This window comes from Peromyscus eremicus, chromosome 5, assembly GCF_949786415.1.
Source record: "Peromyscus eremicus chromosome 5, PerEre_H2_v1, whole genome shotgun sequence".
Lineage (NCBI taxonomy): Eukaryota > Metazoa > Chordata > Mammalia > Rodentia > Cricetidae > Peromyscus > Peromyscus eremicus.
In genome coordinates, this window is record NC_081420.1 from 78,172,684 (window position 1) to 78,244,772 (window position 72,089).

The 72,089-nt window shown below is 43.1% G+C and overlaps 1 protein-coding gene and 2 long non-coding RNA genes across 4 annotated transcripts; 2 read left to right on the forward strand and 1 right to left on the reverse strand.

Moving 5' to 3' along the window:
- Window positions 1–11,197: 11,197 nt before the first annotated feature.
- Window positions 11,198–11,557, reverse strand: LOC131911078 (large ribosomal subunit protein eL36-like). Its single transcript, XM_059263040.1, has one exon. It carries the CDS (start codon window positions 11,555–11,557, stop codon window positions 11,198–11,200), a length of 360 nt encoding a protein of 119 aa, XP_059119023.1.
- A 12,680-nt stretch (window positions 11,558–24,237) lies between these two features.
- On the forward strand, window positions 24,238–29,267 carry LOC131910575 (uncharacterized). Of its 2 annotated transcripts, none has more exons than XR_009379166.1 (3): window positions 24,238–24,424; window positions 27,146–27,577; window positions 29,153–29,267. It is a non-coding gene; the product is annotated as an uncharacterized LOC131910575 (long non-coding RNA). The 2 variants fall into 2 exon arrangements; XR_009379165.1 differs by lacking the exon at window positions 24,238–24,424 and adding an exon at window positions 24,890–25,002.
- Window positions 29,268–36,877: 7,610 nt separating this feature from the next.
- Window positions 36,878–43,738, forward strand: LOC131910577 (uncharacterized). The gene is made up of 2 exons (XR_009379167.1): window positions 36,878–36,976; window positions 43,275–43,738. It is a non-coding gene; the product is annotated as an uncharacterized LOC131910577 (long non-coding RNA).
- Window positions 43,739–72,089: the final 28,351 nt, after the last annotated feature.

A 72,089-nucleotide genomic window follows, 5' to 3' on the forward strand; every position in this document is an offset into this window, starting at 1 on the left:
CATCTCCAATATCCTCACCAACACTTTTCATTTCTAATTTTTAAGATAATCGCCATCTTTGTGGATGATAGGTGACACTTCACTGTGTTTTGAGCTGTGTTTCTCTATGACAATTATTTTAACTATTTCTTTATATGTTCAGATTGGATATTTCAAAGTCTTTGTGGAAATATTCATTCAATTCCTTTGTCTGACTTTTAAGTGGGCTCCTTATTTTGTTGTTGAGTCATACAGGTTCTTTATATGGTCTAGATACAAATGGTTTATTGCATTCATAATTTACAAATATTCAATTCTGCCGATTCCCTTCATGTTCTTCATCTTTGCTTTGATGTAAAAAAAACTTAATTTTTATAAAGTCCAGTTTTGTTTCATTTTTCTGATTTTGGTGCTTTTGGTGTCATATTTAAGAAATCATTACCAAGTCCAATGTCAGACTACTTTCTCCTAAATATTTTATAGGCTTTGTAGCTCTGGTCTTTATGTTTGGATGAAAGTTTGATCCATTTTGGATATAGGAGGAAGTGAGAATCCATCTTCTCTGCATGCAGACATCTTGTTTTCACAGTACCATTTGCTGAAGAGACCACACTTTCCTCATTGAAGAATGTGGTACCCTCACCAAAATATTCTTAATAAACTTTATTATAAAAATTCTTGCAAATATATGAAAACATCACATAACAAAATTATTCGACTGTATTCATGGAAGTTTAATTCTTTGCTCCCTGAACTTACTTGAATCTTTTGTTCTCACTACTACTCAGAATCTCCATGTGCTGCTGTTATATACTGTATAAAAGAGAAAACTAAAGAGAGGAATTTAGAATTTAGAACTTTTAAAAGATAAAAATCTGGTTAAAATTGAGAAGAGAATATGATTACTTTTCATTGGCTAGAGAGCCCAGAGCTGGACCAGCTTTACTGTGAGGCCAGAAGCCGCAGAGATTGTGTGGCAGTTTGAATGTAATTGGCCCCAATAAGCTCACGGGGAGTGACACTATTAGGAGATGTGGTTTTGCTGGAATAGGTGTGGTCTTGTTGGAGGAAGTGTGTCACTGTGGGGGAGGGCTTTAATATCTTCTATATGCTCAAAACATGCCCAGTGTCTCAATCCACTTCCTGTTGCCTGTGGACCAAGATGTAGAACTCTCAGCTCCTACTGCAGCACAATGTCTGTCTGCCCACCACTATGCCCCACCATGGTGATAATGGACTAAACCTCTAAAACTGTAAGTCCCTGCCCCAATTAAATGTTTTTCTATATAAGAGTTTCCATGGTTATGGTGTATCTTCACAGCAATAGAAACCCTAACTAAGACAGATTGATTCTCATTGAAAGCAGGAGTCTCTCAGGGTCCACCTGGAACTGCCATGCCCCCAGTGCTTGGAGCTTTAGCATATGGTTCTTGCTGCTAATTTCCCATTTTCTCTCAGAGACAGATATCCATCCACAAATATTTTCTTGTTCATTTCCACCATTAGCTAACTATATTTTTCTGCATCATCACAAGAAATCTTGTGGGACTGTGAATGTAGCTGAGTTGGTAGAGCTTGCCCGGCATGAACAAGGTCATGAGTATGATCCCCAGGAGTCTATGAACCGAGCATTGAGAAGTAGAAGTGGCAGAATGAGAAGTACAAGGTTATCCTTGGCCGTGTAGTAGATTTGTGGCCACCCTTGGTTACATGACAGCCTATCAAAATAAAATTAAATTAAATTGAGAGGCAGAGGGAAAACAGAGAACAAAAGGGGATGGGAGAAAAGGAGAGAGCAATTCAACATCGGTTATTTTTATTTCCAAAGAAATGAGATACGCGTGAATGGGATGACTTTGTTACTCTTACATTGCTCTGATAAAACATCATGACCAAGGCAACCTACAGAAGAAAGTACTTAACTTACCATTTCAAAGGTTTATGGTCCACGGTGGCATAGAGAACAAGGGAGAACTCACATCTCCATTCACAAACCATGAGGCAGAGAGAGAGAGAGAGAGAGAGAGAGAGAGAGAGAGAGAGAGAGAAGGAGTACTAGGGACCACAGGCGTCTGTTGAAACTTCAAAGCCCATCCCTAGTGACAAACCTCCTCCAACAAAGCCAAACCTCCTAATCCTTCCCAAACAGTTCCACCAACTGTGGACCAAGTATTCAAATAGATGAGCTGGAGGGGTGGAGGTAGGATTCTTATCGAAACCACCACATTTTACTCCCTGACCCCAATAAGCCCGTGGCCATATATCATAATGCAAGATGTATTTAGTCCAACTTCAAAAGCCACCATAGTCTTTCACAGTCTCCACATAGTTTAAAAGTGCAAAGTCTCTTCATGACTCAAGGCCATCTCTTAATTGTGACCCCCTGTTACAATCAAAATAAAAAGCAAATTACATACTTCCAACATAGAATCCCACAGAATACACATTACTATTCCAAAAGGGAGAAATCTGATAATAGCAAGGAGATACTAGACCAAAACGCAAAACCCAGTAGAGTAAACTCCAAATCCTGTAGCTGAGATGCTCCTCCAGCATTGCTGAATGCAGCGCATTTCTCTGTCTTAGGCTGTTTCTACTCCTTGTGTTCAGCTCTCCTCGGCAGGTATCCCATGACGCTGGCACCTCTAACATCTTGGGGTCTCCAACATAATCCAGGCTTCCCTTTCACAGTTTCACACAATGACCTCTCTCATACAATGGTCTCCATGTAGGAAGTCCCCTGCCATATGCCTGGCCTCAGCAACTCCCCTTAACTGTGCAGGAAGATTCCACCAACCCCATTCTTATGTACCCTTCATGACCCTAAGGCAGCACCACATGAGTGGCAATACTAAGTTTGACTATCAACTTGGGGTGTACCCTGGCAACCTGGAATCACATTCATGGCAGGCTTGATTTGTTGTTGCTTTTTAGAAGCAGAATATTTCTTAGACCTTTCCTTTTCACAAGTTGGAAGCTGAGCTGGGTGAGGTCTTGCCTTGAGGTCATCCCTCCCTTTATTCCATTTTGCATCAGGCTTTTCTTTTAATCTTCTCAACTCTTTCAGCACAAGGCTTGGCTCCAATGTTAAATTTCTTGGTGCACTTTTTTTTCCACCCTCAAATTATATATTTTGTAATTTTTTGTCCCCATTAGCTCTTTTATTGTAGACCTATATAAGACCGACTAATAGCAACACAAGGAGTCAATGTTAGGCTGCCTTGAAATTTCCTCCACAAAGAATTAGCCCATTACTTTTCAATTTAGCATCAGGAAAAATTTCAGAACAAAGGTAAAAAGCAGCCACTTCTTTGCCCAAACACCATAAGAATTATCTTTAGCCCAGAGGCTGATATTGTTCCCCTCTTAAACATCTTGAGCTGGATCCTCCACAGTCTACATAGCTCTTAGTGCCACTGTTTTCTAAGCTCTAACTAGAATGGCCCATTAAGCTCTGATTACAGCATTCAATCACCTTCCTAGTTCAAAGTCCTGAAGTCTTCCACGTTCCTCCAAAAATCAAAACAAGTTGTAAAAGAAAGGGTTTAATTTGGTTTATAGTTTCAGGGGGTGAGAATCCATGATGGCAGAATAGAGAAACAGCTGAGGCCTCATACCTTACTCAACAACTGTGAGACGGAGGAAAGAGAGAGGAAGAGAGAGTGGTCGGGGGAGAGGGAGATGATAGAGATAGAGATGATAGAGCTAGAGATGCGTAGAGATGATAGAGATAAGAGATGCAGAGAGAGACAGAGACAGAGAGAACATGTACTGGGAATCCCATTAGTTTTCTGAAACCTCAAAATCTGCCCCCAGTGACATATCTCCTTCAACAAGGCCAAACCTCCTAATCTTTCTCAAATAGTTCCACCAACCAGAGACCAAACCTTCTAATATGTGACCTTATGGGGACCATTGTCATTCAAACCATCACAGGGTCCAATAAAGATTAATCTTTCTGTACACACCTTTATTTCCCTCCCCACTCTTGGCATGCCTGGCCATCACATACCTTCATCTATAGCTATGTAGACGAAAGGTCAAGGTTCATTATGATGGCTGTGGCTGTCATTGCCCAGAATCCCAAGTCTCAGACCTGAGAAGAAGGCAGATTCCTTCAGAGTCTTCCATGGGAAACAGCCATTCTTTCCTGTCCCTTGCCTGTATGGGCTCCACCCTGTAGAGCTGTAATCAGTGTCACTCGGGTCCCCTCCTCACAACTCCTCACACCTTCACCTGAAGGTCTTCACTGTTAGGTTCCACTTCTTAAGCAGAGGTGACTTACATGCCAGCTCCCAACATGAACCTGCTTCATGATTCAGCTTCCCATACTCATTAGCCCCCTCAGCTTTTGGGTTTAACAGTTGCTTTCTAATGTTCCCAGAAATTTCTGTCGATACTTTCATGCAAAGCCATTGTCTGAAGCATGTGACTCGGCACTTGCTGTCCAGGGCAACTCTACCCTCCACAGACCTCTTCCTTCCCTTCCCTGCACTCTTGACCCAGACCCGGGCAACAGGCACCTCAAGGTGTTTACTTTGGCACAGTTTCATCCATTGTGCCTGGTCCTCAATATCCTCCTCATATAAATAATCAACCAGTGCTAAGGAAATGGCATCCTTTCCCTGCTTTCACCGTCCTTCCTTGTTGTCTTCACATTTCCACTCAATCCTGAAATTTCAAAAGTAACCAAGAGGCGTAAATCCTCCAATTACATCTTACTCATGGTTTCTGAGCCCTTAGGCACAAAGGAGAGACAAGATTAAAAAGAAACTAACACAGGCTTGCCATGTGGATAGTTTGGCTTACACATCATGCACAAAACCCTGGGTTCAGTCCCCAGCATCACATAAACCAGGTACTTACCTGTAATTCCAGCAGTGGGAGGCAGAGGCAGGAGGAACAGAAGTTGAAGTTCATCCTCCACCACCCCATAGCAAGTTCAAGGCCAGCCTGGGATACATGAAACCCTGTCTGGGGGAAAATATACACATAAAGACTTGACTCTTTTCTAGTAAATTCTGTGAGCCTTCTGTTGGTTCCCACAAGCCTTCCGTGGAAACTGTGGTAAGTGGGGATGCTCAAGGAGGAGAATGTGAGTGTGATGAAATGCCACATCTTCCTGCCTGAGGGAGATTTATTTATTGGAAATTATATTGCAAGAAAAAAAATCTAAATAAATGAAATCTCCAGTCATGATGTCACATGTCCATGCACTGTAGAATAGAGCCACGATTCTGCACTTATGTAAACAAAGCTGTCAAAAGCTTGTTATTCTAAAGCTGGAAGCAGGCAGCTCCCCTGTGGGCCTCGTGGTCCCTGCTCCCAGCCTGATTCATGGCCAGCGCTGAGACACAGGAAGTTCACGTCTGCAGTAATCTAAACACTGTGAAAATGGAGCCGAAGGAGTGCACAGAAAGGTAAAAATGGGCTAAGCCCCATAACCCAGACAAGAGCCACATAGCTCAGCAGGAGGGCGAGCAGGGAAAAATTAAACTCCGGCTCATGGACAATTACCCAGTTTTTGCAAAACGAGAATGGAATTCCCTTGTTCAAAATTCCTTAAGAACTTCAAGACAAGGGAAATAGAGAGCTAAACCAAGTGTGGAGGTCTTTCTAAGTGTGGGGCTGCACATGCCTACCCAGGCTCCACAGTCCAGACACTGGCTCTTCAAAACAACCCAGGGGCTAGCTATGTACTCAGTAGGCAGAGTGCTGGCCTAGCATGATGTGGGAAGTCCTTGGTTGCATCCTCAGCACCATGAAAGCTGGATGTGGTAGTTAAATGTAATCCAGCAATAGGAAGGTGGGGGCAGGAGAATCGGGAGTTCAGGGTCATCCTCAGCTGCATTATTTGAAGTGACCCTATGTATTTGAAACAGGATGAGGAGTTGTGTAGCAGTGAACTTCAGTGACCTCAGCTAGAAACCACTCATTCATCTTGGTTATTTGGGAACAGAATTGCATATTAAATGGTAGTATGTGCAGGCATTTGCTATTTATATCTGAGGTTGTTTGTATGTGGCTGCAGAGCAAGGTTGGGGTCAGGGGAACAACCTTTTAGTCCAGCTTAGGCAGTGTCAGCTGGGTAGCCTTGAACCCTAGGCTCTTTGTACAGCTGAGCATCACCAGTACTCACACCTCCAGGACAGCCACTGAGGAAATGTTTAAAAACACACCACCATAAATCTGTCCTGTTGTTGTGTCTTTCCTTGCCCTAAATAAAGATAAGCAAGAATTTATTTCCCACAGTGTAAATTTATCTGTCCCCCTTTCTCGCTTAAGAGGAGCAACAACAAAAAAGACACAAAAACTGTCTTTATTAAAAAGCAAATTTAGAGTAACGAGCAAGTGACTCCTCAAGACAGTGGACTTGAGTAGTATGGGTAAGAAGTTTTAGGGTCCAGAAGCCTTGGCCACAGGAGCTTCTGTTCAGCTCTTCTTGGAGGGCATCATGACCCTTGAGAATCCTCTAGGAGTCTTCCTGTTTCTGTCCAGTCAGAGACCAGATGAGGAGAGCCATTTGGTTTAAATGGGTAGTAATGAAATCTCGCTGCTCTCATTAAAACAAAATACAATAAAAAATACCACTGCCTGCTGCTGGTAGGTGGAGTTAGAATGAGCAGAGGTAAACTTCAGTTTCAAGGGGCAAGTGTTAAATGATTGCTCTCTAAGCAGGCCGCCAATGCTGCGCGAGACCTCGCTCCATTTTAATAATTCGTCTTTTGTTTGCAGCAGAAACAGAAACGGCGCGTTATGATTTGGAAGGGGGTTTTATGTGCAATTAGAGTGCCAAGAACCACGATGTAACACATTTCAGGTTCCCTAATTGGGCCAAGAGGAAACCATCATTTCTGAAGTGACTTGGGTGCCTTACCCTGGTTCAACTTCTCTGAAATACTTGGAATTATTTTGGTAATGCCTGCTTATTTTCAGCATTTCCATTTAACGTTAAGGCCGTGTGTTTTCTAGCTGTGCGTCTCTCTTATGGGAAACAGTGTTAATGACCAGTTTCTTACATTCTGAACCTGTCAAGAAAATTGTCATTTGTAAATGATTCCATGTGACTTTTTTTTTTTAACCTGAACACAACCCCACTCTCCTCCACCAAGACTCAGAGCCAAATTAACATCAAATAGTGAAATGATTTCTGTCCAGGCTACCAGTAAAATGCTGAGTATTTAGGAAAAATCATCTCTTGAAACAATAATAAAAGTCTCATAGGTTCTTACACACAGCTATCAAATGAGTCTCTGATAATTAGTCTCAAATATTCTCATAATTTTTGCAAAACTCCAACTAGTAAAGTCAAATGTTAAATAAAACAGCTCTAAATGAAGAAAGCAGAGAAAATCGCTTTAGTTTGTTTTAATCAATATTTTATTTCTTGCAAAGCACTATGGCTGCTTCTGGAAATCAATGATGCAGTGCGGCCTTTGTAGTTCAATTGACTTTCTGCTCCAGACCATCCACATGGCTATTAACGCAAAGTGAAATTAAGATGGAGAGCTGCGCAGTCAGACCTGAATAATCCATACGAGTTTACCCCATACCCCAGGGTCTCTGAAAACACTGTGCTGGGTAGGAATGGACCTGACATCCTCCATATGCTATTGACTTGTTGAATCCCAGATTCTTTAATCTGAATAAAAATAGCATTTTTCAATCTGACTGGCATTGGGAAAGGTCCAGCCACAACCAAATCAATAACTCCTTGGAGACAGAAGAGTGCATATTAGCTACACAGAATGACAGTGCACTGGCCGAGCCGAAGGAAGAAAACATCATTTATATAAATTTGTACATTTACACATGGATGTATATTTACCTGTGATAAAAATCCAGATAACTGGGATTAAAATTATGGGAACTCTGCCAGAGAAAGAAGAAAATACAGTAAGACTTGGGAGAGAAGGAAAGGCAAACGCGGAGGTCTGCAGGCTCTAACGTGTGGAAGAGGAGAGTGTGCGGCAGACAGGCATGTGCCCAGCAATGAAATGTTTGTCCGGCTGTGCTTTGAAACTACTAACAAAAACTTCAGTTGCTCACATATATCATTGGAACATTTTGTTGACTAGAAATTTTCCTCTTCAACATTTTTATTATCCTTTTTGTTTGGCTTATCGTGGTATCGTTGGCAAATTAAAAATTTCATGTATTTTTAATTGCGTACAAAGGGGTGCAACATGTGTATGTATGTGGACTCTGTGAATGGGATCCACAATCAAGCTGTCTAACACACCCATATTGTCCTATGGTTAAATTTTTTGCATGCATGCATGAGGACGTATGAGACCCTCTTACCACATTTCAGCTGTGTGAGACAGTCTTTTTAACTCAAGTCACTAACTTGCACACTGAATCTCTAGAACTTGTCCCTTAGATGTGACTTACCCCCTTGGATGATTTGACCGGCAGCTCTCCCCACACCTCAGGTCCTGGTGAATGCTGATTCTAGCTCTGCAGTTAAGACTCTGTTTTAATTAATTTATTTTTTTTAATATTTCACATGTAACTATGTTCATATAGCATTTGTCTTTCTGTGACTGGCTTATTTCACTCAGCCCAGTCATGTTTTTCCAAATAGACAATTTTCTCTCTTTTCAGAGTTGGGCAAAAAAGTCCCATTCTGTCGTGTTTTCTTTTCCTTAAAAGACACATGCATGAGTGTGCATATGTGGGCATGTTCACGTGCACGCAGGTGCGGGTGTAGGTGTTGGTGCATATAGGGGTTAGAACTCAATCTTGGGTGCCATTCCTCAGGAGTCATCGACTTTCTTTTCCTCTTTCGTGTTGATTGCATTTGTTCTTTGACAGTTTCATGCCTGTCTATAGGATATTCTGTTTAATCTCATTCCCCTGCCAACTCTGATCTTCCCCTCACTGCCCCGCCCCCACATTCCTACTGGTCCCTTTCTCACATTCTTGCCTTTTTGTCTTGTTTGTGACCCACTGACTTTAGTCAGGAATATCTGTGTGACCACGGGTTTGGAACTGTCCCCTGGAGCCTGCTCACTGTTGGGTGCACAGCTAAAGGTGATGACTATCCTCCTCCAGAATCCATTAGTGGCTAATAGTTCAGTGGGGAGGAGGAGGGTCTCATGAGTGCCTGTCAGTCCATGATAGCCTATTGACAGGCCCAATCTTGGGCAGGACCATCAGAACAGATCTTACAGCTGCTGTAAGATCATGTTTGCTGTGGCTTTGTGACATTCTGAGTCTAGCATTTTCTCCTTATATTTGGGTTCTTGCATTCTTTTCTCTCTGCTCTCCCCACCTTAGATGGAGTAGTTTAAATATCCCTAAACCTTAACACTATGAGCACCAGACTATCATTTATTCTAAGTACTATGAATAACCTCAAGTCTGCATCCACTGCCTTTCACTGAAGAGAACCTTCTCTAATTAAGAATGAGAGTCACATTTGTCCATAGGCACAAGCATAAATACTGAAATTACAGTGGGTGTCATGTCAGTTTAGATAAATAACAGTAGCCAGTTCCTTCCTGGGGTCTATGACCTCCTCCAGCTGTGACTTTTTGAACAGGTTTACAGTCCCACATCTTGTTTCTTGAAACAGTGATCGTTACTAGCCTAGCACTTGTGAATTAGGCTATTCTGTAAGGCTAGTGAGCCCGGGGGAACCTCTGGCTTCTGCCTTTCCAGTGCTGAGATTAGAAACACATGCCACCATGGTCAGTTTTTCACATGGCTTCTGGGGATGAAACTCGGGTCCTCATATTGTGCAGAAGGCTCTTTCCTGACTGAACCACTTCCCCAGCCCCATGCCATGCTTTCTTGACTCTATCACATTGTTGATGGACATTAAGGTGTTCCCTTGCATTGACTAGTATAAGTAATGCATTAAGGAACTGAACGCGGATGAAAATGTCTCGTCAAGGCTATACAGCTGAGTGAGACTGCAAGTAGTATGGAATGGGAAAAAAATGTTTGTCAACCATATATCAGAAAGGGGTATGTCCTAATTTGGCTCTTTATTGTTGTGATAAAACACTGACCAAACCCGGCTCGGAAGGAAAGGGTCTACTTGGCTTGTAGGTTACATTCCATCATCAAGGAAAGTCAGGGTAGGAACTCAAGGCAGAAACCTGAAGGCAGGAACAGAAGCAAAGACAGTGGAGAAATGTATATAACCCAGGACACACCCATCCTGGCATGGTGCCAGCCACAATGATCTGGGTCTTCCTACATTAATCAGCAGTTAAGAAGATGCCCCACATACATTCCCACAGGCCAGTCCAATGGAGGCAATTCCTCAATTAAGATTCTCTCTTCCAAGACAGTTCAAGTTGACAACTGAAGCCATGAAAGGGGATAATATCTAAAATTCCCAAGAAACGCAAAACCCTAGGAGTCAAAATTTCTTAAATTTTTAAAAAATTTGTTAAGAGGCTGGAGAGATGGTTATGAGGTTTAGAGTACCTGTTGCTCTTCCAGGGGACCCAAGTTGTGTTTCAAGAGCCTTTGTTGGGTGGTTCACAACCACCTGCAACTTCAACTCCAGGGACTCAGACACCTTCTTCTGCCCCCACCCATGCACTGTACTCATATGCACATACCCACAGCACACACAAACACACACACACACACACACACACACACACACAATTAAATGTTTAATTTAATTAAAAATTAAACATTGTAAAAACTATTATGAGGTCTGAAGCAGATATTTCTCAAAAGAAAACCTTCAGAGGGTCCACAGCTATATGAAAGGACACCCAACACCACCACCACATTCACATCAGGGCCCGGGCAGTGGTGGCACACGCCTTTAATCCCAGCACTCAGGAGGCAGAGCCTGTGAGTTCGAGGCCAGCCTGGGCTACAGGGTGAGTTCCAGGACAGGCTCCAAAGCTACACAGAGAAACCCTATCTCGAAAAAAAAAAACAAAAAAAAAAAACAAAAAAAAAAAAAAAAAAAAAGTTCACATCAGAACCACAATGAAATGCCACATATAATCTGATCACACTTGACAACTGATGTCATTGATGTATTTTGCAAATATCACCAATTCCATCTACATAAGATCATTCTCCATTATTGTATGGTATTTATTAGTTCACTTTGAACACCAACATTATTTTAAAAAACTGTATATTACTGTTATTTAACGAAATGTGTATTACTGTTGTGCATTACTAAGGAAAAAAAGCCTGTGAACTAAATATTGAAATGCTTTCCTGTCCTTTTATGCTATTTTTTTCCGCAGTAGCAACATTTATTGGGGGAGGGGCATCCGTCCTTCTTAGCCACCGCCTTCCTCATGGCGGCCAGCACGTTGCTCAGCTCCTCCTGCTTCCTCTTGGCGTGGATGGGCGTGCCCATCCTCTTTTTGATGAACTTGAGCACGGGCTTGTCCTTGGACACCTTCAGCAGCTCCATGGTGCGCAGCTCACGGGGTATGAAACCGCATACTTCCCGGATCATGTCCTGCACGAACTTGGTGTGCTTGGTGAGGCGCCTGTGGCACTGGCTATGTCCCGGCTTGCTGACGTTCTTCGTCACCTTGTGGCCCTTGTTGAGGCCTGCGGCCGTGGGGTAGCGCAGGGCCATGGCTGCTGCTCTCCAATGGCAGCCACAACAGGAAGCTTTGATGCTAATTTTTATCTACTAAAATCCCTTTCAGTGTGAGTTGACATAGTCTTTGAATGCACACATATACGTGAAGACATAAACAGGACTAATTGGTTACAGTAGCTCTACATGGTGTCACCTCCTAATCTGATTAGGAGTTGATGATAGCCAGGGGGTGTGGTGTAGATGGTCCTGACTCCTTGGGAGACTGGCCAGAAGACCGAAGTCAGTCTCAGCAGCATACATAGTGAGATCCCACTTTAAAAAAATTGTCTGTGATTCTACAACCCCTGCCCGTGAAATGCATTTGTGATTTGTGACACAGGCCATTCCCACCATCTACATATTTTCCTTCAACTTGCTGGCATCTGTTTTCCAAGTTGGTATCATGTAATTGTGTGCATTCTGCACGTATAGTATAAGCTTCTTAGTGTTGAAGATTATTGAGTCGGTGGGAAAGGGAAAAGAATTATGAACTGAGTGTCTGTGAGCTCTGGTGGGTTACAGACGCTCTACAGTCGCTTCCCTCTTCTCTTGACATGCCCATTTGAAAAGACATCAGAACCCATCACCCTAAACATTTTAGTGTGTGTTTTATGTGACGAGAACACTACTCAACATAACAAACAACAATATTATTCTAGCCAAAACCACCTATATTAATTGTGTCCTATATTGTGTCTATGCTTAAGATCCTCCAGTTTTCCTCTAAGAGCTTTTGTGCTTTCTATTCCTGTGATCCAAGTCCTAATCAAGCTGCTTATTCTAGCTCTGGCATTGACCTTGCTTGGAAGACCAAGTATGCTTTCTCTCTCTCTCTCTCTCTCTCTCTCTCTCTCTCTCTCTCTCTCTCTCTCTCTCTCCCTCCCTCCCTCCCTCTCTTTTCCTTTTAAATTTTTATCTTAATTTTGCATGTTGCTGTATTTGTATGTGTGTGTGTGTGTGTGTGTGTGTGTGTGTGTGTGTGTGTGTATACTGTGTGTGCCTATTTTGGTGTACATTACAGAAGGGCACATGGAGGACAGAGTGATATTTTCATGTAGTGTCTCAACTTCATCATTTGTTGGAGACAAGGTCTTTCACTGAACCTGAGCTCACCATTTCAGTTATCACAGACGGTCAGACAAACTGAGAGGGTTCTTCTGTTTCCATTTCCCACTACCGGGATTGCAGGTACATGGCACCAGCAAGTCTGGCTTTAAACATATATACAGTGCTGGAGATCTATGTGGAGGTCCTCATGTTTGCACAGCAGGTACTGTACCCACTGAGCCATCTCTCCAGTCCCTCCAGCCCTATTTCTTGTACAATATCCCACGTTACAGATTTTTCTGAAGATTTCCTTGTGATTATATTTAACTTAATTACTTTTAGCAAAACACTGTACAGTTGCTGTTGCATACATCTAATTACATCACACCAGGAGACAAACAGCACTGGTCTCCTCCACAGTGTCCATGCTTAACTGCCTGGCTAATCCGATGCCTACTACATATGACTTATAAAGGTATGTCTACCTTAAAATTAATAAACACCTAATAAGTAACACTTAAGACCTTGCCAGTGTCTTCTTTCCCCAAAACTGCTACTCAATGGTTTCAATTTTCATCTGTGCCCTCTGTTCAAGCACATTGTTAAATTGGAAGTCAGAAATTATTCTTTAATTGTTGATTCTGATGCTTTCCGGGTCTTATTTAAAAATAATCACCAAGATATCTAATGTACAGACAAAGGGGGTGTAGATTCTATGTTGTAAATGATGGGTGTTGGCAGTGAAGTGGTGCCAGCTGTGTGCACTGGAGAGCGCTTTAAAATACACTGCTGTGCGAACTAGACCACACTTGGTGCTCAGTCAGCAGAAGGAGGAGAGCTGCTAACAGGAGGAGTCTAGGTGACTCACAGGCTCCTGAGATGCAAAACCGAACAAATGTGTGAACTCACCTAAGGACACGAATATCAACAGCCTTTGCAAAGAAAGTGAGCCTTTAAAACATAAAATATTATGTACTAACAAGAGCAGATGATTCACACGACGTGAATGGTACTAGGTTCCAAGGTCTTTTGACAGCATTTAAATGTGAGCCAGATTCCTTTTCCATCATTCCATCTTCAGGCACGTTTCAGTATGTCATGGACAGCTTCCTTTCTCTTCAATCTTTCCTCCTTTGTTTGGTATATTTAATCGATTATGGACTATTAGAGTCATAAGTAAGTTTCCTGACCACACTTCATCCCATAGGTATTGTCTACTGAAGTGAAGCACATTATCTTGAGCCTAGAAATTTTATCAGGACAGGTGTGTAGTGTCATACTTGCTTTATGTGAGTCATGAACTTGGAAGCAAGTTGCTAAGTGTCCTGGCTCAGGTTCTCATAAATTGTCATTCCCTGGTGGCCAGGGCTGCTGTTAGCAGAGGGCATAATCAGAACTGGAGTTTGCGTCTCATGTCTTACTCACGTGGATGTTGGCACTAGACCTCTGTTCTCTGCTTCAGGAGCCTTCTCTCCTCCTTCTCCCTGTGTCCTCTCTTACTTTCCTTTCTCCTCCCTCCCTCCCTCTCTCTTCTCCTCATTTTCTCCCTCTTTCTATCTGTGTGAGTTTGTGTATCTATGTATGAGAGGGATGTGTGTGAGTGTGTGTATGTGTGTGCGTGTGTTTATGTGTTCAGATAGGTGTGCATGCATGTGTATGCTGGTGGTTGTGCCTGTGGAGGCCAGAGGTCAATGCTGAGTGTCTTCCTCACTGGCTCTCTACCTTGGTTTTTCAGCCAAGATTTCTCACTGAAGCTCGCTAATTTAACAGGGCTGGTCAGCAAGCCAGGGATTCACCTGTCTGCCCCCCGCCCCCCCAGCACTGGGATGACGATGATGCATCCATCACATGTTTGCTTGCCATTTGGGTTTTTTTTTTGTTTGTTTGTTTGTTTGTTTTGTTGTGGTTGTTTTAATGTGAGTTCTGAGGATACAACTCAGGTCTTTGTGCATGCAAGGTAAGCACTTTATTAACTGAAACATCTCACCAGCCCTGCACAACTTTTTAAAATACCAGCCATCCGTCTTACTTTTCTGGAGAACTGAAAAGAGTCTAATAATTCTGTGCAAACCAAGCTGCCAAAGCAGCGCCAGGATTTCGATGTTACCATTAATAAAAGATGTCTGCCTGCGCGAGGCACGGGTCTGTGATCTCAGGACCCTGACTTCAGGGCTGGGGAAAACCGGCTCACATCTGTCTGCATGGTAATTAGACAAATGTTTCTAGAAAGCGGCCCTGAATATCCACACATCTAACAAGACCTGTTTGGACCTGAGGCTGGCCCCTGCAGGGCAATTCAGACAACTTCATCAGTGTCTGTCACTGGTTCTGTGGGTCCTGGCCCTCCTCACTTGTCAATATGCCATGTAGCTTCAGAACAGAAGAGGAACCAGGCTCTTGGGACCACTCGAGTAAGCCTTTGCTTCCCTAGACCAAAACGCAAAGTCAGAAAAAGAAGTAGCTCTTGACAGCCAAGCATAAATAGAGGAACCGAGACTCTGGGAGCAGGGGAGAATGGAAGATGTCTTAGAGAAGAGCAGTGCAGACACTTAAGAACAAACAATGACCTTCCACCACAGAAGAGGCACCACGAAAACACAGTCCCAAGTACTCACAAAGACCCCGGCCCTTTAGCTGGGAAAGGTCTTCTTTGCCATGACACACAACTCCTCTGTTCATGCAAGTCTGCTGTTTAAATCCACAGTTGTGCTGGCGAGTGGCTCAGCAGTTAAGAGTGTTTGCTCTTGTGACTCCCAGAACCCACAGCAGGCAGCTCGCATTCACTCGTAACTTCAACTCTAAGGGACTACACACCCTCTCCTAGCCTTCAAGGGCACCTGAAAGAAGTGCATATAGCATCTCTGGCCCACAGACACACACTGTTAAAAAATAAGTCTTTAAAATGTATGTTAGTAAATCTCTCTATCAACGTTTTTCTACTGTCTTTTTTTATGTGTGAGGTGCTATGGTAGGTTGTAAAGCAAAGAAATAAGAATCCAATGGATATTGAGTTTGTCTTGAGTTTCTATTGCAGTGAGAAAACATCATGACCAAAAGCAACTTGGGGAGAAAGAGTTGACTTCAGCTTACAACTCTCAAGTCAAATTCCATCACTAGTAGAAGTCAGGCAGGAACCTAGAGACAGGGACTGAGGCAGAAGCCATGGAGGAATGCTGCTTCCAGCTTGCTCTTATAGCTTGCTCACCTTGCTTTCTTATGCAACTCAGGACCAGCTGCCCAAGGATGACACCACTTCTGTGTGCTGGGTCTGCCCACACAAATCATTAATCAAGAAAATGCCCTACAGAGGCATATTCTCACCTGAGGTTCCTCTTCCCAGCAAGTTGACAACAAAACAAAATAAAATCCAAAAGACAATTGACCCCTTGTCAATTTGACACACAAACACATAACCATTAAGCCATAGCCTTTCCCCAAAATGTCATGTTAATATGGATGTGGCATTATAAAACACTCCAATTTTTAAAACTTGCAGCCATTAAAAAATTAAACACTCTTTAAATGTTTGGGCTCTTTAAAACATCAGGTCTTCTTCAAAGTTCAAAGCTTCTCTAAAATACCCAATGTCTCTTAACTATGGGCTTCTGTAAAATAAAAAATAATTAAGTTTTCTTGCTCTAAGAAGGAAGAAACAGGGTCACCTGCAGATGAGTGCAAAACTAAAGTCCCAGTGTCAGACTTCTGCTACTTACCATTTTCAAGGCTCCAGAGGGCTTATCACAGCACACAAAGACTCAGGCAAGCTTCATTCCAAAGCTGCTGCTGTCTGTAGTGGTTGGTCATTCCCCATGGTACTGACATCTCCAAAATGGTCTCCACTGCAACTGGATTGCACCTTCACCAGGAGCCTCTCCTGGGCTCTCTGGATACTCTGTCCCTGCCACATGGCACCAACCTTCAATTCTCTCCAATGACCCCTTCAATCCCAAGGCTTCTACTGGAACTGAGAGTGCACCTTCACTAAAGGCTTCTCCTTGCCTCTCTTTGGGGACAGTCCTGTCACATGGTGCCAAGCCTTACCTACTCCCCATTACCCCTTCATGACTTCAAAGTCAGTACCACTTAGAAGATTCTGTCACATTACCAGGTCAATCTGCCAGTACAACGTACAGCTTTGTCCCCATAGCTTCTGTGGGCTGATCACAAGGAAATATTTCCCATAAGATTTCAACTCAATGATGTTGGTCTCTTCTTGGTCACAGCTGATGTCTCAGCTCCAGTTAACCAGCATCCATTGTCCCAGCAAAGCAAAGGTTTCACTTTAGTATGTAGGATTACTTGTTAATCATAGCTGACAGTTCAGTCTCAATAGACCAAAAGCATAGATTTTTTTTTAATTCAAAATATCCAATGGCCTTGATAGAGTCTTTAAAGGACTCTCAAACTTCTCTCCGAAACTTTGAAGGTCACACCTCTATCATCTGTGCTGCTCTTGGGTTTATTTTCTAAATTTCCACAACAGCTCACTAAGTCCTGAATACTGAATGGCTTTTCCAGCCAAAGTTCCAAAGTTCTTCCATAATCCTCCCTGAAACAACATGGTCATGTATGCCACAGCAATGCTCCATTTTCCTAGCACCAATTTCTGTCTTAGTTAAGGTTTCTAGTGCTATAATAAAACATCATGACTAAAAGTAACAGGAAGGAAAGAGTGTATTTCTGTTTACAACTCCTGGGTCACACTCCATCACTAAGAGTAATAAGGACAGGAACTCAAGGCAGGAACCCGGAGGCAAGAACTGAAACAGAAGCCGTGGAGGAAGGTTACTTACTGCCTTGCTCCTATAACCTGATCAATCTTCTTTTTTACACAACTCAGAACCACACAAGTATTAATATTTATTTTTACAAACATTAAACTCACTATTTTGAAAGAACCACTTGACACTGACTTTAGATTTCAGTCTTAAAATAAAAATGAAACACTGTGTCTATATAGAAACATTGTACATCCACACACACACAAATCATTACACAAAATACATGCATTTACACACATATACTGTGGGGTTGCTAAGGCTGTTGTGACAAAGCACCTCAACCACTTCCTTGTACAATGGAGAATTATTTTAGGACAGTCCTGGAGACTGGAAATCTAGGGTTACTGTGTCTAGATCTTGGTGTCAAGTTTAAGCAGGGTTGGTTCCTTTGGAGCCTTTCTTCTTGGCTGGCAGGTGACTACCTTTGCTGTTTCCTCACACTGTCCTTTCCTAAACTGCAGCCTTTCTGTTGCAGCTTCCTTTTCCAAGAACCTTATTCTGATTAGAGCAAGGCCTACCCTAATGGCCTCATTCAAACTCAGTCATGTCTTGAGCTCTGCTATCAAATACAGTTGCATTATGTGCTACTGAAGTTAGGGTCTCAACATACAAGTGGGGACTTAGTGCCCTCTGTAATGTGTATATAACATTACACAATAGAGTGTTCACAACATGTGTTCATGAGCTATTCCACTTCCATATAAACAGGGATCATGCGGGCACTCTGTTCTGCAGTCTACATGCCACTGTCTGTCCATTGATTGTGGACTTGGTCATGGCATGGACACATTAGATTTCTCACTGTTACTTGCTTTCTGTCTTCATTCCATCCAAACTCTGTTAAAAAGTAGTGAATGCTACAATACATATTTGCACATGTGAGATGATGGGGGATTTTCCAGGGGAGAAGTTCCTGCAGAAGAAATGTCTGGATTAAAGACCTGCCGTGAAACTTCAAGCTACTCTTCACAAAGCTTTAATCAGTTTACAGAGGAAGTATGTCTGTCACCTGATCCTCCTACATCAGGAATATCCATTTTAGCCTTTAACAATGAGATGGAAAAGAAATATTTTACATGGTGGTATTCTACTTTTTCTCAGCTTGAAGAAGACTGTGTCTTGTCTGATTCCCCATCTGTTAATCATGCAAACTGGAACTTGGGTTTCCTGAGTTTGTTCTTAGGTTTCCAAAACTGTTTACATTAGTCATCTCCCATTCTGAAATCCCTGCTTTGTCCTCTTCTCTACTTACTGGAGGCTTTGGGTTGCTGTCAATCTTGACAAATTTCCCCTGTATGAGGTGTGTGAGGTGTGTGTGTGTGTGCATGTGCATGTGTGTGCACACCTATAGAGGCTAGAGATAAACCCTGGGTGGCATTCTCAAGGGCTGTCCACTTTCTTTTTTTGAAACCAGTCTCTTATCGGACTTAAAGCTCTATAGTTGTCTAGGCTGGCTGCCCATCAAGCCTCAAGGGACTGCCTGCCTCACTCAACCCACTGTTGGGACCGGAAGTGTGAACCACCATGCCTGGCTTTTATATGTTGGTTCTAGGAATGGAACTGGTTTAAGATATGCTGTTTAACTGTTGGAGATTCATAACATGCTTCATTTTACTGGCTCTTAGTTCTTTTGCAAATTTTCATAGCTATTCACTCATATTCATTCCTCAAAAAATAAGAATAATTTTATAAAAAATGGAAGTCCCTTAGATTACTAGAGTTGGTTTACACTGATGGGTTAACTTTGACAAACTTATGCTTGTAAGCTCTTTACTTTCATGGCCCAGGAACACAGTCCTGTGCCACTTCTTTATTTGGTTCTTTCCTTTTACTCTTTCTTTTTTCCACTTATGAAAATTTATTCTATGATGTTTTTCTTCTTAAAGGAAAAGAAAATCCCACTGTAGAGAAGGCCCTCCAGCTTTCACCCAGGATGGGGCTGCTGATCTCTCATCCCCTGGTCCCAGGATTCCTTTCTGATTACACACTGTAGATCCACTACCTTTATTAAGTTTATCCCTGAAAACATTCAGATTGCTGTGTAGAAACTGTGGTTGTTTTACACTGTGTTTACCGGCTGGGGTATGAAAGCTCCTAATGTTTGGTATCATCAATGCATAAAGAGTCATCTATTTCTTCTTTCAGTTCAAATGATTTTGTGAATAGGTGTGCTATTATATTGAAAAGGCAATAAAAAATGCCAACTCCACAGCTAAGTGAAGGCTTCTGCTTCCTTTCATTCTTTGTTGTCCTTATGAGAATGTTCAGGCCACTGTTCATCAGCAAAGGTGATCATGGTTCTTTGTTTTGTTCTTATCACTATTATGAAGTCCCTGTAATTGGTATCTCTTTCAGGTTCTGATAAAACATCACACAAGTGTACCTAGTTTACTGTAGACTTTATTTATCTATCTGTCTGTCTGTCTGTCTCTATCTATCTATCCATCCATCCATCCACCCACCCACCCACCCTCCCACCTACCCATCCATCTATCTATCTATCTATCTATCTATCTATCTATCTATCTATCTATCTATCTATCTATCTATCTACCTATTACAAGTTCTTGCTGTTTAATACAGGCTGGCCTTGAACTCCCAATCCTCCTGCTTGCCTCTCACCTACCAAAGATGGAGATTATGAGTGGTGCCAGCATGTGCACTTCTCTTTCCTCCTTTCACAGTTGTAGATGAGGAACTTTCACTCTCACATGTCACTATATCCATGCCCAAACATGGCTTTTCCATCTCACGGACATCAGGCATCCTGTTAGTGTGTTTCCCAGTGTTTATTGAGTCTCACATTCTTAGAAAGGAAACTCTGTGATGTAGACTCTTTCTCCATTTCTGTAGGAACTTCAGTTAAGATAAACTTTGAGGTACACAACAAGTTTCATGTACAAGTTATAAAACACCTTATCAAAAAGAACTCTTGACAGATGTCCCCCAAGGGCTGTAGAGATGGATCAGTGGTTCAGAACAATTTCCTCTCTTGCAGAAGACCAGAGTTGGGTTTCTAGCATCCACTTTCAGGGAATACAATAACTCTAACTCCTGCAAGAACTTGCATTCGGATGCACTCCCCCCCCCCCAACACTCAATTGAAAGTAAATCTTTAAAAGCATATGTTCCCCAGTCTGGAAATAGGAGCAGTGGCGAAATCTTGTCTCCTACTACTGTGGGTCCTGCAGTCAGGCCTCCCACTGATCCTTCCACTCTATTAGTTCTTAAACAAGTTATCTGGTGTGTTCTATAGCCATGTTTCACCTCACTCATATGCAGTGAGAGTGTGTGGTTTGCCTTTCAGTACCATCTTGTGAGGTTCACAAGTGTCAAACCTTTTGAAGCCTTCAAACTTATTATTATTATTCTCTTATTATCATAGGAATTAAATGTTCCTTGGGGCCTGGTAAAACTTGGTTTCTTTAAAATCAAGTATTTAAGGGATTCCTCCCATGCATCTTATGCTGTTCAGACTGTTCTTTTTTGTTTTGCTTTTCCTCATGTGTGTGTGCGTGTGTGTGTGTGTGTGTGTGTGTGTGTACATGCACATGTTTACACGTGTGTGTGCACGTATGTGCTTCCCAGTGTGGAGGTCAGAGGGTAACCTCAGATGTAGCCATCCATTTTGTCTTTTGAGACTAGGTGTCTCAATGGCCTACTACTCTAGGAGTTAGGCTGGCTGACCGGGAACATGAAGGAGATGGATACCTGTCTCCCCCTTCCTTCTTCCTGCAGGACTACTGGGATTGCAGACAGGCACTGCCACATCTGGCCTTACATGGGTCTGGGGATCTGAACTTGTATAGCAAGTGCCTCACCCACTGAAATGTATCCACAGACCCTTTCTTACATCTTTCTACAATCGTTACTTAGGTCATCTGAAGTGTTTAAAAATAACCCATGTGCTCGGTGCCATGTGTCCTACCCAGGTGAGTTGTCCTCTCCCCGTGATTTATATACCGGAGAAGCAGCTAATATGGTTACTTGAGACTTCCTATGGGATAGGTACCAATCAGAGCAGTGCGTGATGGACACATTACAGCTATTAAGTCAAAAGGGAGGAGAAAACTGATTCACAGAAGGCCATCGAATGCAGTCTGTCCAAGGTGAAGTGAGACAGGGTCCTGGGAAGGCTGCTTGCAGAGCCTCTGATGGAGTGTTTCTACTCTCTGGATTCCCACCACTGACTAGCCCATGCTTAAATCTCCCTGAACATATATTTAACAGTGTGACCATGAAAACAAAATCTGTATTCTCCTATTATGATTTAGATCACTATTTTTTCCTCTGAAGGTGAGCTCCCCCTCAAGACTGAGTTCGGTGTCCCATCTCTCAGCCAGACATCTGACACAGGAACTACTTATAATATTGTATGGACACATAGGATTTTACATGCTTTTACACACTTGGTTTCTGAAACACCCACCCTGATCTTGGCAGCCTCTCTCGGGTTGTTCAATCCATGCTTGGTTTTAATGTGCTATTCATCTTTCAAACAATAAGCATGCTATGCTCCATTTTGTTATACTCACAATCGCTACTTGAATCTTAACATTTCTCCAGTACATTGCAGGATAACTATCATTCTGCTTCATTTATAGTGGTCTCATTCTTTAAAATTACAATATAAAACTATAACAGCTAAACCCAAAGACACTCTGCCTTTGCCTACCACCCCTCAAGTCAGCTGTGGCGGGGAAATCAGGCAGACCTACTTTTATCAATGGCACTCAGTAATACTTGAGAATCTGTCTATTAGTCTTCATTAATGCTACTATAGCATAACATTGCATGGTACATACAAGCTTCGAGAAGGAAGTAAAGATTCAAGCCAGTCTTGTGGGAAGTTGAAGATGGCCATACTTTTAGTTTTTCTAAACAAAAACACATTGAGGGGAGAAAAAAAAATGAAGCAGGATCAAAACACTGCCAAAATTCCCTTATCCCTGTTCCCTCCAACAGCTGCAACTGTGGGAGCATAAAACCAGAACCATTTGACAACAGCAGTGAACCAGAGTCAACGTTGAGTTGTCAGCAACCAGTAACACATATCGTAAATTACAATGTGCAACTAAGATGAAAAACATGTGAAGGTGAATTATGTCCATTCTAGAACGACTTCAGGAAAAAGTATTAAAAAAAAAAACAACCTCACAGTTTAGGACATTTGGTTAAAGCCACCCCTCAGCTGTAACATGAAGCCGCAGTAGTGACCTCAGACGTTAGTAACTCAGTGTTGCACAGATCTAGGATGCAATGTCAACTGAGCTGTGCCCTGCAGCTGAGGATGAGCTCAGCTGGCTGGCTGCTCCGTGTGTCCACGCAGTGATGGCTTCTGCCCAGGGCCATGCAATGACTACCTCAGGCTTTAGCATCTGGGAGTCTCTATAGCAACTCTCCTGCCACGGATGCAAGAGAACAGCTGCGGACAACTGGCCGGCAAACAGGAGTGCTGTGTTCAGTAAAACTTTATTTATAAAACTAAGCAGTGGGCCAGATTAGCCAACAAAGCCAGTCCACGATACGCTGGTTCTTCCTGACTGAGGAGGGGTTCTTCTCCCTGTTCTCTACCTCTACAGCTTGGAATATGCAAAATTCAAAGCAGGAAGCAGGGCATCCGATGGCAGTGAGAGGACAATGGTATCAGTTCTGCTTGTATTTAACTTACGGAGACCTTTTCAAGAATGGGAGATCCTGTGATTTCAAACTGGGAGACTGCGATACACGTACTGAGAAAAGAATTAAGACTGGATGATGACATGATGCAGACAAACCTTTTTTAGACTATTCCTGCTCACTAAACTGTCTGTGATTGCACAAAGGCTGCCTTTTGTTTACAAAAACAGTGAACAAGAGCATCAAATAACGACCACTGAAATACAGGCTGCCCTCTGACACGTAGAATAATCCCATGATGCACGGAACAAGAGGGCTGTGCAGATGTCAGGCCATAAAGCACTTGCCACACAGGCAGGGGGACATGACTTGGAGCCCACAGACCACATAAAAAGCCAAGCGTGGCAGTACATAGTTGCATGCTGGACACCTTAACTGTAACTGATTAGAACCTAGCTAAATATGGAGACAGCAGTAAGTCCTCTAATCATCTTTCTTCCCTTGATGGTCATAGTTCTCACTTGTGTCGGCTTGGGACAGGGGCTATCATGTCACACCTTTGAAGTGTAGTTCTAACTGGGCTTTGTTGTTGTTGTATTTTGAGATAGGGTCTCACAAAGTCCAGGCTGTCCTCAAACACAGCTGCAGATGACCTTAAACTTGGGATCCTCCTGCCTCCACCTCCAGAGTGCTGGAATTGTAGGTGAGTAGCATCATACCTGTTTCTGTACATTAGTGAGTCCACGTCACTTGTGCAGGTTTTGACCTTGTGCTATAGGCTGTGTCCAAAGGTGCTGGGTCTGCTATGAGGCAAGACAAAGCCATCCACTCACCAAAGCTGAAATCAAGGATGGCCAGTGACCACCTGTTTGAGCTAGTTAGGACATTTTCTTCAAATCTACTGCAAGGGTATATAATTACAAATTGGTTTAAATGCCCACTGTGAGGAAATAATTCACTTTAGTATAAAAAAGAAAGACAAAGCAACAGGAAGTATGTCTTTAAGAACACTTCAGGAACTGGAGAAATGGCTCAGTGAAATAGAGCACTTGCTGCTCTTGCAGAGGACCTGCGTTCAGTTCCCAGCACTCATGGTGGTTCACAATCATTCAATTATTCTGTGACAAAACCACACCCACTGGAGGCCTGCATCAGAGTGAGTGCTGCTCCACAATCTCACTGTGTACGCATGTCACACTGGCCCCTTTAGCACTTACCTTTCTACACTCACAGTATATAACTATGACATCATACCAGGTGACTAAGACACGCGAAACAAGGCAGAACCAGCCTTGGCTCCCTGTGCATCCATCAGCTGCTTCATGCTCAGCTGGGCTGCGATTCTATCCTCCTCACATTTTCCAAAACCACAGTCAATTGCATTTGCCCGCACGCTTCTGTGGAGACAAACCAGGTAAGAACATGCTTGTCTGCCAGCAGGACTGCTGTTAGGACTTGCTAGGCTTCCCACTGCTGACGGGACACAAAGCTGCTTTGTGGGCTTGAGGAGAAGGTGCCAGGTGCTGCCTCAGCGAAGAAAGGAATTCAAGTATGTGCTCATCCTTTAGGGAGAAAAGGAGAAACGAGGAGAAAGGGGAGGAGGAGAGAATGTGAGAAGAGAGAGGGAGAAAGGGAGACAGTGATTTGATGGAGGAAGATCAGGCAGAGAGGGAGAGAGGGGGAGAAGGAGGAGGAAAGGACATTAGAAAGGGAATCTGTTGTCAGAAAGGGACATGCTTGAGAGTCACTTCTCCAAGAATAATCTGATATTCCTTAGATCCACATAGAAATGCAAATGTTTTCTTAAGAAGGTAATTAGTTTTATTAGTTCACAAGGGCTCTCAGCCACTTCTGACATTCCACCTGGAATATTCTAAAAGGAATCCCTCCATAGGCCTGAGCGCTTTGTGAACAGCCTGGGTTGGAGCCACTAGCCTTCCCTTTAACAGATGAGAAGAGTGAGGCATGAGAGATGAAGCAGCAGCGTATCTGGTACCCAGGTCCACCAGGGGTTGGCTGCAGCTCTGAGAGGAGAGGAGGGCAGAGACCAGAGACGAGAGGCTACATTGGTGGGAAGGCCTGCTCTCTGCACAGGACGCCGAGCTTACATCTGGGGGTGGTAGAGGGATGAGACAGTTTCTCTAACAGCCACCTAGAGATTTGGCTCCCTCGGTAGAGTGCTTGGCAAGCAGGCACAAACCCTGGGTTTGGCCCCAGCAGTGCATAAAGCCTGCATGGTGGCTCACACATGTGATCCCAACACTCAGGAGGTAGAGGCAAGAGCATCGTAAGGTCAACATGAGTCTTGGCTATATAGGAATCTTGACACTAGTCTGGGCTAGAAACTGTGGAGGAGGGGGGAAGTGGGGGCATTCCTGTGCATAGAAGCAATGATGATAGTCCATGCAGCAGACAATCCCTGGGTTAAAAACCACAGTTTTTAGCTCGGTGTGCACTGATCAGCTTGCTCTGGTTCTTAATTTATGCTTCTTTAGAAATCAAATAAGAGTTAGAAAGAGAAATGCTATTGAAGTCGTCTTTGTCGTTTGTGGATTTACCCTGTCAGCAAGATTACCTGCTGTCAAAATAACTGGTTAAGAGAATTTAGAATCTTAGCTTTCACAGAGGGGAGAGAATCCACACAAGACTGCTCACGCTTGCATTTCCTACTTTGAAACACCATAATTCCCATGTCTAATGATGATCTTGAAAAAAAAATAAGTAACATTAAACTTTATACTGAGTTTAATATATTATTGTTTCTTTCTTATTCCTTGTGGTGCCGAGGAATAAGTCTAGGGCCTGGCACATGCTAGGCAAGTACTCTACTGCTGAGCTACCTCACCAGCCACCAGACTTTACATTTTTATGAGAAATAAGCCTAACATAAATCCTTCAAATGACTGCAGAAGCAGGTATTAGCACACACAGCAGACAAAGGGCCAGATGGTAGAGACTTAGGTTGTTGATCACGCAGTCTGCCCCACCACTTGTACTACTGCAGCACAAAGTCTGTCATATGTAATATGTTCATTGCTTTGTCCCAATAAAACTTTATTTGCAAGTGATGGAGTATAATATTATCAGACAGGGAATACTATACAGATCTGGACTCTCACCCCATAAAGTGTGGTGTGATCATATAATTTTGCTCACTTCTCATCCAGGAGAAAAAGAATCTATAAGTGAAACTATTTTTCAGTATCACAGCCTCTCAACAAGACTGTTTATGCTAATTATTCCTGTATTCCACCCAAACAGTGTATGGATTCTTTAATTTCCATGTGCTTTCATTCAGTTCATAAACATCCTGTAAAGACTCATGGGTTTTTGCTGGTCTTGCCCTCAATTGCCCTCAGCTGTGAGCTGATAGGAACTTTTTTTTTTTTTTTTTTTTTTGGTTTTTTGAGACAGGGTTTCTCTGTGTAGCTTTGGAGCCTTTCCTGGATCTCGCTCTGTAGACCAGGCTGGCCTCAAACTCACAGAGATCTGCTTGGTTCTGCCTCCCGAGTGCTGGGATTAAAGGTGTTGCCACCGCCACCCGGCTGATAGGACTTTTGGTGGTGGGGCCTGGTAGAGGGAAGATGGATATAGGGGAGGACCTTTGAAGGGGCTCTTTAGACCTACTTATCTTTTTGCTTCTCAACTGTCATATGGTGATAGTTCCACGCCACCACATGCTCCCCAGCAAGATGAGCTGCCTGGTGGTAGGCCCAAGGTGAGAAAGCCAAAACAACTATGGCTAAACCCAGAGCCAGAATAAACCATGAGATAGCCATGGCTAAACCCACAGCTGGATTAAACCATGAGAAAGCCATGGCTAAACCCACAACCAGAATAAACCATGAGACAGCCATGGCTAAACTCACAACTGGATTAAACTGTGAGAAAGACATGTCTAAACACACAGCTGTAATAAACCATGAGAAAGACATGGCTAAACTCACAGCCGGAGTTAACCATGAGAAAGACATGGCTAAACCCACAGCCAGAATAAACATTTCATCTTTCTGAGTCGAGTACGTCAAATATTTTGTCACAGGAATTGAAAGCCACAATACATCATCTAATTCCATGATAATCATCAGAAATTGTAAAATATCTCTCCTCTCTCTCTCCCCCCTCTCTCTGTCAGCCTAACTTCTAGAAATCTGAAGAATGCTCTGTTGCCGAGCAGTGATATCTGAACCATCTCTGCATGCTACATTTAACTTCTTAAGCTCTCTAAGTGGCTAGTGAACATTAGACATCAAGATCTATTTCGATTTTCCCAACCTATTCCTACAAAAACATGTCCAGTTGTTAAAACCAAAGCCAAGTCCTGTGGCAAATCAAAATAAGTGATATTGAAGTGAATACATCTTATCAAATCGCATCCACAGGAAGAGCAGATGGACTGATCAACTGAATCACCTGTCTCTAATCAGGGCTGATCCATGATGCTGTCCTCCATGGATGTAAAAATTTAATGATCTCTCAATGATAGGTGGACTCAGAGACTGAACAATTTTATCTGTTTTACATCTCAAAAACATCTTTCATGTAGTAAAATTCTTCCAGACAACAGGTACATTTTACTTATGTTTGTTTAAAAAAAACTTATCACAATAAAAATATTTTTAGCCTTATTGACTGGAGAACTTTGGTGATCCAGCTAGGTGTTTCTGAATAGGATTATTATAAATGCATAAATAGACGGTCACTCTCCTGTGGGCAATTCAAAAGTGTTCCTACTTCTTAAACTATATCCCCACATTCTTGGAAGGAAATCAGGGATCTGTTGAAAATCAAAATCTGCTAAATCTCATGATCAGTATTCTTAGAGCATTCAAAATAAACTGTGTGTATTTTTGTGCATGTGTGCATTCATGTGCATGTGAGTGCGTGCGTGCGTGCGTGTGTGTGTGTGTGTGTGTGTGTGTGTGTGTGTGTGCAGCTGCCCATGTGTGCTTGTTTGTGAAAGTCAGGGCAAAGCCCCAGGTGTCATTTCTCAGGGACTAGCCACTTAGTTTTCTGGGATAGGATCTCTTATTGCTTCGGATCCCTTCAAGAAGGCTAACTGGCTGACCAAAGGGCCCTGGTATCTGCTCATCTTCATCTCTCTAGCACTAAGATCATGGACATGCCTCCATGGCAATTCTTACCTCAGTTCTGGAGAGCAAACTCAGATTTTCATGCTTGCAAGGCAAGCATTTTACTCACGGGTACATTTACCACCTCCAAATATTTTAATTAAAAATATTTTTAAATCAACAAAACATAGACAACTCCAAAACGATGGGAGTTAGGCTCACAAAGGGCTCGAATTTAAGATCAATATTTGAACTCACTACCCCACCCCTTGTCTCTCTGTCCATCTTTGTCCAAGTCAGAGAGATCCCAGCAGGTTTGGGAACTTCATATAGAGCCAGGAGCTCCTCAATGTATGATGAGAGGAACAAGTCTACTGGGGGTTGGGAAGTCAGAGGACCCATTAATGAGAGCTCCTCAGAGGGGATGGAGGCATGGAAATCACTCAGAGCAAACATGGTCTGGGCCTGGCTCCATTTCCTGCCTCAGAGCCTGAAAATCCACCTCCCCACCCCTTTTTCTCTTTCATTTGTTTTTATGGGTCTGTGGGCATGTGTGAGTGTTTCACATGCATGGGAAAGACAGAAGAGATCCTTGGATGTGGTTCCTCACCTTGTTTTCTCAGGCAGGATCTCTACCTGGGTTGAAACTCTCCTCGTAGGCTATGCTGGCTGACAAGAGGCAGCCCCTGTCTCCACTCTTCCAGCTCTGGGGTTTCAGATCTGCACACCTGACTTTTTAGGTGGATGCTGTGGATGGAGCACAGTGCTCGCTCAGGCTTGCACAGCATGCACTTTACCATCTGTCCCTTCATTACAGCGCACCCAGCTGTACTGGGTGCCTGCAACTCACTCCCTGCTCTTCGTCCTGTCCTCTTCAGGTCTTTTGCTCTGTTAGCAAATTGCCCTTGGGAGTGCCCTTTCCCAGGGGCTGCTCACCTGGGCTAGCTCAGTACTGTTGACCTTGGGAAGTCTTTTTTGTAGAAGGAATTGGGGCAACAAGCTGTGATCACTCAAAAGCAATATGATATGTCTGCAATAAGGAGCACAATGCCTTCTACTTCTTTCTTCAGCCTTCTTCATTGGACAGAAAGTGATTTCCAGGAAGAGGGCCTTTTATAGGAGTCAACGTCTAGATAATTTATGCATTAGCTACACAGGGGGCTCATGGACAGCACTGTGATGAAATGGTAAGGAGAACATTTAAATGCTATTATTTAGACTTTACAAATGCTATACATGTGTCTTGTTTTAAGCAACTATATCAACTCCCTTGAATATAAATGTAAGTTTGTTTATGGGCATGACTTAGAATTTCCAGAGAGTTCTGTATAAAATAATTAAAATAACAACAAAGCAAAGTATCATGGTAGCTATAGTGAGAAGAAGCTTGTTGACTAGTTTATTTCAAAAATCTATGTCTGGGGCCAAGGAGATAACTAAGTTGGTAAAGTGCTCACCTAACAAGGCCAAGGACATGAGTTCAAACAGCAGAACTCAAGTTCAAAAGCACACTGCCCTGGTAGACACTTGTAACCTCAGCACTAGGGAGACAGAGGCAGACAGAGCCATGGGGCTGACTGGCCAGATAGCCTAGTCTACTTTGTGAGTTCCAGATCAATGAGAGACTATTTCATAAAAACACACGTGAGGAACAACACTTAAAGTTGTCCTCTGACCTCCACCTGTACCCACGTGTGCATACACAAATACGCAAACAAGCATAAGCACATACATATTTCTACAATATGTAATATTTGTTCTTTAGGTGTTCTGCAGAGCACAAGCTTCCAGTCACAGCCTCTCTATGAACTGAGCTATGTTTGTTCAGACAAATGAGCTCAGTTTGGAATCCATGCTGTATTAAATATACTTCCTCTAGTCCCTATCTATGAGCCAATACATACCAGTTACGAATCCAGGATTAGGAAAATTTAGAAAGTGGATCAAGAAATTACTAAAAGTAAGACTGCAAAAACACAGGATGGAAAACAAGAAGGTGCCCTAAGACGCCAAGTGCTGCACACTGTAGAGGAGAACAAGACTGCTGACCTCCCTTTAAAAGTGAGCCCACACAGGTTTAGCGGCACCCTGCACATTGTGAGCTCCCTCTCCAACTTGTGGGAACACCAGGCTGGAGGCTTGCTTCTGTGCTTATGAATTAGACAGCACTAGCAGTGGGGAACGCCTTCCCCAGGTCGGCTATAGGTCACTTCCGTGAGTGAGTTTATTTAGAAAATATTAGCTAGTTGCTGCCACTAACTGAACACAATTTTCTGGAGTGAGTTGACTATTTCCTTGTATATCTTCCTGGATACTTCCTTCTCCTGAGACTCTTTCTGCCTGCTTCAGAATGACCTGGTTGTCCGTAGTTATATGTAAAAATTTCAGGATTTTTGGAAGGGTTAACCTATAAATCATTAAAGACACAGGTAAGACGGGAGAACTTATTATAACTCATTGTCTCTTCTTTCCTTAGAAGAACCTTTTAGAACCATTCTGAAAAGACCAATTAGATAAGACTTTCCATGAAACAGTAGTGAGGAAATATGGGGCCGTCAAAATACCACATGGCTCCATAAAGCCCATGGGCTGAGACTGGAAAGCATTTCAAGCTCTAACAGCAGGAAGTAGGAAGGAAGGAGGAATTCTAGCTAGAATGATCCCAGGTCACTTCCAAAGACTACATGTACTTTAATCTTCAAGTTCAGTGAGAGACCTTGTTTTAAAAAGGTGGAGAAAGCCAGCAAGATGGCTTAGGGTGTCAAGGCTCTGACCACCAAGCCTGACCATATAAGTTTGATCCCCAGGACTCACACAGTAGATTCCTGAAAGCTGTCCTCTGACCTCCACATGTACACCTACATATGCACACACACACATACACACTCACATACAAACACATACTCAGACACACACAGACAATACAAAAATAAATGTTTCTAAATAATAAGATGGAAAGTAATTGAAGATTTCCGATGCTGAGTTCTGGCTATTACATGCATGGGTACCTACTGTGGTGGTTTGATTAGGTACGGTCCCCACAGACTCATGTGTTTGAATGCTTGGCCCATAGGGAGTGGCACAAATGGCTTCTTGGAGCAGCTATGGCTTTGTTAGAAGAAGTGTGTCACTAGAGGCTGGACTTATAGGTCTCTTATGCTCAAGTTACACCCAGTGTGACACACAGTCTTTCCTTCTGCTGCCTGTGGATCAAGATGTAGAACTCTCAGTTCCTTTTCCAGCACCATGTCTACCCGCATGCCACCATGCTTCCTGCCAATGGTGATAATGGACTAAATCTCTGAACTATAAGCCATCCCCAATTAAATATTTTCCTTTATTAGTGTTGCCGTGGTCATGGTGTCTCTTCATAGCAATAGAAGCCCCAACTAAGACACCCACAGATGGTACACATGCACACACTCACTCACATATACAAATATTCATGTGCTCCCCGCACACATCCTTCTGAATTTTCCAAAATTGTGAGATACATGAAGTTAAAAGATGTATCAGAAGTAAAGTTCAGCTATGAAATAATGGGTGATGGCTTTATGAGAAAAGCTTCTCAAAAATAAAAAAATAACTGAAATAAACAAGTGATTAATGTGTGCATGGGGGTGTTTTTCAGAAAAACAAAAGCTCAAACATGTAGTTAAAGTTAGCCTTTTACTTTAAAGAAAACTCTTTCTTTGTGTCAGCAGCCCTGGTGTTGATAAACACTGCTAGTGTGAGAGACTTTCCAGAGTTCAACTACTACAAATTAAATCTCATGATTCTTGATTATTGAGACATTTTGTCATCCTCTCACTCCCAGACCATCACTGCCACCACTGTAGTTAATATTACAGAAATACTGGAGCATATCTGAATATGGGTTTTTATTTTTTAGTCATTTTATAGAAAAGTGGTAATAACAAAATACATCAAATCTTTTATCATTTTCATATATGTGTATTCATATATGTACATATAGGTGATGTATTTGTGTATAAAGGATGGATAAATGATTGACACCTTTCCACAAGAGATGGGTGTCTTTCTATGTTGCCAAGCTAATGCTAAATTTCTGGATTCAAGCCATCTTTTGCCTTGGCTTCTTGGACAAGTGGACTAGGGGGTACATCAGCTCACCACTATGCTGCCGTGTTTTGTTCTAGCTCTGTTCTTCTCCCTTGAAGGTCAGGTTGCACTTGCTCACTCAGGTGAGGAACCCTCTTCTCTCCTCTCTCGAGCAGTGTGAAAGCAAGCATTCCACTGAAAAGCTGAGTGTCTATGACCCTTTCCAGCAAGATCAAGCTCCTAGATGGCACAGTAAAGGCCTCAGGAGTACTCCAGTGTGAACTGATATTTGTCACACCTTAAGCCACCATGGGCCATCTGCAGCTGGGGGGACTAGAATTGGGAAGGGAGGAAGGGAAGACAGGAGGGGTCTACAAGAGGATAAGAAATTCTTGCTCAGAAACGAACAGGTTTCCTGGAGGGAAGAGCCAGAATAAGTCGGGGTTGAGGGATTTGGCTGCAGAGCCTTAAGAAAACCCAAGGAATCTCACAGCTGAGCCTCAGGCCAAAGCTGATCCCACCCTGTGCACCTTTCCTTTCAGCCCTTGAGTGTCCTTTGTCCTCTTCACCTTTGTCTGTGAAGAGAGGATATGTTTTCTTCCCTTTCGAACACGCGTCTTACAGCTTGGTGCTGAGGATAGCTAACCAGGACTGTAAATCTGAACAGTTACTATGGAGTTAACATCACTGAGAAGTAGGACCACTTGGCTGCAAGAAATCTATAACCTACTTTGTGCAGAGCCTCTGGGCAGGCAGAGCCCACTGCTAGTTACAATGCTTGGAGGCCGACCTTCTTCTTTCAGAGCTCTGGGCAAAGAGATTTCAAAGCTCCCTGTTAGACTATCACCACCTTACTACCAGGAAAACATTCTCTTGAGCACCCCAAATCCTTCTGGTACAATTTAAACCAATTTCCCTTTGTCTGGAGGTCAAGTGCAGGCAGGTAAATTGCTTCTAAGGAGATATACTTCATAGACTTTCTGAGTGTTCATGGGATCCTAGAAAGGTCCCAGGATCATTTCATTCGTCTTAACTTTTTTTTAGCAAAGAATTAAAATACTGGGCCACACTGTAACCAAATCTACAGTCAGTTAGTCTTAAGTGCCAAGAGCTTTGGTCACATATAATACAAACAATTCTAAGTACTAGAGTGGAGTTCAATGGTGGAGCACTTGCCTAGTATGTCCAAGCCATGGTTTTAATCCTCAGACCTGCAAATTTAGTAAGTGTATAAGTAATTTGTCAGAATCATTAAGACCTTCCTAATATTACAAGGCTTGCCCAGTAGCATAGACAAACTCAAACCCACAGGCAGTCTTGATTAGGAGTTTGGGTACCTCCACTTTATGTCCTATTTAGGGGCTCACTGGATCTACTCACCAGTATCCTCATCTAAAAGCTGCTATCAATATCACCGCCAACCTTAGAGAAGTGTTCTGAGATTAAGTACTAACACGAGAGCAAGCATGATCTTAGATACTCTGTACTCTTCTAAATTCTCAATAATAACTGAACTGTTAGCACCGCATCTTGGGGCAGGCACCTCAGCCCTCATTTGTATGGGACGTGTATACATGTTTGTGTTTTCTATGGGTTTATAAACTTGTGTGTGCACATGTATCTGTGGGTATACATGCACGTGTGTGCACAAGTATGTGCTGAGGCCAGAGGTCAATGTGAGGTCTGTTCTTCAGCTGCCCCCCACCTGACTTTGGAGATAGTCTTTCCCTGAACCTGGAACTCATTGATTCATCTAGTTTGGCTGGACAGTGGGTTTTAGGGATTCATGTGCCTGCCCTATTGCCAGTACTGGGGTTACATGTGCATGCTACTGGATGTGGCTTTGTGTGACTGCTAGGGATTGGAAAGCAGGTCTCCATGCTTGCACTCAAGCCCTTTTCTGGCTGAGCCATCTCTACACCCCTACCACCCAGCGCCTGGCTAGAAATGTATTTCCCATTTTTATTTCTATTTATTTATTTTACTTTAAATATACTTGAATTTATAAAAGATTGGTTCTTTGAGAATCTCATACAATGTATTTTCATCAAATTTACTCCCTTCCCCATTTCCCCCCAGATCCATCCCATTCCCTACCCACCCCACTTCATGTTTTCTATCTGTCTGTTTGTCTATCTATCTGTCTGTCTGTCTGTCTATCTTCTATCTCTATCTATCTCTACTTCTATCTCTATCTATGTCTCTTATTTTTCAATCCATCAAGCCCAATTTGTACTGCCAACATGTTCTTGGATATGTGGCCTTCCAATGGAGCATCATCAATGTACCAGGGGCTACATTCTTGAAGAAAACTGACTCTCCTTCTCCTGGAAGCTATAAATTGCCAAAAGCTCCTTGGCCTATCCCACCTCTCTTTGCTTGGATTTGATCTGGCATGAGCTTGCATAGGTCTTATGTATTGTGACGTAACTGTTGTGAGGTCATATTGTAGCTTCTTTGTTGTTGAAGATATGTGTTCTTTATAATCATCTACCACAATCTGGCTCTTACATTCTCACCACTCCCTCTTTTGTAATGCTCCTTGAACCTTGGGAGGAGGAGTATGATATAGATATCCCATTTAGGACTGAGTGCTCCATTGGGAGGAGGGGGTATGATATAGATGTCCCATTTAGGACTGAGTGTTCCATTGGGAGGAGCAGGTATGAAATAGATGTCCCATTTAGGACTGAGTGATCCATTGGGAGGAGGGGGTATGATATAGATGTCCCATTTAGGACTGAGTGCTCCACTGGGAGGAGAGGGTACGATATAGATGTCCCATTTAGGACTGAGTGCCATTTAGTCACTTATTCTCTGCACCTTGACCAGTTGTGGGTCTCCATGTTAATTACCCTCCTGGAAATAGAAACTTCTCTGATGAGGGTCAACAGATGCACTGATGTATGGAATAACAACACATCATTAAAAGTCTATTTAATACTACGTCCATTTAACAGAATAATAGTAGCAGATGCTTTTAGGGCCCATAACTTGTCTAGTGGTGGGTTCTTGGTCAAATAATGGTACCAGGTATGGGTTTATCTTGTAGAGGAGGACTTATATATAATCAGAAGATGGTTACTTCTGTGACATTAATGCCACTATTGCACTAGTGGGCATGTCTTTCCAGGCTAGAGATGATTATAGCTTGCAGGGTTTTTCAGTTGGGTAAGACTGGTGATTACCTTACTCCTTGGATTTTGTGTAAAACATCTGCCTGCACTATGAAAGCTAGTCAGTAGCGATGAAACTTCTAGATCAACACCAGCTTGATTTGTCCATGTTCTATGACACAAATATGTGGTATCTTCAGTCACAGAGTCCTTACCATCAAGTTCTGAAGGTGAACAAGATAATTGGCACTAGCCTGTAATGTTTGGGAGTTTATGGGACCTCATTTGCAAATTACACCAAAAGAAGTAACCCATCCAGGACTTTTATGTATTAGCTACGGTATCCAATAGGGGCATTCTTACCTCATTATAGGTTTTTACAAAAATGATTAAATCCAGAGAGATGTGATTTTCAACCTAAAGTCAGCTTGCTTAGCAGGCATGTTCTGAAGGCTGAATGCCCTAAGTCAAGATTAACCTACGTATGCTTCAGTTGTCCACTAGACTGATGAAGGAAGCCAAGGGAAGTACCAAATATGATCTTGGATATCAGGAATATTGGGGACTCTTGATCGAGAGCCTATCCAAGTTTCTCTGGGGAAAATTCTTCTGTGAATGAAAAGAAGGCCATTTTCTAGATTCAGTAAGAGAACATGGTCAGAATATCAGAGCCCTCACAGTGAAAACAGACATTTGGCTGTTGTTACAAAGGGACCTGAGATAGAGACACTTCCCAAACTTCCTCAGCAGTGGCTTTAAAACACTCAAAGGCACAGAACTCACATGTTCCACAAGAAAAAGTCAGTTAATGAGGGATGATAAACATAAAAAATTTTCAACCTTATTAGCCATTAGAGAAATGCAGATCGAGACCATTCCACTACGCTGAGATTCACATCTCATCCTAGACAGAACAAGTCCTTAAGAAAACAATAAGTGGCCTGAACTGTGGGAGACAGCTGCCACTAACCCTAACAACATGAGATCCATCCCATGGACCCACATGGTGGAAAGAATTGTATATAACTGACTCTTGCAAGTCATCCTTTGACCTTCAAATGCGTGCTATGGTTAGTGGACAGGCATCTCTCTCTCTCTCTCTCTCTCTCTCTCTCTCTCTCTCTCTCTCTCTCTCTCACACACACACACACACACACACACACACACACACTAAATGGATAAATGTAATTAAATAAAAAATAAACAATAAATTCTGGCAAGGATATGGACAAAAGGGAACCCTTATACTAGGCAATTCTGGCGGGAATATAAACTATCCCATCCTCTATGGTAATCAAGATGGTGGTTTCTCAAAAAGCTAACACTAGATCTTCTGTATAACCCTTTATACCACTCTAGGGTATTTACCTAAGGACTCCATGTCCACAAAGCACAGAACACTGTTCATAATGGCTAGTTATAGAACCAGCCTAGGTGTCCAGTAATGAAGGAATGGATAAAGAAAATGTGTTTTGCATACTCAATGGGGTTTGTTTTAGCCATAAAACAGAATGACATCATGCTATTCTCAGCATGGTGAGTACAACTGGAGATGATTGTATTAAGTTAATGAAGTCAGTCTCAGAAGGACAAATACCATATATGTGTGCTCTCCTTTGTGGTTCACAGACATGTACAGATACATAAAATCACATATGTACATAAGACATGAAAGCGAAAGTGAAACTTGAAGACAAAGGGGATGAATGAGAAAAGGTGAGTAAAGGGAGGGTAGGGTGATATGATAAGGCATAGGTTCAACCTATAATATACTGACATGAAAATTTAAATAATGAATTTAGTAATTGGTGAGATTGAGGAGGAAGCATGAAAGCCCACCTAAAGAAATTCACCTCTGCCGGGCGGTGGTGGCACACGCCTTTAATCCCATCACTCGGGAGGCAGAGCCAGGCGGATCTCTGTGAGTTCAAGGCCAGCCTGGACTACCAAGTGAGTCCCAGAAAAGGCGCAAAGCTACACAGAGAAACCCTGTCTCGAAAAACCAAAAAAAAAAAAAGAAATTCACCTTTGTTTTAGAGAGAGTGATGAAAAGAGAATAAGTAGAGAGCTGAATTTTGTAGTGGCAGTCAGTATGTGCATGCCCAGTATCATGGCTATCCTTTAGTCCTTTAGTTCTATGACTGAGCTTTGAGACCATGAGACACATATGTCATTTATTTATATTGGGTGCTATGGTTGTTTGGATGAGAATGGGCCCTATAGGGGCATATGTTTGAATGTCTGGTCCCCAGCTGGTGGAACTACTTAGGAAGGATTAGAAGGTGTGGTCTTGATGAAGGAGGTATGTCACTGGGTGTGGGCTTTGAGGTTTCAAAAATCATACACCATTCCCAGGTAACTCTCTCTTTTTCTGCCTCGTGTTTGTGGATCAGATGTAAATTCTCAGCTACTGCTCCAGCCTCTTACCTGCCAGCCTGCCTGCTGCCATGCTCCCCACCATAATGGTCATGGACACTAACCCTCTGGAACCATAGCCCCAAATTAAATGCTTTATTTTATAAGTTATCATGGTCATGGTGTCTTAGCATAACAGTAGAAAAGTAACTAAGACTTTATGATGTGAAAATGGGTCTCAAAGCATATGAAACCAACATGGGATGAGTCTGGGCTAATTTGGAAATCATTTTGAATGCTGAAGTATGATGTTCTTGCACTGAAAAAGAAATGTGTTCTGAAATGTGATATCTGTTTAAGAAGCCAGGCAGGAGTGACAGCACACACCTTTAATCCTAGCACCTAGAGCACTGAGGCAAGAGAATTACAAGTTCAACGCTAATGTGGTTGTATAGTGAAACCTTGTTTTTAAAAATCATTAACATAGCCACGTGGCGGTGGTGCACGCCTTTAATTCCAGCACTCAGGAGGCAGAGGCAGGTGGATCTCTGTGAACTCAAGGCCAGCCTGGTCTATAGAGTGAGTTCCAGAACAGCCAGGGCTCAAAAAAAACAATAAATAAATAAATTACATATAAAATATATCATTAACATCATTGTCATCATCAAATAAAATAAAAAAATACAATTTAAATAAATTTCATTCCAATCAACCACTGCTCATCTATTGTCCAATGAGAGTTTAGATTTAATTTATCTTTCTGAAGGTAAACAATTTGAAGTGTTTGAAACAGGCCTCTAGCCTAAACTATCCTCTAAGTCCTTGTGCCGTAGAGGGTGACCTTCAACTCTGCATTCCAGACAGACACCGAACTCATGGGGCCCCACTCTGAGCTCTGACATCAACTATTTTTACAGACTTTTTTTTTCTTTCCTCCCAAATTTTGCTGCACTATTTTTAAATTAAATTTTAATTTATTTTTCAAATGCTTGAATATAATCAGATTACATATTACAAATGGATATTTATGAAATATCTACAAACATGTTTTTATACATTCAAGAAAAAACAATTATCTGTAACTACTTCCTGAAAGCAGCACACTCTAGTTACCCAATATAGACAAAACATGAAATTCTAAAAATTATGAGCTAATTTTACCCAGGAACAAAGATACAGACATCCAGGTTAACAATAACCAGTGCATTGTGAGCACAATGAGTTTACTCTAAGAACATGTGGGCTTACCTTAAGGAACTCTATGCACTAAATCTCAATCCTAATTCCTCACAACAGAACAGACAGGATTACCTCAATGGCCACAGAACATCACTGAAGACAACACCTATTTATAATAAAACAAAGCATTGAAAGAGATGAGAGAGATTTCTTATTTGAAAATACTCCTTTCAAAATGAAGAACAAGACTGCCGTCATTCCTATCCTGTTAAAAGGGGGCGTAATAGTTACTCTTCTGACGCTGTAATAAAACACCATGAACAAGCCGGGCGGTGGTGGCACACGCCTTTAATCCCAGCACTCGGGAGGCAGAGCCAGGCGGATCTCTGTGAGTTCGAGGCCAGCCTGGGCTACCAAGTGAGTCCCAGGAAAGGCGCAAAGCTACACAGAGAAACCCTGTCTCGAAAACCAAAAAAAAAAAAAAAAAAAAAAAAAAAACACCATGAACAAAAGCATGTGATAGAAGAAAGAGTTTATTTTGTCTTAGGATTCCAAAGCAGAAGTCCATAATGACAGAAAAGACATGGTAACAGGACTGGGAAGTTGAGAAATCATATCTCAATTGGAAACAGAAAGCATAGAGAGTAAATTGGGGGAGGGATGTGGCTATGAACTCTCAAAGCCTGCCCCCACCGACTTGTTACCTCCAGCTCTAATTCTTGAAGGTTCAGCAACCTCCTCAGACAGTACCAACGACCAGGGACCAAGATTTCAAATACACGAGCCTAAAGGGGCATGTCTCATTCTACCGCCACAGGAAGTCTTAGCTCCTGATAGGAGACAAAACACCAATGATACAAACCACCTTAATAGATAAGGACTGGAAAGGAAGAAACAAAACATTCCACATCTGCAGGTGATCAGATTAGCTATATGAAGAACATCTGTAAATTATGTAAATAATAAGAAAACCAGCTATTAGTTACATAGTTAATATGTCAAGGCTAATATGTCAGCAGAAAGCATGGGGGATTTAAAAATACCACTTGCTGAGGCAATAAAAAAGACAGTAAGTTACCTGTGCATCACTTTTACAACATGACTCCAGAATGCTTTTCTCCCACTAGGGGATGGGGTCAGCATCCTTCCCTTGTATCTAAGCAGCTTGTGACGGCTTCCACCAATAGAACACAGCTGAGCTGTCCTCACATGACTTCCACAGCTGAGAAACAAAAACCCAGAATCCAATTCCCATGGCACACACTCTGTTCTCCTGGATACCTGCTTTCACTGTCCTGGCTTGTAGGCCATTTTCCCTCAGAATCTGAGCACTATGTTATCAGGAGCTCAAATTTTATCGTAGCAAGTAAGGCCTCTGGGAGATGTTCTGGTTCATATCTAGCTGTGCACATACCCCACCCCAACACATGGTCATATGACTAATCCAACTTATAAATTCTCCTCAGTTGGGTCTTCTGGGAACTCCAGCCCCAGGCACTGTTAACATCTGATTTACCTTGTGTGAACAAAATCAAGAATCAACTCTTGTGCTGAGGAGATGGCCAGCATTAAAGCATTTGCTGCATGGGCATCAGGTCCTGAATTTGGATCTTCAGAGCTCATGTCAAAATCCAGATGTGCCAGCACTCTCCTGTAATCCCGCTGCTGGACGAGGTACAGACAGAAGGACCCTAAGGCTTGTTAGCCAATCAGTCTAGCCAGCTGGTGAGCTCCAGGTTTAGTGGGAGAGAGGTGGAAGGGCTGGAGAGAAGGCTTAGCAGTTAAGAGTGCTTGCTGCTCTTGTAGAAAACCCAGAGTTTTGTTCCCAGCACCCACTACAGTTTACAACAGCCCATTATTTCAGAGCCAAAGGACACCCTTTTCTGACCCCCCCAAGCACCTGTGCCAAGAAACATACACACTTTATAACTTTGAATCTTAGAAAAGTAAGATGAAAAGAATTGAGAAAGATACTAACACCAAGTTTTTGTCTCCACTAGCGCCCACACCTTGGCAGACATGCACACACATAATAAATGAATAAATAAATTTAAAAGGAAGTAACCCCCATCTGAACTAACCCCACCTGTAAGACTCTAATGAATGATAACTATTACCTAAAGTATTAATTTTGCAAATGTGTTGTAAAATACCTACAAGATAAGGTAATATAGTATAAGATACCCATGAGGTAAGATTTTCATAGAGAAATTGCAAACCTTCATTTAAAAAACAAAAATAAAAATGTAGGTTTTGCGGAGATGGTGTAGTGGGCAAACTGCTTGCTAAGAAAGCAGAAGAACCTGATGTCCAATCCGCAGCACCCAAAGGAAAAGGAGAGCACACTGCATGCATGTCTGTCACCCAGAACTGTGGAAGATGGAGACAGAAACACTGCCGGGGCTTGCTGACTGACTGTCAGGGAGAAGCTAGGCTGTCTCAAGGAAACAAGGCGGAGAGTGATAGAATGGGCTTCTGTGTACTTACAGTACAACACACACACACACACACACACACACGCACACGCACACGCACACACACATGCACACTTGTGCACACATGCATACATTTGTGCACACCATGCACACACGTGCACTCATGTATGTGCACATGCATGTGCATACACATGCACACTCAAATAATCACACATGCATGTGCATACACGTGTACACACATACACACGCCCAAGTAATTAGGTAAATAACCTTAGAGAAGAGCTAAATAAAAGGAAATATACAACGATGTTTGGAGCTGGAACAAAGCTTCCTGGAGCAAAGACCAGCAAGTGTTTGAATAAGCACCTTGGCAATGAATTAAATCTCCTCCTGGAAATCAACCTGTCAAGCCTGCTCTGGAAACCAGCTGTGAAGTCAGCTCAGGACGGCTTTCCATTGGGTAAAGAAGCATCTTTTGAACATGGTGGACCTCAAATCAATGCTACTTTGTCAGAGAAAGTAATGAAAATAAGAAAAGAAGATACAAACTATGTCGTTTGCTTTTTAACTTAAGAATCATTTTTACTTAGATGGTGTTTACCAAAAAAAAAAAAAATTAAGGAATAAACAGTCACCTAGTTTACTTTACATTAATAAAAATTTGTCAGGATTGTCCAATAGGCTTCCTTCCCTGATTCCATTGTCCCTAGAAGCTGTGAGCCTCTAGCTACATGAAGTCACTCCAGGCTGCCACATAGCACCCCTGGCCTCATAACAGCGGCACTTGCTGCAGATGTCAGAGAATGAGAAGGTAACTGGAGTCTCCCCAGACCTCACATGCACCTTCTGGGACAGCGCCTTGGACAGTTACTGTGGTCAGCCCCCACTTTCCTTGGGGAAAGCATAGTTTTAGAGAATAGTAAGATGGTATTTCACTTCAGGGGTGCTGTAGGACCTGAGGGCTAACCCCACATTCCCAGGTTCTGAACACATGGAAGCGAGGGCCAGACTGCACTTCCATCAAGGCGATGACCTCACAGACGATAGAAATGCAACCAGCACGTGGACCTGTGGGGTAAAGAAGTGTGCAGGATCAAAAATACTCGAGGCTGATTTAAGTACCATGTTTCAGACAACAGTCAAGAAGGCATGCAGGCCAGAGGCTACGGAGATTGCTCAGTGGGTCAGTACTCACTGTGCACCTTGCAAATAGGAGGACCTGAGCTGGATCCCAGAATCCATGTTAAAAACAAAACAGAAACAGAAACAAACAAAACAAAACCTGCGGGTGTGGTAGCCTGCATTTGTAATCACAGAGCTGGGGAAATGGAGGCAGCTGGGTCCTTGGATATGGTTGGAAAGTTCCAGGCCAATGAGAGACCCTGTCTCAAAACACAAGGTGGACGGTACCTGAAGAACACCACAAGAGGTTGTCCTCCGGCATCCACACACATCCACACACAAGACACATGCAGTCAAATAAAGACTCACATCACATCAACACTCCAACTGAAAAACCCAAAACTATAAATATTCAGTGCAGGAAAGAATGTGTTTGCAAGAACAAACCTACAGTGATGGTTACGAGAGGCAAAGGTAAGAATAATCTATGCCTTCTCGTGCCTTCTCCTGCCCATTGCCTTGAACCATAAACTGTAAAATGTAACCGTGGTGAGTCCCGCCACAGACGAACTCCACACACTGAGCAAATCATCCACACCTTCGGCCAGGACTCATGGTAAATCTGAAGTGGAGAAATGGGTGTGAATGGCAGCTTCAGTCAGTGTGATACATACACAGACAGACAGACATCCTCTTCCAGAGCAGAGATGAACCGCGGTGCTCAGAGAAAGCGGGTCACATGCAGGCTTCCCAGATGCTGGTGGCTACTGATGCCTTAGAAACGTTTCTCTTTCATGAGAAAACAAAGCACAAGTGTATTTGTGTTCTTGTGGCCTTTCTCCACAGAAAACCCTACCGTTCAGTTACATGAGACAAAAGGACTCCGGCTTTTTATCTGACAGAGTCTTCCATTTTCGTTACAGGAAATAACTGAACACGGTGCCATGCAGCTTCACCGCAGAGGCCCAGCGGTCACAGCTCCACAGATTATCCACAAGCAGCTGTGAGAAGCACAGGCTTTCCCTAGAAAGAGGCAGGGAGTGCTACTCAGAAACCACAGGCAGCCTTCCCCAGTTCTCCTGTGATTTTTTTTTTTTTTTTTTTTTTTTTAAGAACCACTTGGTCTGTAAAATGTTGAATTTGTTTGCAGGAAAGGTAAACACTGCCAAAACCAACAAGTTCCTTCCTTGGGAGGCAGGGGGCTGTAAGGCAAATTGGTCTTCAGATTGAGACAGTGGGGACAATTTACCCTGGAGCAGCACTAAGCACCCCCTTGGCCCTACCCCTTCCCCAGAACTGCATTAGACAGATGATAAATCTTGGCTGGAGGGATTCTGAATTGTGTACTCAAGGGGTAGGGGAAATTAAAATTGATCCCTTCTATAAATACTTTAGGCAAAGTGGTGTGCGTGTGTGTGTGTGTGTGTGTGTGTGTGTGTGTGTGTGTGAGAGAGAGAGAGAGAGAGAGAGAGAGAGAGAGAGAGAGAGAGAGAGAGAGAGAGGAGAGAGAGAATAAGTAGGCAGAGAGGCTTGGTGACTGGGTTAAATGGCCCAACAACACTAGGTGACATGCTCTTTGTGACTTGCTGTGACTTTTAGACCTGGAGAAGATACTTCCCTGGGTGAAGGGCCAGACACCCAGCCCCCAGCAACATGTTCTGGAAGAACATATGCTAAAGAGTCTCCAAGGAGCCTAAAGGCCCAGGCTGACTAACGAAAACAGGAGAAACCAGCTAAGTTTGAATCGCACACAAACAACAAGTGATTGTTTAGTGTAAGCATGTCCTAATTATTACATGTACCCTGGCTATACAAAAAGGCTATTCACTGTTTATCTGGAATTCAAATGTAACTTTACCTTCTCCATTTTTACTAGCTAAATCTGGCAAGCTTGCTTGTCATTCATATTAACTAGATGGATGTTTTTTATGCCGCTAAATGCTAAGTCACACCAAACACATATTGAATAAATACAAGCAATGTCTCTGTATAGAGTCGAAAAGATTAAGCACTATTTATGAGATGAAATGCCAGCAGCATACTCTAAGAAGGTAACTGTATAGCTTACTTCAAGGAGTTGGACTTCCCGGAGGTCACATCCAGGAGAGTTTTGCAAATCACCACACCCAGGACACAGTCAGGCCAGCAAAACTTGGGGTGTTCACTCTTTGCAGTCACCCCATTCAATCACTGCTGTATTCTGATGAGTAGCAACATGCCAGCAACCAGTCAGTGTGGTGGCTAATGCTTACATTGCTAGCCTAGCTTAGCAGAAAAGCTTGGCTGCTTGGCCTCTTCCTTCTTTGAAATTCAATAGGATATCCATAGCTACTAAAGGAGGCTAAATGGTCGGGGGAAGAATTGGGACTTCTTAAAGTTCAAGAAGGTCAGGCTAGCTTCTGTGGACCTGACTGTTAAGTTGAACACCCAGAAGTCTGTGCTTTAATCAAGGGAATGAAAGCATATGAAGACAGGAATGCCGTACTGATAGCACACAGGGGAAGGCACACATGTCTATTTCTTTTGTTGGGGGCCGGGTTGATGTGTGTGCAGATGCGTGTGTGTGCCAGAGGTCAAACTTGGGAGTCATTCCTCAGCAACGATCCATCCTGTTTTTAGGGAAAGGACTTTCACTGGCCTGACCATACCAAATCAGCCTGGCTGGTTGGCCAGTGATCCCACTGACCCTGCCTTCCCAGGGCTGGGATTACAAGTGTATGGAACCGTGCCTGGCTTTCCACACGGGTGCTGATAACAGAACTCAGGTTCCACGCAAGCATGACTGCCTAAGCCATTTCTCCAACCACAAAGTGTGTGTATCAAGTACATATTCCCTCACTTTATATTCTATTCTTATCCCAGGCCTTCCCCAGTAGAAAAGAAAGAAAACCATTTTCTGCTAGTATCAGCCCTAGAATCCTGAAAAGCCACTAAAAGATCCAACCAAACTTATTATTTTTTTTATTCTAATAATGGGTCCCTTTCAAGTGTGATGTGCCCTTAAGACTGCCAAACGTTGCAAAGATCAGAGGTCACGTTTTCTCAGCAAATGAAGCTGACCCATGAGGCGAATGTCTTGCTTGTTGATTCAGGGAGAATCCTGGCTGTCTGTGTCCTGAGCAGACTGATAAGTACATGGCTGCAGTGCTGCTTGCCCCAAGCTTGCCTCGTTAGAAAGCCTGAAGAGCTGCTCTGTGCTTAAGGCCCCGACCCCAGCACTCAGGGAACATTCCAAAGTGGGGCCCCATAGCTTATCACAGCCATGGCTCAGAGTAAATTAACTCTCAACACTGGTGTATCCCCCTGCTCTTCATGCACCCCGAACAATCTGAGTCTCTGGATTACAACACACTTTTTTTTTTTTTTTTTGGTTTTTCGAGACAGGGTTTCTCTGTGTAGCTTTGCGCCTTTCCTGGGACTCACTTGGTAGCCCAGGCTGGCCTCGAACTCACAGAGATCCGCCTGGCTCTGCCTCCCGAGTGCTGGGATTAAAGGCGTGCGCCACCACCGCCTGGCTTTTCTTTTTTGTAAGTGTTTTTATCATTATTTTCATAACTTCTGTTGTTTTCTTCTTTAACAGTTTCACACACACACATTGTGACTACTCTCCTATCTCTCTGCTTCTTTGGGTTGTTTCTGCCATTTCAGCCCCTGAAAGAGCAGAGCTCTAAGAGGAGTCGGGGTTAACGGAGTCCTTCATTATTGGTGGAGCATGGCCCGTGTGGTCTCCATAGACTATTCAGATGGAATCTTTAGAGTGTCCGATAAGAACAACTGAAAGTGCCATTGTCAGATTATTCCTTGATTTCCTTCTTCTCCTTTCCTTATGAAACTCCATGGACACTTCTGTGCAGAGCACTTTGTAAAATAGGATTCTGCCCCACAGACTGGCAAGCACAGGTCCGTTAGGAGAGTATGTCCAAAGCGGATGTGATCTCTCGGGGATGTGGTCCTGTAACCTCTTCTCCTCTTCCTCGTATGTTTTCAGCGGCATGCCCCTCCCCTCTCACATCTTCAACTTTACTCTCAAATGTATATTTCATCACTAAAACTCTTCCAAGCTAACCTCAGCTTTCCTGTTGCCTACAAACAATATCTCAGCGTGATGGGCTCAGAATCTTGAGGAAATTCTGATGTAATCACCCAGCACACTCACCCACACATTTAGAAGGGTGCCCCAATACGTCTCCTTATAGTTATTCCTGCTGCCAACCTTGCATTTTACCTCAGCATCTCAGATCAGACTGTGGCATTTACCTACTCACAGGACCCCCCGAATCTCCATATAAAGTCCTGATCGTAACACTCCTGGAGGAGAAGAATAAAAACCCTTAGAGGATTATCATTTTTCCATTGACTCAACTCCCTATGCTGAAGAGACAGGATTTATACTCTGAGGAGATTTGTGGAGAAGGGTCCTAGCAAGCATCCCCAGATCTCCACAGGAATCCTGGAAGTCTTTCCCCTAGGAGTCTGGTACAACCAGAGGGAGACTTAATTGGACAAACGCTGCCACTTCACATTGGACTGAAGTCCCTAATACATGATCTTTATCCTATTTGACTGTATTTCTAGGATCAGCCGGGGCTAACCCTTTTAGACAAAGCATGATGTCATACAGAGCCTGCACAGTGTCTGTCACTGAACACTAAGTTCCTGAGCACACAAAAACACACCAAGATAAAGCAGTAGAAACAACTCATTCAACCAAATGAGTGAATTTATGATAGATGAACTTCAAATAACGTAGTCATTATTTTCCAAAATTTGCATGACAAAAACGGAGCACAATTAGAGAAATTGTATTGTCTAAAATAAAATAAAAATTCTAGAGTTGAAAATGTGATAGGCCAAAATTTAGACTTAACTGTGCTTAACAGTGGGTTGACAGAGGAGAAGAAAAAGTCGGCAAGCTGATTAGAGGAATAAGACAAATCACTGACATCAACAGACAGGGAAAAAACGAAAGCAGCAAAGATGTGCTGGGGAGATAGCCCAGTTGACAAAGGGCTTCCTTCGCAAGTGGAGGGGTCTGGGTTCAATCCCCAGGAACCTATGTTTTTTTTTTTTTTTAAAAAAAAGTCAGGCACAATGTCGTGCACTTCTAGACCCAGTGGTGGGGTACTAGAGACAGACAGATTCCTGGGGCTCACTGGCCAGCCAGCCAGGACCATTTGGCAAGTTCCAAACAAAAGAGAGACCCTGTCTTAGAAAACAAGGTGAATGACTCCTGAGAGACAATATCCAAGGTCATCCTGTGACCTCCACATGCACATACACATGTCTACCTATACATAGGAACGTGAACACCTACACACAAAATAAATACATAAATGAAAAGAAATGCATTGTGTGTTCTCATTCCATTTGTCTATGCATCTAATTACATGTGTGTTGGGCCCTCGCTCCATGCCATATATGAGTGTTGAATGTGTGCCATATAAATAAACAACTAAATTTCTGTAGTACCAGAAGGGAGGGAATAAAGCAGAGAAAATGAAAGTGATCATTGCTTTTCCAAAACTAACCAAAAAAAAAAAAACAACAACAAAAAAAACCCATCAGGATATCAGGATACAGATCTGAGGAAAACTGAGGCTCACACAAATGTGGGTAAAACAGGGTCACAACTGGTCAGAACCACAAAATCTGCTGAGGACAAGAGACAAAAAAAAAAAAAAAAAAAAGCAAAGACACTCAAAGAAAAACACAGTCTGTGTCTCACATCTCCATAGGAACAACGCTTTGGAAGATAATGATGGCGTCTGAGGATCACGAAAGGAAAACAGAAGCCAAACTAGAATCCTACATCCCGAGAAAATGTCTTCAAAGTAGACATGAACACAGCTATCCTTGCATGTGCACATGCTGGGAAATTCTGTTGTTCACTCACAAGAGAAAGCCCTTAGGGTTGTTCTTCAAGCACAAAGGAAATGAGGCCAAGTAACAAGACAAAACTATAGGATGAGATATAACGTTTCAATAGAAATGTGTCTGAGTGGTTGGAATACAGTGGACTGATGGGAATTTCCTTCATATTTTAGTATGCATTACATGTGCAAAAAATGGGTTTCACTGTCACATTCTCCTCTGTGCACACACTGTACACTGATGTGGTAAGCAGATGCCTTTAAAGTTTTTTGGGGTGTGTGTGTGTGTGCTCTGGGCTCAGCCTCTTTGGTTACTGATGTTTGCAAATGGCAGGAGTCAATGGTTTGGGGCTTCCTGTCTATACCATGGTGCCCAGCACTGTGGTGCCAGCAGGTACATACTCAACAGCATTGGTCAACTGATTGACAGAAAGGAAAGAAGGTAAGAAAAAGAGAATGAAAATACACAAACTCACATAGTATTAACACGATGGGGCCAACGCAGAGCTGGGCCAGGTGGGAATTCTTTCTTCAGCACCTTCCGGGACTATCATTTTGGAAGGAACACTGTAGCAGTTTAAGGGAATATCTAGTCTTTTATCACTCCTGTCTCAGTCCTGTTCCAACAGTCTTAGCAACTGTTTTAGAAGCAGCACGGTGAGGCTAAATGTGCCCACTCTGAGAGCTATCACAAGAGCCAGTGAAGGAAGGCTGGCGCCTAGGGTAGCAGGTCTGTAATCCAGAGGCTCACTGCTGTCATCAGCTATCCCTTGAGCTGGCAAGGAAGGGCTGCCCCCATGACCACATAAAGGGGGCTCTGGGCTGCTGTCACCTCAGAGTGCCAACAGCAGAGCCTTACTGTTATTAGTCATGGGTTCTGTGCTGTTCTTTCTACAAGTTCTGGAGAAGGTATGTCACTCCATGATTGGATCATGGTGGATGAGTGTCACTGCCCTTTACAGACAGAGCCATAGGAAATAAACTGTAGTCATGAAACAGCCAGCTACACACATTTTGCTCCAAGAGCGAAAGCAGAGTTTGGAGGAAGTGTGTGCACTGCGGGCTGGGTAGGGAAGGTTTGGAGATGGAGCAATTGAGGCCAGAACAGAATCTGCTTTCCATGGTTTATTTTAATTAAAATGTTGAAGCTGAATAAAACTTATAGATTAATATTTCCTAATTTTGAAAAGCCTTTTAAAAGTAAACATGTTTCATAATTGTATATTAACTATCTATTTTTAAAATAGTTCATTTTTATTATTTTTAATTACATATACATATGTGTGTCTATATGTGGGTACCATGCAAATGAAAACAGGTCATCATAAAGGTCAGAGGTGTTGGAGCTGGAGTTACAGGTGCCTATGAGTCCCCCAACATGGACGCTGGGAGCTGAACTTGGATCATCTGAGAGAGCATTGAGTGTTCTTAACTGCCAAGCCATAGCTCCAGTTCCCCTACCATCTATTTTTATCTTACAACAACTTTATTAGCAATACATTGATCGATGCTTCCATACAGCTTTATCTGCATTTTTCAGTTACAGAAATGGTTTAGAGCAGAGAGTCTAAGATTCCATTTATTACAAGAAAACCCCAAACCTCTGCTAATTAGCAGTAAATTATTTTGGTGGATTAAAGCAGGCTGTTTCGGTTAGAGTTGGTATAAGGCCATGAGAGACGCCACCCTGGGAGCTCATGCATGGGCTTAGTTCCTTTTGTTCTTTGTCCGCCAGGAATGATGATGTGGAAACAGTTTCTGCAGACAGTTTAAGGGATGAATTCACGGCTCGAGGCCTGCTGATTCTCTTTAGGTGCCTTCCAGATAACTTTGGTGTTACACCTCGGCACTGTGCCAGGCAAACAGGAGATCAGCTCTCTGTCTCAGCTCTGCCTGAGCTCGGGAATGTGGGATGGGATTGAAGAACTTCACTGCCATGTTGATGGCATTTGTAGCCACGGTGTGAAGTTTCCAAAATTAGTGCCTGCTGATTAGGAGCCTGGAATGCTTAGGTCTCTCACTTAATTGGGCCTTGCATACTTGCCTGGGTGATTGAATGACTAAAAGAATATACAAGTTACGTGATGCAAAATTAGCATAAGCCCCTAATAAGTGTTATTCCTTTTACCCCACTGAAGTTTCACAGTCTGTGCTTTCCGTGGAAGGACAGCAATTATACATTATGAAAAGCGACTCTGTGCTTTTGCTAACAGCCAGAGTTCAAGCATGGGTTGTTTGAGTATTTCACATTAGTGTAGCATTAACTGAGCTCAAACAGCGGTAGATTCTTTCCTTGCAGTGCTGTGATTGGTCCTACAGTTCTGGAAATGTATTTTGAAAGCATGCACACACATCTCTGCTCCAAAAGAGCAGGAAATGCCGAAGCACAGAAGGGACATCTTTAAAATTCCGGTCATTTTTCCATAGGTTCTTCCTCATTAGTGATGGGCCCTCCTTCACAATTCTTCTCTCAACCAGTGAGCTTGGGAGATTAGTCATTTCAGACTGGCCTCTGTCCTTGTTTGTCACGTCTACGTCACAAGGGTGTTGGAAGGATTAATTAGTCAACATGTAAGGTTCTTTGAAGATGAAAGCTCTCTAAATTGCTAAGCAGTGCTAGCATTCCTTCAGAGTACATATTTTTCCTTTTATATTTATAAAAATCCACCCACCTCCTGTTAACCCTTTTGGCTAACATTATTTACCCAGCTTGCCTTTAGTAAAAATTAACCAGCTTTCTTCTCTTCACAACAAGTTTCATAACATTAATTTACCCTTGTCCTCATTTCTCTGCCCCATTTTCCCTGGGAGTTTTTCTCTTACTCAGAGAGAGATGCTCCAGTCTTATGGCCTGGCTCATCACGGTTTTCTTCATCGGGACTGTGGCCTGGTCCATCTGACAGTCACAGAGGAGACAGGAATCAGTGTCACCGCCTTTTAGAGAAGCACTTGTTTGGATGAACTGTTGTGATGCAGAGGACATTCAAATCCCCTAATGCAGAGGACATTCAAATCCCCTAATGCAGAGGACATTCAAATCCCCTAATGCAGTTGAGTGGGGAGATGTTTTCTTTCCTTCTCTTTTCTGCAAGATCTGAACTTCCACATGGAGTTACTCCAAAGTCCTTTATGGGACTTAGAGATGCACCCAGGGAGACTGAGAAGCCAGGGGCTGAGGAACTCCTGTCTTTACCTGTGGAAAGGCCCAGCTATGACAAGCACCGAGATTTTTCTGTTTCTCCTCGCATGCCTGTCTGATTTCATCTCATATATTCTGACATTTTCTTGTCTGGAGCTAGGTAGCAATTTCTCCATGCAGGTTAGCCTCTGATACAATCCCACCATTGCAGTCACTAGTAAATAGTTTCCCCTGACGAGATGCCCCGTTAAGAACAAAATCGGTACATACACAGTCAGGATTGCTATTTCTTCTTGGAAATCCCACTCTTCTGTCATTGTATAACTGTCGTCACTTAATCCCAATCATTTTACTTCCTCTGATGACTATGGTCTCTGAAATCAGTAAGGCCTTTGTGGCTTTCTTTAGTTAATATTAGCATGGCCAGCTTTTCTCTCTGTCTTTTTATTTGTAATATACATACATCGTTATACTTAAATGTATTCGCTATAGATAACACACATCTGGGTTTTTTTTTTTTTATATATTCTGGTCATCTATATCATTCATTTTATTATGTTTTTGTGGTGCTAGGGACTAAACCCAAAGCTTATCATGCACTAGGCAAACACTCTGCCTCTGAGCTTTATCCCCAGACACTTACTCATTTGTTTGTTTATAGACAGGGTCTCATTATGTAGAGCATGCTGACCTTGAACTCATGATCCTCCTCCTCCTGCCTGGTATGTGCTGGGACCATGAACCTCAAGGTGGCAACTGATGGACCTTGGGCACAGTGTTCTGTATCAGTTCCTGTTCTTTGCTCCCAGGTCCCTCTCCTTTCCTGCCTCTGCTACTTTAATGGAGTGTTTGGTATAATTGTGTTCTCTCTTTTTTCTTGTCTTGTCAATGATGCTTCTTTGAAAACTTTTTAGTGATTGTCTTAGAGTTGGCAATATATTCAGCCCATGGCTACTTTCAAACAATGCTATACTACTTCGTAGGCAGGAAGAGCAGCTATAATAAGCTGGTTTTTAAATTATGTTATATTGCTCTTCATAGCAATGCTACCATTCATTTCATTGCATATAATATATTAAAATACAGGTCTATCTACATGTGCACACAAACAATTATACACACAGTTGTTACTATTACTTTGGAAACACTGTTAGCTATGAACTTAAAAACATGGAAATGAAAGGTTTTGGGGGCTGGAGAGACAGCTCAGTCATTAAGAGCACCAGCTGCTCTTCCACAAGACCTGGTTTCAGTCCCAACCCCCTCATGGTGGCTCACAACCACTTGTACCTCTAGTTCCAGATGATCTGACCCCCTCTTCTGACCTCTGCAGGCACCATGACCATGTGTGCTATACACACATATATACAGGCAAAACCCTCATACACATAATATTTTTAAATTGACATTCTCTAATGTCCTTCAGGATTTGTGTGTATGTGTGTGTGTGTGTGTGTGTGTGTGTGTGTGTGTCCGACTTTCAGATCTACATTATTTCTCTTTTCACTGAAGAACTTATTTTGACACTGCTTGCAAAGCTGGTCCACTAACAAGAATTTTCCTTTATTTTATTTTATTTTCCTAGAAGAGCCTAGAGCTAAATGTCCAGGCAAGGCTCTGATAAAATATTTTCTCTTGAGCATGCCTCATTAACAACAGAACTAGAAGTTAGTACAGAGGTCTCTTAGGGAACTAAAAATAGAGCTAAGAACCACCATGTTAACCAGCTATGCTACTAATCTAAGGTAACACGCCACAGACGCGTCTTCAAACTCCAGTCTATTTCAGTGCTATTCACAACAGCCAAGACATGGACCCAGCCTAGGTGCCCAGCAACTGGAGAATGGATAAAGAAAAGATGGCTTACACACAATTGTCTTAAATTCTTGTCTCTATGGTGGTAAAATATCCTGGCAAAAGGAGCTTAAGGAAGAAATAGTTTATTTTAGCTCGCAGGTTAAGGCTACCATCTGCCACCATATAGAAGCCATAGCAAGAGCAGCTTGACGCAATTGGTCACATTCTTACTCCAGTCAAGAAGCAAAGAGCAACTGGATGCTTGTGCTCAGCTCACTTTCTCCTTTCTATGCAGTCTAGGATGCTAGCCCAGAGAGTGGTACCACCCACGGTGGGCAGATCTTCCCACATTAATTACCCTAATCAGGATACCCCCCCAGAGGAATGGCCAGAAACCCATCTCTCAGGTGATTCTAGATCCCATCAAGTTGATAATTGAGACTCATCATCACAGCAGTAGTTTCATTTAGCCACAAACAGTTTTGAAATGATGTCATGGACAGGGGAAATGGCTGGAAACTGGAAACCATCATACTAAGCAAAGGAAGTCAGACTCCAAACGCAAACACTGTATTTTTTTTCTCATATTTGGAATATGAACACTAAACCTGCATGAAGAAAATGGGAAAGTGGGAGGAAAGCCATGTGGAAGGAGGAGGAGGAGCCTAGAGGGACTGGAGAGAAGTGAAAAGGAGTCCGTAGTGGAGGAATGAGGTAAATGCATGCTTTCTCCCACATGTAGAATCTGGATCATATATTTACTATAAATAGTGTGCCATATCAAAGCAGAAGTGGGATTGTTTTGCAGAAGAAAGGTGGCCATGGGAAGAGGTGACAGGAGAGGCTAATGGTGGATGAATATGAGCCAAGTACAGTGACACACACATAAGAAATTGTCATTCACAATGAGGTGTATCATTTTGTATACTAATTCAAAATTAATTTTAAAGGATTTCTTTTTTGGGGCGGGGAGAGAACAGAACATGGGTTATATCTAACTCGTTTCCCGTCTCCCTTTCAGACACTGAGTTTTTCTCCCGTTTTCATTGAGAGGTTGTGGTAGGTACTCCAAAAGTATGTGAGGGCCGCTCCTGTGGCTAAGTGACTCTCAGCTTGATTCACACAGAGCTGAAACAGACCCTCCGTTATGGTTCAGGTCACCCTTCCTAGGGCATGACTTGTCCTGGAGAGACATAAACAAACATGTCTTCAGTCCAACAGAGAGGACACTGACACACCAGGCCCAGGTCTGAGCCTTTGAAAGATGCTATCTACCGGCAGCAGAGACGGGGACTCTGGAAAAGCTGCACCACTGAAGTGTCCCAGCCCTGCGTGGGTGACCACCACCAGGGGACCTCCCAGCAGAAGTAGGTTTGTTTTGCAGAAGAAAAGTCACCATGGGAGGAGGTGAGAGGAGACACACTTAAGCATGACCAAGGTCACATGGCGCTGCAGCAAGAGGGATCTGGGAAACCTCACTTTCAGGTTACCAGAGCCTTTGCTGTGGATCTAGCCATTAATGGTGATACCCTGCTTATTCTGTTCCCATGACTTTTGGCCTCTGCCAAAGCCTCTCTTGGTGACCACAGAAGCTGTGCTTTGTGATGGGGACATCCATGTCAGGTCTAGAGGACACAGCTTCTCTACAGCACCCAGAACTGGTACTCATGGGAGTTGTGATCCAGCACAAGGTACTTCTCTGGGCTTAGAGTGTCATTTCTCCCATTTGGGGCAGTGGTCTGCTCTGTGACCTCATTTCTATGACCTTACTTCTGTGACCTCACTTCTCTGACACATTTAAGAAAGGCTTTTTAAATTGTTTTTATTGGTGAAATTATTAAGGCCACTCCACGTAGTTAAAAGGTTTATTTAATGGCGTAACTTACAAATTAAGGGATAGGTAGGTCGCGGGGTCTGGGGAAGGTGTATCGCAGTCCAGCAGTGTTCTCTGGAGCTCTGCTTGGTCCACCTCTCCCGTCCAGGGACCCAGAACCGAGCGCCAGCCGGCCCATCCAGATCTCCAGTCTCCAGGCGCCTCCCTTGGCCCTGCCTTGTAGGCGTGACAGTTGCTGAAGTCTCAATGGGGGTTGGAACTTCCAGATCAAAGCTGGAATGGCTACCCACTACAGTTTTAGTTCAGCTTGTGCTTTGCCTTTATGATGGAATGAAGGCTTCTAAACTCTTAGCACACTGGAACTGAAACTGAGGGCCATTGTGAGGTCTTTGTTTTGTGTTTGTTGTTACTGCTGTTGCTGGTTTTTAATTAACTCTTTAGATTTTACTTGTAATTGCAGCCTTGATTCTGAAGACACATGAATAAATCTGAGACCAGATCTCTGTGACACAGAACCCTACCTAAAAATTCCCAGAACTGCTATACGTAGCTGGATTGGCATTCAACCAATTTTGTATTTAAAATTCCTTCATTTAGGAGCTGGGAGTTGGAGATGACTCAGTCTGGAAAGTGTATGAACCATGAGGTCTGAGTTTGATCCCCAGAAACCACATAAAAGCCAGGCACAGTGATGCACTGGTAATCCAGCATGGAGAGTCAGGTGGTTCCCTAGGGCATGGTGATGAACTGGTAATCCTGGCATGAGGAGTCAGGTGGTTCTCTAGGGCATGGTGATATACTGTTAATCCAGCACGGAGAGTCAGGTGGTTCTCTAGGGCATGGTGATGCACTGGTAATCTGGCATGGGGAGTCAGGTGGTTCTCTAGGGAACAGTGATGCACTGGTAATCTGGCATGGGGAGTCAGATGGATCTCTAGGGCATGGTGATGCACTGGTAATCTGGCATGGGGAGTCAGGTGGATCTCTAGGGCATGGTGATATACTGGTAATCCAGCATGGGGAGTCAGGTGGTTCTCTGGAGCTTGTGACCAGTCATCTTGGCCTACTTGGCAAGTTACAAGGCAGTAAGAGACCTTGTCTCAACCAAAGGTAGACAGAATCTGAGAAATGACACCCAGTGTCACATTCTTGGCCCCACACTCACAGGCAGAAGTGCACACACATGTGCATATGTATACACCCCTTCAAATACATGTAAGCACACATAGATAGACATGTGCCCCCTCAAACACATGTACACACAGAGAGATATACATGTGTCGCCTCAAAACATATATATCCACACAGATCATACTTTTGCCATATAGCATAAATACTAGGATTATAAAGTGAAAGTGAATTTTATTGGCAAAATCATGCCGTTATATAATCATAGTACAATAAGAAAATGTAAAATAATAAAACACCTATGTAATGGTCAATTTATATAATTATTTCCTTAATCATTATGTTTTAACTGTGTATATGCAAGGTATTTGTTGCAGTTTTCAAAAGGAAACAAAGACAAGAAGGAAACAAAGTCAAATAAAAATAAAAATAAAAATATTTTAATATGCGTAATAATTCTAAGTGTTATTAAAATTTATCAAGTATATTAAGATTCAATAACTTGTATGAAAACACAATGAGTGAATATATTTCTACTTCATCTAATTTATTGTGATGAAATATACTTCAAAATACTGAATTAATATTTTCTTTTTAATTTCAAACTTGTTTTTATATCTCCTTGACTTGTTATCATTAGAATTTTGAGATGAGAAAATGCCAACTTGATTATAGTTTATTATTATTATTATTATTATTATTATTATTATTATTATTATTATTACATATCTTCCTATCTGTGCTGGTTAGCTTTTATCAACTTGATCTGGGAAGAGGGTACCTCAGTTGAGGAACTGCCTCCATCCGATTGTCCTGTGGGCATATCTTTGGGGTGTTTTCATGATTGATAATAGATACAAGAAGGCCCAGCTCACTGTGGCTGGTGCCACTCTCGGTCACATGGTCCTAAATGGTATAAGTAAGCAGCCTGTGCAAGCTATGGGGAACAAACTGTAAGCAGCATTCCTCCACAGTGCCTGCTGTATCCCTCCGACCAGGTTCCTGTCCTGGTTTCTTGCTGACTTCCTTCAGCCATGGACTATCACCAGCAAGTGTAAGATGAAATAAACCCTTCCCTCTCTCCCCAAGCTGCTTTTGGTCCATGTTTCATCACAGCAACAGAAAGCAAACCAGAACACTGTCCCATTGTTGCCTTTAGTGTGCACAGAGCTGGCCCAGGTAGGCTCTTCAGATGCTTATGCACAGGATGTTTCATCACATGACTGTGTAGACATTGCAGTGACACCAGGAGGAGTGAACATAGCCGATCAACCTACCCCAAACGTCATTAAATGATGGAAGAGAGGAAAGGACAAAATTATAGGACAAACGTGACAATTAGAGACCAACCATTGATGACAGGTCACTATGAGAGATGTAGACAGAAACCCACCAATCTTCACAGAAAAATTCAACAAAAAAAAACAATGTGAGCCCCAGCACACACTGTAAGTGTGGGAATCGGAAGTGCCACATAACTATAACAAAATTACACTCTAAGAGGTAGCTTGGAAAGTTATTGTTGTTATAGAAATGGACCCAGAAACTTGTAATTGGTGTGGAGAAAGCTACTCAAATATCTTGGCTTCCTCCTGATCACTCTCCAGTGAAAGACATGTCAAAGTTGACACTTGGTCTCTAAGTCTCTACCCTAAGTCTAAGTAGATATACAGAGGTCATCAGATTTCAGAGAAAGAAACATTCCAAAGTGGGTAAATGCTTGTCATGGAAGCCAAAGGACCTGAGTTTGAATCTCCAGCACCTACCATAAAAGTTGGATGCACAGCGTGAGCACCTGCAATCCTAGCGCTCCTGGAGTGAGATGTGAGGCAGAGACACGGGGATCCCAAGAAGCTCATGAGCCACCAAATTTGGGGTACACAGCAAAACCCCAGCAGAGTCCCTACCTCAAACTAGGAGGAACCAACGCCTGAGACTGTCCTCTGACAATATTGTGGCACAAATGCAGTCACACACAAGGGAGAGGGGGAATTCCCAGGACTCGCTGGCCGACCAGTCCACCCTTGGTGATTTCAAAGCTGATGAGAGACCCCGTGTCAAACAAGGTGATGGCTCCTGAGGATAGCCACCTGAGGTTGAACTCTCATCTCCACACTTGTGTGTGTGTGGACCTGAACACACACACACACACACACACACACACACACACACACACACACACCACAAGAATAGTGGAGGGCAAGCAAAAACCCTGGTGGATTTCTTGCATCACATATTCAAGTTTCTGGGTTCCATCATTTCCAGGAATTAAAAAAAAGGAAAGAAATTATTAGAAAAAATCATGAAGAAAATATTCAGATCAAAAATGGCTTTTCATTTTAAAAGCACACATAGATTTTCAATATTGCAGAGCAAATCCCCCAAATTAAGAGCAAACTCAAATAAGAAAGTCACATTAACTTTTCCAAAATCAAAATGGCATGGCACCCCTTAGTCATAACAATGGGTGCTACAAAATGCTAGAGCAATGTAAAAACATTTGGAGGAGAAATTTTACACTTAAATCTTGATACACAGAGAAATCAAGAACGGCAAAATGAAGAATTTGCCAGTGACAGAGGCTGCAGCTCCGCTGGAAGCTTGTCTAGCATGCATGAAGCCCTGGGTTCATCCCCAGAGCTGCATAAACCGCTTGCAGCACACGCCTACAAAAAGGAGGATCAAGAGTTCAAGGTCATCCTCAGCTACTTACTAAGTCTGAGGTCAGTCTGGACTGAATGAAACCCTGTATCAAAACAAAATCAAACGAAAACAAATAGAAGAAACAACAAAGAAGAGGCAAGCGATTGAAGAGAGATGCGTGGACCTTCCACTGGGCAGTGATCAGAAAGAGCACTCGGGAGACCACATCCAAGGAGAGAGGTGGCAGCTTTGCCACTGGCTGCTTGGAGGTCACAGTGTTTGAGGAGTGGCCAGGGACCACTTGACAAGGACAGTGTGGTGGCCAAGTGGGACTCCAAGCAGCAAACAGAAAGGAAGTGGTTGCATACAACTGTCACCCCAGCAGCAAAGGTAGAGACCAGAGTTTAAGATCATCCCAGCTACAGAGTGAATTCCAGGCCTGTCGGAGTTACATGACACTCTGTTTCCAAACAAATAAACAAACAATTAGAAAAAAAAAACAGATGATAAACTCAAATGTTTCAAGTATGAGATTTCACCATCCGAATATTAAGAAGACATCACAAAGTAAATTGAAGGGTAAGTTACAAGAGGGTGAACCACATTTAGAATCTGTAAAAGGGAAAAATAGTTAGATTCCAAGTATATACAGAATTTCCTGAAATTAATAAGTACAGACAAACAAGATTTATAAGTAGGTTTAGGAAACTGCAGTGGCCAGGAACCTCAAAAGGAAGTTCTCAGAAATATTTGGGGAAAAGCAAAATCAAACAATGAATAATATTTTATACTAATGAAAGTGAAATCAAAAGCTTATATTTGTATTAAATGTAAGGGAAGATATTTGAAAGAGAGAAAGGAAGGGTGTATTGGGGGGGAGGAGGGTTGGAGGAAGAACTAGCAGAACTTTCCAAGCAGGGCGTCTACTACCTAAAAATATCACATAAACCTACATTTCTCTGTAAGAACGCTGCCTGGAGTAATTAGTGTATCACGGTACAAGATTGCTTTGAACTGTTCAGATGAGCTCACCTATGCAGTCTTCTCTGATTTATTTCCTCTAGTTTATACTGTTGTTAAAAGCATACTGCATTACAGGGCTATACAGATATTTTAAATATAAAATTGCTTTGTTTCAAAAAGTATTATATAAGGCAAGAACTGGAAATTTGCTTCATCACTAACAGGCTGATAGGGATTTGTCATTGTCTGTTAAAATGGCAGAAGTGAGCCTGCCTGCCATTGTTGATTCAATTTCTAGTAAAGAGAATTCCACAGAGACCCTCATATCTTCTCAGCAACGAGGCAGGTGGAAGAACACTAATGTCCTTGTGTATTTTTGTAGATGGATTCTAAGTAGAAATTCAACGTCCATCAATAGATGAGAACAAATCCATGGTGTCTGTAGAAAAGTAATGGGATATTTATAACAACAAAATTAATTAGAGCTGCATGCATGAAAACCTCAAAAAAAAAAAAGCCACTGACATGTAAAAGTATGGTTTACAAGCAGACAAGCAACGGGATTCAATTACGTAAGGTTGAAAGCCTGCAGTTCACTCCCTGGGGAGCTAAACAAACAGAGGGAAACTATGGACACTCCATGACATGGACAATAACAAAAATGGTCTGCTTTCTGTCTCTACTGGGCAGCAAGGAAACTGTGATCTTAAACATTGTCAGTAGTTTACATGGTATTTATAATTTTTTATTTCTCGAATGAGTTGATGGATAGCTGGAAATCTGTTATACTGTTTTTTTGTTTTGTTTTCACTTTTGACTCTTATGCAGTCCTGGCTGGCCTCAGACCTATTATGTAGCCTGAGGATAAACCTGAACTTCTGATCTTTGTCCTGCCTCCACCGTGAAAATGTTGCGATTAAAGCTGTGCACTGCTGCACCTGCCTTATGTGGTGCGAGGTATCAAAACCAGTGCTTCCTTCGTGCTAGAGAAGTGCTCTACCCACTGAACCACATAGCCAAGTCCTGAAAATTTTATAAAAGGATTTTTAGCATAAAATGTGTTTACCCCGTTTTAAAAAGATATCACTTCCAAGAGGAAATGATAAATTCATGAGGGAAAGTCACAACACGTGTCAGCCTTGAACGGCATCTAGTCATAACTGTATTTGCTGAGTATTAGTATTTCTCTTTTATATTATACTATATAGTAAGGAAAAATTTAATTAAAAACATAGTTAACTAAATTAAAATATGTATCATTCAGAGCTATAGCCCAAATTGGAACAACCATTAACACTGACATTAATAGAATATCCTCCAGGGGAGGTATGCACCTCTGCACTTTCTGGCAGACTCTAATAATGTCACCCTTGAGGTCCACAGATATCACATCTAGCAAACAAACTTGACCTTGAAATCAACCCCCTTGTCCTGGTTAGCTTTTCGTCAACATGACACATTTTGGAAGAGGGAATCTCAACTTTGAAAATGCCTCCATCTAAATGGCCTGTAAGCAAGTCTATAGGGCGTTTTTTTTGATCAATAATTGATGTCCTAGGGTACAGACCACTGTGGGCAGTGTCAGCCCTGGGAAGATGGTTTTTATAAGAAACAAGTTGTGTGAGCCATGAATAGCAGCAAGCCAGTAAGCAATGTTCCTCCACGTTCTCTGTTTCAGTTCCTGCCCTGTTTTTTTCTTCATAATGGACTACAATTATAAGCTGAAATAAATCTTTTCCTCCCCAAGATGCTTTTGGTCTTTGATCTTCATGGTCTTTATCACAGCAATAGAAAGCAAACTAATATACCCAAAAAATTATAATGATGATGATGATGATAAATTTAAAGCCACCTACTCCCTCTAAATAAATAAGTCAGTCACACAAAATTCTGTCATGTACCAGGAGTGTGCGCACGTGTGTGCGCGCGCGCACACACACACACACACACACACAATGGTACTTGTGTTAACACAACTATTACAGTTCAGTCCAGGTGTGTTGTTGTTTGTTCTTTAATCTTTAGCCTGCCACCCAGATCCCAAACAAATCACATATGGAGGCTTGTTATTACTTATAAATGCCTGGCCTTAGCTTGGCTTGTTTCTTGCTAGCTTTCCTTAACTTTAAATTAGCCTGTCTACCTTTGGCCTTTGGGCTTTTACTTTTCTCTATTTCTGTATACCTTTCATTATTTCCTACTCCGTGGCTTGCTGTGTAGCTGGGTGACTGGTCCCTGGGTCCTCCTCCTTCTCTGGCTACTTCTTCTCTCCTCCAGAGTTCTCCTTCTATTTATACTCTCTCTGCCTGCCAGCCCCACCTATCCTCTCTCCTGCCTTGCTATTGGCTGTTCAGTTCTTTATCAGACCATCAGGTGTTTTAGACAGGCAAAGTAACATAGCTTCACAGCATTAAATAAATGCAACATAAACAAAAGCAACATAACTTAAAATAATATTCCACAACACCAGTCCTTTAGACATCACTGATATGTCCATGATATCCAGTGAATTGAATCCAGCCCTGATCTTCTTCACATTGAAATGCCCAGTTGTCCAATTTCACCTTCATATGGGTGTCTGATAGGGAGGTTAAAATTAGCTTCACCAGTAAGATTCTGTGCCCTGCCACCCTAAGAAGCAAGAAACCCAACTTTCCAAACAGCAGAGCTAGCAAATGACAAGCCACAGATCTATAGTGACTGGACCTGGACCTGGCCATCTGTGTGACTGAGAAAATTATTCTCTTAGTGCCCTAACTTCTTCATCTGTAAGACTGGAGATGGTTGTATGCATGTACATGTACACGTATGTGTAAGAATGTGCAAGCCAGAGGCCAACCTCAGACATCCTTGCTCAGTTGCATTCTATCTTGGCTTTTGAGGCAAGGTCTCTCACTTTTACCTGGAGTTTACCAATTCAGCTAGGCTGCCTAGCCAAGGAGCCCAGGGATCTTGCCGTCTCCATCTGCCTGTTGCAGGGATTTCAACATTTTATGACTTCTGAGATAGAACTCAGGTCCTTGCACATCAAACATTTTACTGACTGAGACATCTCCCCAGCCCTGGAGAGGATTTTAACAGCACCTACTTCCCAGACTCTTGGTGAGGACCCTAGGACCAGCTGCAGACATTAGTACGACTCTCCCAGTCAGCGCAAGGAGTCCTGTGTGGTACCCTCACCTCTGCTGCTGACCTCCTGTCTTATAAGGTGGACACTTGGGACTTCCTGTTGATTCTATCCTTTATTTCTCTGAGCTTCTGCACCAAGGAGGCTGCTGGGAGCCCCTGGACTTCTTCCTAGGACTCTCAGATGCATCTGCCAATGCAAAGGGCTACATTGGTTACTGATTTGTCAACTGACATTATGTTTCTAGAAAGTCTGCACAGTTCAGGGGCTAAGTTAGAGCCATTCAACACTCTTGGATTAGGTGTTTTATAAAACGTACTTATTTCCAATTAGGTTCACAGACTATCATCACAAGTATTACAGGTTTGGAGCGTATTCAGTACAGACCCCTGCCAGGCTCCTGGCCACAGACATCACAGTTTCCTTCTGATTTAAGAAATCTACAACAACCAGCTATCACACAGCTTGCTTCTGAGCTGAAAGTCAGTACTGACCAGGACGGCTGATTAACGTGAACGAAAAGCTAGGCCAAGGCCAGGGTGAGCGAACAGCCGTGTTCCTGTGGCTCGGGAACACCTGTGAATGTTCTCAAATGCCCTAGACCTCATTAGCAGCCGTTGTTTTTTCCTCTTTCTGAATTAAGAATTCCTGTGACCTGGTTAAGCAAATACTCAGTGGAAGGATAGCCTGTATTTCCTGATGAAGCACAGGGGAAGAATACGAGCCTTGTCTCCCTATGACTAATGCAGAGTCTAATCATTCATCCTGCCCCACGGCCCACACCGGCCTGAGACAGCCAGGGCCTGTCTGCCAGGTAGAATGGCTTAATGTCCCTCTTGAGGAGAAATTAACTGCTAAACCAGACTGAGGTGAAGCACAGTTCTGTCTTCTGGCCTCAATGCAGCCATTTTTCTCTTTTAATCTCGCTCTTCCGTTCAAGCAGAAGGAGAAGTTGGATCTTTGCCTTGAGCAAATTTCACCTCCAAGGCTCAAGTTCTGGGATCCCGCAGAGTTGAGATGCTTCTGGAAGGGCTCCGAGATCAGTGGAGAACAGAAAGGAGCTGAAGGGTAGCCCTCTCTGGAAGGCACATCATCTCCCCATCTGGGGGCGTGGTAGTCACTCATTCAGCAAAACCTTGCTGGATTAGTTAACTCTGAAAATTAACAGCACCCAGACAACTCAATGACAGCAAGCCAGAACAGACTCAGGGATCCCAGGCTGGCACGGCTCTGCATCCTGGGATACAAGGTAGAGCAAGCTGGAGAGAAAGTGTCCTATTAGAGGTACGGCCAGCTGGCTTGAAAAGTCAGTCTTCTTCTGCTCTGGGGACATGTCTCTTCAACAAAGTAGAAATGCATGTTCAATGAACAGGAACCTACAAGGAAACAAGATGTACTAGTAAAGTGGTTTTCAACCTTCCTAAGGCTATGACCCTTTAATGCAGCTCCTCATGTTGTGGTGACCCCAAATTATTTTTGTTGCTACTTCATACTGCATCTTTGCTACTGTTACAAATCATAATGTAAATATCTGTGTTTTCCGATGGTCTTAGGCGATCCCCGTGAAAGGGTCATTTGACCCCACAGGAGTCATAACCCCCAGGTTGACAACTGCTGTACTGGACAGTGCTCTAGAGAAAACCAATTGGATAGAGCTGGGGATGTGTCTCAGTTGGTAGAGTGCTCGCCTAGCATGTCAAAGCCCCGAGTTCCAGCCTCAGCACCACACACATCATGTATAATGGCACACTCCTGTATTCCCAGCCCTGAGAAGGATGGAGGTTGGAGGACAGAAAGTTCAATGTTATCTTCAGCTAATTTGTGAGTGCAGAACAGTCTGAGAAACGACACTACATCTCAAGAGGCAATTGAGTAAGCAAAACAACAACAACAACAACAAACTAAACCAACCAACCAAACAAACAAAAATCCACGCTCTCTTAGAACCACCAATTGGTTCGTGGGACTGGAGGCTGCCAAAAGTGCAAAGTAAGGGTAAACTGGCAAGCTGGAGGCCCAGCAGGGCCAAGGATTCGAATCTGATCTAAGGTGGATGAAGACCTAAGACCAGGAACTCACTCTGTAGCTCAGAGGGGCCCTGAATTTGTAATCCTCCTCTCTCAGCTTCCCAAGGAGCTGGGACTCCAGGCATGTGCCACCAGACCCAGCGCTCTTTTTTTTTCTTTTTTTTTAAATTGTTTTTTTTTTTTTTTTTTTTTTTTTGAGACAGGGTTTCTCTGTGTAGCTTTGCGCCTTTCCTGGATCTCTCTCTGTAGACCAGGCTGGCCTTGAACTCACAAAGATCCACCTGCCTCTGCCTCCCGAGTGCTGGGATTAAAAGCATGCGCCACCACCACCCGGCTTCTCGGCCTTTTGGCTAAGATCAAGTGTAGACCCAGCACTCTTAAGGAACCATTTTTTTTAGTTATTTCAAACAAAGATTTAGAAATCACACACATGCCTGACTTCCAAGGTTACCCCACCTCCAAAAAATGAAGAGGTCGCTTCAGAGTCACCATAGGAATTAACTTTATCATTGTAACTCACAACTTATTTTCTGCATCCTCGTGCTTTTCCATGTCATATTTAACACATTTAAACGCCCAGTGATGCAAAACAAAAGAAATAGATACCTGAAGAATAAGGAAATCTCACTTTTGTTTAGATTCTAGCAAAGACTTTGCTGTTTTCCCTCCTATGTGATAATCCTGTCACACAGTTCTTTCTTAAAGCTGACTTAAGTTTGTCATACTGCTGCCTAACTCCACTTCTTCTTTATTCATTTATTGTATTTTGTCATATGCATGTATGTGTGTGCTTGTATGTGTGCGTGTGTGCAAATATATGCACACCCATGTGCAAGACAGAGGACAAAGTCAGGTGCTGTTCTTCAGTAGCTATCCACCCTTTAAATCGATTTATTTGTTTCTTTGAAACGGGGTCTCTCATTGAGACCTGGAGCTCCTCTATTAAGCTATGCTTGCTGGCCGGCCAGAGAGCCTCACAGATCTTCCTGTCTCTACCTGCTTCTTATGTGGGTGCCAGGGATGCAAGGCTGGTCCTCCTGCTTGCAAGCAAGCACTTCCTCAGCTGAGCATCTCCTCAGTGTACGTCCCCTTGCTTTCTACCTTGTCACTGGAAGACAGTAGCACAGACCCTAACCCTCACGGAGCAAACACGTGAACACAGATGCCCATTCATTGGCTCTCCACTGGGTAGAATGAACAGAGCCCTTTTCATCTTCTAAGGTCAAGGCCAACCCTTCTGTCCTCTCCTGGGCCATTATCTGAACATTTTCCTAATTGCCACAGTGTTGTCTTTAGTCCAGCACTGAAGAATGAAACCCAACATTCAGCACAACATCTTTGAAAATTCCCTTGTGATCTTAGAGGAACAATAGCGTATGAAAAGGACCAGGATCAGTTGCCTAATTTTACCTCCGAGAATGACTTTTAACAGAAGGCATCTGCAATTAGAATGTCCATATTCCTCTTACGCCATTGTGCACGAGAGGGACTGTGTAATCTGGCAGAACATGGCCCTGGAGAACATGCGTTCCAGGCCATTGTGAAAACACATGCTCTTGTTGGGACACCAGGGGGAGATGGCTCCAGTGGCATTGTTTACCCAACAACACTAAGTCACTGCAGGAGAAGGTATTTGTTCCTGTGCCAGCTGGGACACTCTCAGTCCAGGCAGCATGGCTCCTTGCACTGGGGAGAAGCTGTCTTGCTGCAGTGTCTACCAGCACAACACTTTTGGAGCAAAATGTTCTGCTCCTGTCACGGGCCTGAGGAGACATCGCTACTTTTTTCTCTGGTCTCTATAGAAGACCGGCCTCCATGTGACGTGACACTGAGCCTAAGTGAATATGATCGACTCACGGCTTCCATAGCTGCAGTGGTTCTGTGTGCGGCACACAATAAAATGCATGGGCCACACCCACGACAGGCTGGCAGCTGAGGTTTCTGAAAGAGATGAGCCGTTTTCGTTTGTTAAGTTGTAGAGTTTTCTACCATGAGAGAACTTCTTTCCTACCCCTACCCTCTCCGCAGCACCATTTAATGTCTCCTCCCCCAGCACAGCCTTGACACCTGCATCCTTACAGATGATGCGCCATCATACTTTGGTGGTAGAGGATGTGATGGATTCACGGAGTTTCAGAAGACACAGCTCTCGTCTCTCAGGGGGCATCTAGCTGAGTACAAGAGGAAGCTGAAAAAAAAAGCTTCCTCAGTGTGCATCCCCCACACACCGTTGAAGTTCTCAGGAGAAACAGCAACCCCAGGCCTGTTCACCTTTATCCATTCACAAGTCCAGGTTCACAAATGCTTTCCTAGATATTCAGATGAATCAGATGTTTGTGGAATAAGGTGCATGCACATGCGCGTGAGTGAGAGTGAGAGAGAGAGAGAGAGAGAGAGAGAGTATGTATGTGTGTGTGTGTGTGCTTGCCCATGTGTGAGGGCCAGAGGTTGAGCTTAGGTGTATTCCTCTATTTCTCTCCATCTTTAATTTTTGAAAGACAATCTCTCCCTGAACCTTGAGCTTACTGATTAGACTAGGCTGGCTGGCCGATGAGCCCCAGGAATCTGTTCCTCTCCACCTCTGGAGTACTGGCATGCCACCATGCCAGGCTTTTTACATGGGTGCTGGGGTTTGAACTCAGATCCTCATGCTTGCACAGCGAGCCTTCTCTCTGGCCCCTGGTGGCTCAATGTTCTATAAGGACTCACAGTAATTCCCTCACAGGAGATTTCCCCCTTTCAGAATAGTTTTGTGGCTGCTTCTGTTTTTCTTGACCTCATTTTCCCACCTTCTGTCTCATGCTTGAAAATGCTCAAACCGAGATGCAGGAGCAGACACCTGTTACTAAGGAACACTTCTACTTCGAGGTTGAAAAGGACTTGACAAGCAAGTAGGGCTGTCTTTGGATTTTGAGCCTATTTATATCTTAATAGGAAAGCTAGATCACCAGCCTTGGCTCATTTGCAAGATTTCAAACAAGGTGGTGCATAAATGGAGTTATGAAGAGTGATGCAGCCACAGCATGGGAAACCCAAGCTTCAGGTCCAGGGCGAGATGGCAGCTTTTATCAGGTTCCACCAGAAGCTCTGTCGGAAAAGATGGCGACCAGCCGTCCTCTCCATCAGAGCTGAGCCAGGACTCTGGTGGCACTATGGGACCCCATGTTAGGAACACAGCAACAGTGGATGAAATACCAACATCGAAGTCCCAAACCCTTGTGGTGAAGCAGCTCCTCCTCGGAACCAGAACTGAGGACACCCACAGAGTTCGCATTTTAAACCATGCTCCTGGGGCATCTGAACACCTGTCCTTATGCTTTCCCAGTGCCCAGTGGAAGGTCATCACACTGAAGAAAGAAAACAGTTCCACCTTATAAATAGAGAGAACATAGCGAATGTATTTTGCCTAAAGAAAAATATTAATGAGATAAATAAACCCAAACTCGGGGAAAGTGTCACCTGAAATGTGTTCATCACTGTCACTCTGCGTCACTCTTGAAGAGTTCCCCGGTTCAGAACACCTGGGGGCTGGTGCTAAATTAGTATTAGAAAAGATACCTCCTTACTTGAAGCCTGTGTTTCCAAGGAAGAGGCAGGGTGAATTTTCCCTGCTCCCGCTCCTTATGAAAGACAGACTGAAAATTACCTGGAGGAAAGCCTCCTGTGTGTACTTTATTTGCGTTGCAAGGATCCTTTCCCTGCTGCCAGTGCTGGAGATGGATCCAACATTGTTGTGATGCAGACACACCCACTGAGTTGTAGCCTAACCCTTAGGGGTACTTCTCTAGGGCTCAGGCTATAGTTCCGGTGGTAAAGAGCTTGCCAAGGAAGCAGGTAGACCCGAGTTTGAGCCCCCAAACCCACATTTTAAAGTAGGCAGGTACGGTAAAGCATACTTAGAAGGCTGCTGTGGGGAGGTAGAGACAGGTAGATCCCTGGGACTCATTGGCCGGCCAGCCTAGCCTAATTGATAAATTCCAGGTTCTAGTGAGAGACTCTGATATACCTAAAGCACGGGGTTCCATCCTTGACACTATGCATGGTACACACACACACACACACACACACACACACACACACACACACATACACACACCATGAGAGGCAACCCTCCATGTATGCATGCAGCTTCTCTACTCCATCCATCTAGTGTAGCTGTTTACACATTTCTGCAGCCTAGCTTTGGGACCGAATGTTGGTTCTTACATATAGTTCTGCAAAACTTAGAAAGTTGCTTAATTTCTCAGTTCCTCCCTATCATTATCTGTACAATGGATATAACAAAGACCTGGGGGATTTTTTAAGGGTCTAAATGAATAATTAAGTCCCTAGATGTACACCCAACATACAGATCAACAAATGTTACCACGCATATGTGAGTGTGTGCATAATTGAGCACACATGCACCCAGTGCTGGGCATGAAATCTAGGGCTATGTACACCTTTACCATTGAGCTATATCCTTATCCCTGACAATTAGCAGTACACATGACTGAACTATCATCTTTGAATCTCCATTATATAACAATACTGCTCTTCAACTGTACGTTTCTTACTACCTCACGCACTTGTGAGCTTGTGTCCTAAACTGCCCCTATGCTTATTCAGTGCCCACACTGCCTTAGACAGAGGGTTCTCTTTGCGGAACGAATGAGATTATGTCCTGCAGTGGAGAGCTCACAGCAAGATGATTCAATAATCTCTGGAAACATTTTCCTTTTGTACAATGAGGACAATGGTCCTCCTACTTGGTTAGTGATCACCTATCACTCTATATTGAAATGACCAGGGTTTGATTTTTAAATGATTGTAATTGAAGTCATAGGACAATGCATAGCATGTCTGTCTGAAAGTAACCAAAAGTGGGACTGTGGTTTCCAGCTCATCCAGGTCAGCAGTGTGAGAGTGGAGAGCCTGGGGTTGAAGAGCCGCAGGAGCTGCCATCCAAGGAAGCAAAAAACAAGGATGGAGGTGATTCTCAGTCAGCTGTGTTTTCATGGGGCAATCTTCATGCCAAGACAGTGTCTCCAACCATGGCAGATACCCACGGAGCACACAGCTCTCTGCAGAATCCACATCTGCTTATGTAACCAGAGTTTGTAATTATATGCCCTGGCCTTTAAACTTAAAAGTAATAACATGGTGAAATTATGAAGGTGAGAACACTAGTCAACACAGTTGTATTTTAGACATATTTTAGGAGTCACACTTTCTTGTGAGTGCGAGTGCTGGGTTTGTGTGTTATGCATAACCCCCACATACACACAGGTTGAAATCAGGCATGTTCCTCAATCACTTTCCCTGTTATTTCTTTTGAGAGGGTCTTGCACTGAGCTCACCCATTTTGGTAGGATGCCCGGGCATACTCCTGCCTCTGCTTGCCCGGCACTGGGATTGCAGGAGTTTTTACTCGGGTTCCGGGGATCTGAACACAGGCCCTCACACGGGCAGGGAGCAAGCACTTTGCCAACCCAACTGTGTCTGCAGCTCCTAGCTTCACACCGTCTGGTTCTCGGGAACCCACCAGGGTAGCAGGGGAACCTCTGCCATTTTCTTCTTGCTGTCTGAACAAGTGTCTTCCCTGGGGAGGGAGGCCGGGACCAGGAAATGTTTCCTCCCTTAGTGCTCTGTGAATCTTTCCCCAGAAGGCTTCAAAACCGTGCAAGTGAAATCTCACACAGCTCAGGAAGAGAACAATCTCTACCTGCACTATAAATAATTTTCTCTTTGGGGAATAGGATTTTGTTTTCCACATGAGTGAGCAGAGCTGTACTCACAGACAAGCCTGCCTGGGAGGGGAAGCTTCTGTGGCAATTGTCAATTAATTTGATTTTCTAGAATCATCGTATTCTTAGTTTACACCAGCGCTGTAGGAGTAATTGTGACTATTCCCAGAAGTTTATTCTCAAGCCCCATTTAGGCCTGTGAACTCCTAAGTCTCCTTTTTAACTTAGTTGAATTCACATGGATGCTAGGGAAAATGGCAGTTTCCTCCAAATCCTGCCCACCATCTCTCTTGCTTACATATTCTTGGGGTTCTCTGTGTCTGTCTGAAAGCTTGATAACCACTATTTACAGTAAAACTTTACTGTTTTTCAGTCCTCAAGAAAAAATGGGAGAACACACACCCGATAAACACACACACACACACACACACACACACACACACACACACACACACACTCACTGATGTAAGGGTAGTGCTGGCTGGGACCTGTGCTAATGATAAACTGCTGCTGACTGACCTAGTCAGTCAGCCTTCCACAGGCACCTCCAGATCCTTATCACCTTGCCTGGAGGCCCCCCAAAAGAGGCAGCAATGATAAAGAAACCAGTAACAGCAAGGGAAAAAAATAAAGACTTTCTATTAACCAGGCGTAGTGGTACATACTTGCAATCTCAGGCAGAGGCCGAAATATCGGAAGATCAAAATCATCCCTGGCTATATAATGAGCTCAAGGCTAGCCTGGGCTACATGAAACCCTGTCTCTAGTCACCTGACCATTGCAAGTTAGAGCACTTCTTAATTTGGCACTTAATCCTCTCTGTAGTTACCCAGGCTAGCTGGGGTAGTTTCTCTAGGTGTCTAAGCTATTGAATACTCATCTAAACCTTAATGAAGTTAACTAGCTGGTGCATTCTGCCACATCTCAAGTTCAGTAAGGTGGGACGTCCAGAGAAACTCGACTTAGAGACGTTCAGGAGGATGTAGCCAGTAACAGCTGGAGTTAGGGACGCATCTAGGCTTTTCTCTTTGGCATGGTGCCAGGGTAGATGTACTGAGTAATGGAATTGATGAGCTAGAGTTCCCAGGTGTCTCCTTGTCTGTCTCTACATCTTTGTGAGATCTGTCTCTATCTAGCTATGTTCAGGGCAGTGGATCCTCTGACTTGAGGAACATTCTCCCAAAGCATGCATGCATCCTGAGGTCTCAAGGACCAAGGTAGAAGTTGGGCCACCATCTCTTTCTTAACCTAGAGATCACCTCCAGCCACCACAACCATTTCCCATTATAAGAAGTGAAACACTAAGTTCAGTCCTGCAGGACAGAAAAAAAAATGACTCCAGATTTTGAGTAAAGATATACAAAGAACCTACAGATATAAAGTCACCACAAGTGGTTACATCTGGTGACTCCCTCATTGTCACAAGTACCATGTAGGTTTTATCTAGCATGATGGCGGGTATACCTGTGTCTTCCTTTAAACAA

Excerpts from the sequence above, each read along its gene's own strand:
- LOC131911078 (XM_059263040.1), bottom strand. The coding sequence starts at position 11,557 with ATGGCCCTGCGCTACCCCACGGCCGCAGGCCTCAACAAGGGCCACAAG.